We start from the raw sequence: 72,089 nt of genomic DNA on the forward strand, positions 1-72,089 counted from the left end.
CCATGGCCCACCGAAGTGAATGATATTTGGGTTTGTTACTCTCTGGACCAGTCTATCACTCAACCATGCAATAACTCTACCCTATCCCTTCTGTTTTCCCTACCTTATGTGTCATTCTCTTGTAATATCTATGGAGTCACTGGAAGAAGGACTTCCATAAAACATACGTTTTTTTTTCTTAAATCACAGGAAAAAAAAAAAAGAATAGCCCACTTGTCTTGAAACAAAAACAAGACCGTACCTCTGATTATTTTTACATTAAACAGTATTACAGTTTCTCATAGCCTTTCAGCTGTAGGCTGTCTTTTGAAAAAATACCAGAATGTAGGCCTCAAGTAGACCCAATTAATTTCCCTAAATTCCAGATGTTTTTGTCATAATTACACAAGCTGAAACAGTCTGGACTCACACTTTGTTTTCAGAATCTTCTAGGCAAGCACCAGCTCAGCCACACTGAACCTCTAGTTGAGGAAAGAACATATTGATTCTAGCCCCCCAGGCTATTTCCTTTTATATAAACATAATTGGGAATCAATCTTCTGTTAAGCTGCCTATGATTCCCACACTTCAAACTGCACCATACTTAAGTGCACAATATACATTTTCTTCACCAGGAATGACACATCCCATTCCTTGCTTGTTCAACTCTCCTTATCACCACTAGACTCTGCCGTTTATGTTGATGTTCCACCAACTTTTTGTGTACCTACTACCCCTGTCTGCCTCAGTCAATGTCTCATGTTTGCCTGCCTGCCCCTGCTACCCACTTTTCTCCTTGTGTCCCATTTACAGCCATCCTTCAGTATCTTCCCAGCCACTGTTATTGTCTATATACAAAAAAGAGTCTCTTTCTTGGAGCAAAAAAAAAAAAATTACATCCCCTCATCTTTTATGCCTTATGGTTACCCCTCTACTTGTTCTTCTCCCCTTGCCTCCATTCCTAGTTATCCCATTTCCTCCCCATTTATGTGATGAGCACGTTTGACACTTTACTGTGTATAGCCACAGTGGTCAGTCTGATGGCTGCTAAGCCATCCTTCTTGTGCTGAATGAGCATGAGTTCTAGCTATGTGGTACTACACTGAAAGATTGGCACAGCCTGACTCAGTTATGCTAGCCTGCCCTCATTGTGGCATACCACATCAGTCACATGCCCTGTTGTAGTGATTATGCAGTCGCAGAGCTAACCAATGTTGCTTGTCCCATTAACACTGTTTCTCCTGAAGCATGTCACCCTTTGACCAGTTAGCTGATGCTGTTCACTGCCTAATATATCTGAGTCACTGCATGGCTCCTCGCCCAGCAACCCCCTCAAAAATTAGCACCATGTAAGCATGCAGTGTTTGTCCATGAATCCCGGTCTAGTATAATGAAGGGCTGTATCAAAAATGTTATCTTGATTCGTACAGTAACTTCCAGGCAATATTCATGCTTGGGCATTGGATTCTACTATAAAATTGTTTTCCTAGTGAAAACTAGTCTTGCATTTCCTTTTTTTAGACTTTTCTCTGTAGCACTATTACTTTTGACATGGTACTCCATGCACACAATGATAATATATTAACTTAATCTGCTCCTAACTGCTAACTCTTTCTTTCCAATAGCTTACTGCTATTAAGACATTTGCATTCTGGTGAACTGATTTCCATTTCATAAGAAAAGGAGGCAGAAATAAAAAAAGGAATGACAGCTACTTGGATAGAACTGCAACATGCATCAGTAAAGGACTTCTATTAAAGCTTCTTTCATGGGAATTTTGGTATGTAGCTTTTTAATACACAGTCTTTTAGTTTTCCATTGATTTTACATTGACACACTTTTCTTGGCAGTATGCATGCTTTTCCAAAGCACCTCTTTTTTTGGAGGGATATTTTTTCCATTTCTATGTTGTTAATGTCAGTAAATGATGCATTTGTCTTTCCATATTGCCATCTTATTATTCTGATGACCTTTAAAAAGTATTAAGGCACAATACCAGTTGCCTAGGTTAAAGAACAAATATGGCCATGCCACAATAAGGCATAGTGATGGAGTTGTGGAGTGCTGTCTGACATTTCCATGACGGCCGCGGCTTGGGAAGACACTACCAAAAGCATCTTGCACATGCTTACACACAAGATTGCAAAGAAAACAGCAGTAAGACAGGATGACCATGTATAGCCTTACAAGCAAAACAAATTAAGAAGCGTCCGCTCTGATTCTATGAATGAAAAAATAAATGTTTTTCGCTCATTTTTTACATTAAAATCCAAGTAAAGATGAGAAGAAAGTTCCATCAAGAAAATAGTTCATCTGACAGCAATTTGCAGAAGCAAAAATGAACACTCACAAACACACACAGCCATCACAAACAAGCTGGGAGGGTGGGCTAATGGTTAAGGTGTTTGCCTTACAAGCTCAAGCTGCAGGGATTAAGTCTCACAAGGGATAATTGGCTAAACTTAAAATGGCTTACAAGGGCAGTTAGCCTAGTACTAACCTCTGAACCCACTGGACAATTAAGCAAAGACAGATAACTACTTCATAAACTGTAATGCTGTACAGCAGTTTGAGGCAGAATCAGTGCTGACAGGTAAATTCAAACAGGAGTAGTAAATTAACAGGAAACATATAACAACAAACTGCCTTACTGTGTCAGATATAATACAGCCGAGAAAATGTTTAATCAGTTGAAAGTTAAAGGTCAGCAATACAGTCAAATCTGAATTAGCAGACGTATTAGGGTTACCACCTTTTCAAGTGTCCAAAGTGGGACATTTTTTGTAGACCATTATATTTTGCAGGACAAAACATACACACAGCCAGTGCAATGGGGTAGCTTCACTTTTTTGCCAAAATAAAGTCTTATCCTTGTAGCATTTGAGTTGCTTATGCTATTTTTTGCAATATTTAGGTGTTTCAAGAGACACAATAATGATTTTATGCCACTAATAAAGAAAACTTAGGAAATATTTGTTTTGTCCTAAAATCTTAGGACATTTGCCATTTTTTTCTGCAGGACACAACTGCCCAAAGAGGGACTATCCCTCACAAAGAGGGATAGGTGGTAGCCCTGCATTCTATAGCAGGACATTTTAGAACTCTCTAGGTTCATTTAGAAGAAGTGAAAGTCAAAGCGCTGCAATATATTCACACCTAAATTAGCAGACATTTCATTGCAAGAAGTTTTAACACTCATTAGCTTCGCCGAAAAGACCTGCAGCATTATAATAGAAAGTGACATCTTAAAAAAAACTTGGATGGGTTGTAACACAAGCAGATGCTGACTTAGGGCTAGTAACAGTTTACATTATTGTGGTGGGGGGGTTGTGAATGTATGTATGTGTCAGCAGCATCCATATAGGGTTTATGTGCTTTTAGTGTGGAGTAATACAGAAAGGCTTATGCTACTTTTAAGACAGGAAACAAGAAAGCACTTCAGTGTAACACTGAAAAGTGGGGTTTGTTCTTATCTCATCTGTACCATATGTTCTCTGGCAGTGTATTTGTTCATTTGTGTTTGCCAGTTTTTCTGTTTTTCCCCTTTAGGCAATAAACATATCTGTAGAGTTGGCTACCACTTGTCTGGTTCTATGCAAATATGTTGAATTTTACATAAATCAGTGAAGCTGCAATTTCCTCAGCTAAGAGCCTTGGCAGGTTGCCAGCACAATGCAAATACCCAGCATCTTCATGAGGAGAAACTGTAAACATGAAGTTGGTGAAAATAATGTAAAAGTCTGAATTTCTAGTTGAGAGTCTTGATAAAATAGCTACTTACAATACATAATAATATAATTTTCTTTATTTCTGTTATATAAAAAGGACTTGGTGCTCTAATTAATCATGAGCTCAACAGCACTAAAGAGAAATTTAGTTTTCTTTTCTAAGAATTGCAGGAAGATTTATGAATCACATACTTAACGTCTATATTTGTTTAAAACATCAAGTTGAAAGTTGTAGGTTTCTCTCAGATAAAATTAATAAATCCTAATAAAAAGCATATAAGACCTAATTGCTAGTAAACCTGTTAACCATTAAAAACACAAATTGGCTGGGCACATACAAAATAGCATATGTATATAGTCTGGGCAGACTGAGGCAGTAATGTGGAAATGTAAAATCTAAGACTAGATAAAACTGGTATAATACTTAACCAGAATGGGCCCAACATAATCATAGGATTAATACCAGACTAAGTGCTCTTGTGGACCATTTTAACCCATGTGAGAATCGAACCCTGTATTTTGTATCTATAAGGTAAACACCTTAATCACTATACCAACCTCCAATCCCTAATCAGACTGGTCTTGCAATTATCAGCATGAAGAATTCACTTGAGGTCACTGCAGCTCATCACAACAAAATGGGAATTTGCCAGACAAAAGCAGTAAACCTACATTTTTACAGAGATTTTGCAGCATCTCCTAAATGTTTATGGCTTGGGCTTGGCCCCACACTCCCAAACTTTTCTTCTGAGGTTGTGCCAGAATGGGGTAAAAATAGCTGAATCGCAGCAAGGCCTATCCCAGTGGTTGCAGCTTATAATAACCCAAACAGTTCCACTGACTGGATAATAAACACATCCAAATGGCATGTAACTCTGAAATATTTAATAAAAAGAAGTATGCTAGGGGCTTAATCCTGAAAATCCTGATTTTTGCTATATACATCGATATAGCCTAGTAATGCAACTGTCAGCTCTGTTAGCCTAAATATAATAAGGAAAGCAGTATGGAAAATGTACGTACATGGTTGTTTTTATCTATGTCTACTTATTAGCTATAAGTAGCATAATTCAGTATAGTATTATGCAGTTGCTCACATTTTCAGTAATTCTCCATGCAAACTCATCATAGTCAGTAATAAATGTAACTATTATGTCAGTATTGGTGCATATTATCTCCCAGTCCACCCATCTCCCACTCCTGCTAACTTTAACATCAATTCTAAGGGCTACATTAAGAAGGCTTCCCTACACCCTTGTGGCAGAAGTGTGCAGCCAAGGACCCATCTGAGTTGGGATTTGCTGGAATAAGGCTCAGTCTTGGGCTTTCCCTTTGGTTACTTTGTTTAAAACCATTAACTGTGCTTGTATTTAAGCATCGTGTTTGCACGGGTTTGCACTCAGTTTACCAGAGCCACTCAGAGATTGAACTGCTGCCCTGCAAGCAACTCAGTTGTGCATTGTGAAGCACTTATGTAGTTTTCTACCCCTAGTCCTCCACAGAATAGCTGCTTTTTGCTAGTCTTACAGCAAAACCTGGTCCATCTAGCCCTCTCCTCCTAGTTACTACAGTATATACCTGCCATAATGGATGGACAGTTTCCCACCATTTCTCCAGCCAACCTGACATGGACATCCTGAGGCAATTTAGCAATTGCCTCATGTATACTGCCAACCAATTATTCCTAAAACAAACAAATACAACATGTGAGAGATGTATGTATGCTATAACTCTGGAATCAATTCTCTCACATAACAACAAACCAGATATCAAACAGGTTGTCAGCACAGACACTTCACCTCTTCCACATAACAAGCTCACAACACATAAACCCACATATGTGGAGGTACTCATTAGAAGTCTACCTAAATATTAGAGATCTCCCAAGCACAAACCTACTACACACACTGAGACTCAACATAATCCACTACACATAATAATGCACACAACATTGTCACAGCCAATAAGCTCCTAAGGCAAAACACCTCAAAACCAAATGTCTTGGTCATAGGCAATGCCATAGTGAGACACACAGATGTTCCCCTCAACAGGCTGGACAAGGGGAAGGTCACAGTCAGCTGTCTGTCAGGTGCCAGGATCCATCAGATTATGCATGCATTCAGGTCTTTCAAGAACAAGTACCGTTAAGAATCTGTCATAGTCCACGTTGGAGTGAATGACTTGAGATGTACCTCACTGGACTATATAAAGAGAGACATGACTGAGCTCTCAGGTTGTGTCCCAGGCAGGTATGTCTCTATCTCTAAGCAGCATTCTACCTTCATCCAGGATGATCCCTCAATATAAACAAAAAAATGACTAATTCATCAATTGGCTTAGCTTCTGGTGTCCTTCCAGGGGAATCCAGTATCTGTCAGCCTGGGAAGATATGGTCGACAGACAATGCTGCTTTCCCTGAAATGGTCTTCACCTGTTCCTATTGGTTTTCAGTTACTGGTAAAGGTACTTGCCTCCCCCATAGTGACTTTTTTAAGCAATGTCTTGACAACAAAATTCTCGACATAACAGAATCCACAAGAGACAAACTCAGGGTTATCCTGCTTAATGCTAGGCATCTAAATCGGAAACTGCACTCACTGGAAGCACGCCATACCTTGGAGGATGTCAGTGTCTGTGCAGTCACACAGAGATGGTTGGAGGCCGCAGAGAGAACCCCAGCCATGCAAGGTTGCAATGCCTTACACATGTTCAGACCTCAAAACGAGCAGGAAAGAACAAAAGGTGGAGGTGTACCCATCGTCATTAAAGACAAATACACCTCAAGATTGGTCAAACAGTACGACTCCCTACAGCTACTCCAAGTCCAACTAACTGTAGGTAAAACCCACTTCCATATCATTGTTAGCTATAGGCCCCCATCGTGAACCACAAGAGCCACTCTGCCTACCCTGACCTCACTCACTATACAGCCAAATACCTTGGTCATTGGTGATTTCAACTATCCTTCCATCAAATGGGAGTCATAAATGAGCACAAAGAAACTTGCCCTAAGGTTCCTGGACTTTGTTAATACAAATCCTCAGGAACAGATAGTCTGCACCCTCAAAAGGTGCTCAAATGTGCTATACTTAGTACTCACCAACATAGGAGGTCTCTGCACTACCCATTGTGTGTTACCCTACCTGGTATGGTCTGATCATAAATCAATTCCATTCAAAGTAACAATCATACTTGACCTCCCCAAGAGCAAAAAGGATGCAAAATTTCTCCAAATCAAACTATAGCCTCCTAAGAAATGGCACAAATAGTTTCAAGCCCCCTGCTACCACTGTCAACAATGACTCCTATAAAGAGGTGTACAGAAATGTCCTGTATAAACACCTATACAAATGTATAGACTAGCTATACCTGAATGAACCAAAACAAGGTCCTCACAAAAAAACAAGTCACCCAGGTGGACATCAAGCATAAATAGTTTATACAACAAGAGGAGGACACTAATGTCTAAGAGAAAGAGGGAACTGACTCAGCAGAGGAAAGACACTCTCCACAGCTTGAACAAGCAAATTAGATATCTTGTAAAGTCCTTTAAAGCCAATTATGAATCTAAAGTAGTATCCCTAGCTAAGGATAATCACAAGGCATTGTTTAGCTATGTCAGAAATCTGAAAGGGAAGGCCCAGCTTTATGCCAAACTAGTAGCGGATGGTACCAATCATACTGATATTGAGGACATTGCCAACCTGCTAGCAGACATATTTGGTGCAAACTTCACACCCCTGCCCCCACCAGACATAGCTCAAAGCATACCTCTCACCAATCCTTTACCTAGTATCACCAAAGAGCAGGTCATAACCACACTCTCCATTGGCAAAAACACAGCCTCTACAAGACCAGATAACATCCTAGGCTGCCTACTAAATGGTCTAAAACAGGACCTAGTGGAACCACTTGGCACTCTCTTCAACCACAGTCTAAGTATTGGATTTGTCACAGCAGATTGGGAATCAGCAACAGTAATTCCCTTGCACAGAGGGAGTCAATCAACCGTCTCTGAGAACTATAGATTCATAAGCCTAACCAGCCTTATCTGCAAGGCCATGTAGAGATTGACATCATGGACATTATTAACAAAGAAATAGGTAACCTTCAAACTCTTGATCAACCCAATTTGGCTTTGTTAAGGATAGATCATGCTTATTAAGCCTGGTAGACTTCCTTGAGAATGTCACCAAAGTCCTGGATGAAGGCAAAACAGTATATACAGCCTATCTTGACTTAGCTGAGGCTTTTGACACAATCCCCCACTCAGGCATTGTTGAAAAACCCACCCAGCTGGGAATTAACCCATATGTCCTTAGATGAGTAGCCAACTGGCTCACAGACAGAACACACACAGTCAAAGTTGGGGATTCCACCTCTACCAGCACACCAGTTACCAGTGTTGTACCACAAGGATCTGTGCTGGGCCCCCTATGGTTTGGAATTTATTTCTCAGAAATCCAGGTGAAAATAGATGGCCTGTAGCTTATCAAGTTCGCTGATGACTGCAAACTGGGTGTAATCATTGAGTACCCCAACAATGTTGACATACTACAAAAAGGGCTTACACAGTCTAATGATTGGTGCCAAAGCCACAGACTTAAACTAAATGCAAAATAATGCATTACCATCCCTTTCAGCAAAGGAGAAGTCCCTGCAAATTACCATATCAACAGTACCCCCCGTAGCTCAAATGCTGTGGTGACAGATTTGGGAACACAGGTTGATAGCAACCATAACTTCAATCACCATGTGTCCACAGTGGTAAGAAAGGCCTTTTATGTTGCTCATCTCATAAGTAAGGGCATCACAACCAGATCTAAGGATGTTACAACTCCCATGTACTCATCCCTCATAAGACCACTAATAGAGTACAACTCTCCCTTCTGTGTGCACCTCACTAGACACCTGCAGCAGCTGGAGAGACCTTAGAGGTATCTTACCAAGAAAATTCAGGGCCTTCAACACATGCCCTACATGGACAGACTGAAGGCCCTGTCACTGTACTCTGTATATTATAGGTTGCTGAGAGGCAACTTGTGCCTGGCCTACAGACCAGTCTCAGACCCTGACCTAATGGAAATGCTGTACATCCATAAGTCAAATGGGACAAGATTAACTCGCTCTAGGGATCTTAACCTAGCCTGCAACATTAACAGGACATGCTGGAGAGACAAATACTGTATGCCTCCCAGAGATCGCTACTCCTCTGGAGCAAACTCCCAATTCACATAAAACAGAGTTCTTCAATTATGCTATTTAAGCATAACTTAGACAACTGAATAGCAGACTGTAAATTTACCTTGGAGGTGTCACCTATGTCCCTCTTGGATAAGGGCAGTCGGTACTGATGATCATAGACTCATGCTGCAAATGTAGACCATACAACCTAGTCAATAAGGGAACAAGGGTAGAACATTGTTAAGCTTATAAAGGCCCTAGGGCCAATAGCCCAGTAACTTCTTATGAACCTATGAAAGCTACACATAAGGCAAAACAGTGTGATATAGATAAGATGTACACTGACAACAATGACATTAAAATAATGACAATATTTCATTCACTTGTCTTCTTTTTCTGAGGAGGAGAAGCAGGGCAGGACACTTTTAAGTTTTTTTAATCTTTCATTTACAAGAAATTAGGAGGGTGGTGCTTTCAGAAGGGATGTGGCATTCATTTCTAAGGGAAGACATACAACTGATAATAATGAAAATCATTATTTCCTGGACACCAGTAGCTTCCTAGAAGGGTCATTAAGATCCTGACAACTCTTAAGAAAGTCTACAATGTTTAACTTTATGTATTTGATAACTGAGTGATCAAACAAGTCCTTCTTAGACCACTTTTTCAGTCATGACTCAGGCTCCAAGGGACCTTAATAAGTGCAATATTTATGGACTATTTAGTGTAGCCAATCAATCAACATGTATCTGGGGAAAATAAACTGGAATACGCAAAGAAAACTCAGAGTGACACAGATATCAAAAGTGAAGCACCTCACTAGACATATCATACAACTAGAAACATCCCAAAGTTTACTAAGAAGATCACTGGTTTAAGAACCCTACATGACCAGAAAAGACTGGAAGCAATGTTTCTTTATTCAGTATCTCATAGACTGCTGAGGAGACATCTGTTCTTTGCTTTCATACCATGGGGACCCGGTGGTCTTGGATCTCTTGTATCTTCACAAATCAAGTACTCCCACAAATATTAGAACCGGAGATCTACATTTTCAGCAACAGTTAAACAGAATGACAGTGAGACAGGGTCATTATGTAGCACCTTCCCTACCACTGGAATAGAGTCCAACAGCAAATCAAGCAGTGTGATACACTATCCTTGTTCAAATGGGAACTGGACAATTCAATGGATATTCACAAATTCAGAGCTGACTTTACTGGCCTATCCCTCCTTGAAAAAGGAAGTAAAGTGTAAGGGTGGGTGCTGGCAAGGTGTACATGTTGTGTCATTTGTCTTGTGTTTCCTACGATTTCTATGACTCCTATGAATAATGATAGTAATAACAATTTAGAAAAGTGATAAAAAATAAATATTATATTGTAGGTTAAATACTGAGGATGTGACTCATAAGAGCTAATGTGTTACACTGATACAAATCTTCTTCATCTAACCTTGTCTTCAGTCACTTTAGTTTGTATATAGCTGCTAGCCAGATTGTCTCCTAACATTCCTTGAAAGAATGAATACTTTGAAACTGTCAGTGTTTATAGCATGGGATAATATGCAAAACACAGAGAACTGAAATGAATATTGGCCAAAGTTGTCTATCACATCTGTACTGCAAAAAGTAATAATGGATTTTCTAACTTAGCCAAGGAACAAATAAATGACAGATGTCCTTCATACCAGCAACCCCATATTGTTGAAGGCATGGATGTATTACTGGATCAAGACCATCACATGGTCAGAGTTATTCAGATCTTCTCAAACACATGTCCATATAGTGAATCAAAACAGCATATGCTCAATGATGTAATAAAATAGTTCTCAAGATGCTTCTCATATACGTTCTCTTCTATTGTGACTTTATCGACAGATGTAGATAAGAAAGCTTAAACAGATGACTTTCTATTGGTCAGGCCTGTCTAATCTACATTCTCTGTTCCAGATCACTAGTGACTTTGGCACTAAGCTGTGCAGTAACAGGAATTTGGGTACCATGCTTGCTCAGATGTTGAGACTTCCAACTCCCAGCTCTAGAGTTTGATGCTCAGTCCTGATGCCCCTGTGTTAATCTAAGTTTTCATTGGGTTCTCCAGTTTCTTAAAATTCTCCTCAGATACATGCCGGTTGATTGACTACACTAAACAGTCCACACAAGGGCCTTTAGAACCTGATATATGTCTAAAAGGGTCTACTTCACATCACCTAAATCTAATTTGACTGAATTTCACTTGACTGAAACCAAATCACCTAATTTTCAAAATACTGAAAATTAATTTGACTGATTTCACTGACTTGTAAGCCATAGACATGATGTGGGTTTCCCTTCACCTGTGACTTGTTTGTGATAAAAAAAAAATTCTGTAACTTACAGTGCTGACAGTCAGAATACCGATAGTCATGTAGAAAGTAGTGTTGTAGTGTTTCTAAATGTTGATATGTCTCTTTACATTTTGATGGGAAGTATCTAATGTGATATGACAGATGTATTGTGTGTTACCAGCAGTAGTGGCAGCGTGTAGAGTACTGTAAGGCAAGTACAAGGTATATGCCCTTTAGCCCACTGTAATGCAATCCTGGAGTTAGTATATAAAGTTAGGGGGGCTGGGGGCACACACCCCCACATTAGGGGGTGTGGGTGGTGTAGCCCCCCACCTAGTTTGGTTTTATATTGTCTGGTTTCTGTTAAGAGGGTAAGTAGTTTTTAAATTCAGAAAAGAGGTAGTCATTAATATTGTAAGTGTGTATGTCTTTGGTTTAAAATTTAGTCTTTTGAAATTTAGCATTGTAAGCTTTCGGTGAAATGAGATTCAGTCAAATGAGTTTTCAGTATTTTGAAAATTCGGTGATTTGGTCTCAGTCAAATGAAAGTCAGTCAAATGAGATTTCGGTGATGTGAAGTAGACCCATCTAAAAATGGTCTGAGAAGGGCAGTTTGATCAACCAGTTAACAAATACATAAAGTTAAAGTCTTGTGGACTTTCTTAAGACTTGTCAGGATCTTAATGGGCCCTGTAGTAATCCTCTACTGTTTAGGAAATAATATCCCTTCTCCAAGCAACATTCTACTCAGTTATGATAGATGTAAGATTCAATACCTGATTGCTTCCGCTGAACATTCAATAGCCCTGCCCTGCTCCTTAGAAGATGAAATGATAAGTAAATATCCCAACTATATCCTACTTTGAAATATCCTAGCTAGAGAATGATCGTCTTTAAGAACCTCCTCGTTGATCTCCCAGTCTATGAAATATGTTATGACTACATGCGAAGCAAAGTATTGCTTTGTCTACCCTTAAGGCCAGTATTGACAATCAGATGGGTAGACACAAATTTGCACCAAAGATATTATTTACAGCTCCGTTTGATTTGAGAGTTGAGCAATGTTAAGTGCTTGTAAATGGTAGCAAGAATTTTTAGTTATATGCACTTAAAAATGTATATGGCTAGACATATTGCAGTTCCTGTGATTGCTTGCCTAATATTGCTCCTACTTCTTATGGGCTGACAGTTAATGCAGCCTAGTAAAGAGAGAGTGAGACGTTAGTTTCTACACTGAATCGGCACTCTAGCAGCTGTCTTTCAAGCTGCGTCATTTCTAGAAGAGGCATCAGCACTGCATATCATAAGCATGACAGTTGTGCTCCTACAGAAAATATTACCACCCTTCTAATAATCTGGGAACTGACACTGCTCTTAGTGACACTCTTTTGAGTTTGTTTCAGTCCAAAAGGTCAATCTACTGCACTTGACCTAGGCCTTTTAGTAAATTCAAGGCATTGATAAAGTTAAATTTTTCAGCAAATGTTTAAAATTGAAGGCTTAGGTTCATAGAACTGAAGGCTTCCTGCATGAATGACTGAAGCACAATTGCTCACAGAAATGCTGCTCAATCATAACTAAGTCATAACTAAGCAAGAATATATTTCCCCTAAAACACTCACGGAGATCAAAACAGGCATTTTTGACAAGAACAAGCCCTCTGTAAACACTCCACTGTTGCATAATAATGGGAAAAGGAGAAACACCCAAGCATTCGACAATGTTCCAGAAGCATTAATCATGTTGTGCTTATGTATCCAGTGTTTGATCTTTAATAAAAGGTCATGTCAACCAATTGTTTTGGAGGAGCCAGAACTCAGAAACCCATCAAATGGTCCTCAGTTACCTGTAAGGAAACCAAATCTAAGCCCATGTTTTATGTCTGAATAGGGTAAATCTGTTTGTGTTTGGATGTCACTAGTTCTGAGTACAGGGAATGTGTTTTCAATCTTCCTTGTAGGATCATTTCCAATTGTTGCTGCTATCTAGTCTAAATCCATTACAGATGCAGCTTAAAATAGCAAAGGGTGTAATAAGTCTATTAAACATTTAACCAGTTTTTCAACTAATTTGAGGAAATTATACTCTTAATAAATACCTCCCTCTTATTACTGTCATGGGCATGACCTGCAATGACTATAAAATCAATTAGTAAGTTCCATATCAAAACAGCTATGAGTTCCAGAGTCAAAGTTTCTTTGGTGTTCACTGAGCATGTGTGCAAGAGGCTTTTCAGGGGCCCAGCCCAGTTTCCCCAATTACAACAAAACACCATTGGTAAGTGACTTAGAGCCACACAGTAGGCAAATGGACACTGATAGACTCAGTCCCTGGTTTACAGGAAATAACTCATTAACTAAATAGGCTTGCTCTTCTGGCAGACAAAAGTGAAGAATGTCCACACAGACATAGAGTATGCATAAAACTCTGCTCAGAGAGGGACCATACCAAGCAAAACTCTGAATCACTGGGCTGCAAGGCAAATATCTTATCAATAACTCTTTGGTCCCCCAAAGAAATTGTTAAACGCTCTGAGCAATGCTGTTATGTGTACCAAGGTTAATATTAACACAGTCAGTATATATAACATTGTAAATAACTCTAGCACTAGCACAAAGAAAATTGTTTAACAGTTAATGAGACAGGACAAAATGAACTGCAGCTTTGTCATGCTAGTACTAAAGATGACAGTTGTTAAAATCTAGCTGTTGGAGTAAAGAAACCTTCAGTTTTTGAAGTTTATAACTTGAGCTCTTATACACTTACAGATGTACAAAGGACAGTGTTAAAGAAAGGGTAAAATTGTACACCCTCTGTGATGATGTGAGGTATTGCCAGCTATGCCAGGAGAAATAGGACAGTGGATGTGTAACATATGCCAGCATAGCTAGCTGGTGTTTTGTAGAATTATATGTCATTTGTATATCAAACTAATTTGTACAGGTGCTTGTGTTGAAAATGTATTAGTAAAACTGCTTGGGTTAAAAAATGTACCAACAATGGGCCCTACTGGACAGAAAAAAATACACCTGTATGTCAGACTGTATTATAACTGTTGAAATTAATATTATAACAGGGAACACTGGAAGTGAAGAGGTTAATCTCAGTCCAGCAAACTTTTAGAAAAATATCCTGAAATTAAATTACTTAATTTAGGCCATAATGATTGTATCTTACAGTTCTGACTGAAGCCAGAGATGAAATGTCTGTGAAAACAAGGACTAGGAATCCTGTTGTATTGTCTTTAGCAGTGAACTAATTGCTACTCTGGAATGGGAGGAGTTCAAAATTGTTTTATGACTTCCAGAAGCTGCAACAGATCTTATCAAAGCTCTGTGTATGTGTATTATTGACACATATGTGCTAGATAAGTTGCTAGGGAAGGGGGGTAGTATGGGAACCAGAGTCAGATGACCAAATGTATGTGATGTAATTCTGTAATCCAGGAAAAATTATGTTTTAATATCAGATGAGACAGAAGTCCTGGAGCAGTCTGTTTTTTAACTGACAATACCCCTCACCCACTTCATCTTTCCTTGCTTTAGTAAGTAACCAGGGAATAGTAATTCTTTAGATCAGTCAGGAAAATATAGAGAGATTAGTTAAGTACTGTTTTTGTATCTGTGTGAATCCACCATCTGTGTTATTTTTAATATTTTCTGTGATTGAAACTCTGGTGTTTATTGTAAATATATATTTATTATTTTTATGCTCTTTTATTATTTATTATTAAATACATTTAAACTTTTAATTGTGGCTGTTTTTTTAGAGAATATTTTAACCTTTTAGAGTACTTATATTTATTTGGTGACACTGTGGCCACTTCTGAAAGCCTTGCTGTTTGGTCAACATTACAGTTTTTATTAATATTAATTTCACTCAGTATAATTGGGTAACCTTGGAAGACCATACCTCTCAACCTCTTAGAGTAAGGAATCTGGACAAAGCCATAAAAAAGTGGTAGAAATAGGGACAATTTTGAAATATTGATCTTACAAACTTAGAAAGCTGATAGAATAACATATTTTGCATTAATATGAGCTTGCTGGAGGGTATAAAGTCTAAAATTCAAATGTCTGTCATTATTTTCTAATTTCAGTCGTTAGTGATTTGTCACTAATTTTCCAGACAGCTACAATTTTATGAAAAATGGACCAAAAATATATGGCAAAAATCTGGACATTCTGCGAAAATCTGTACAGTTGAGAGGTATGTGCAAGAGCCTTAGAGTAGCTGGCTTTGGAGTGTCCTGTGACAGTAACTACCTTATAATCTGGGCAGAGGGGCATAGCTAGTAAATCTGTGACAGCCTTTCCCAGGTGTGTGTGTGTGTGTGTGTGTGTGTGTGTGTGTGTGTGTGTGTGTGTGTGTGTGTGTGTGTGTATGCAAATCAGATCTCAAAGAGTGCGTCAGATGCTTAGAGCAGGGACACAGAGCACTGATTTCACAGAGAGGGTGTTGGAAGACTTGGCTTGGACACTCAGCTGAGGATGCAGCTCAACAGCTGTGCCAGTGGGGAGTCTTACTGGGGGCATGGAGAGAGACAGAGAGAGAAAGAGTGAAAAACCTAGACCCCTGACTGAGTGTGTTCCCTGCATGCTCTTAAGGGAAATTGGGCTTGGTGCAGACAGCATCTGGAAATACTGTGTGTATCTATTTTTGTTCCAAGTGAACGTCCCTCACTGGTGTCAGTGGTGAAGATTCAGCCTCATTTATTACTGGCCCAGATGGGGGACATCACATATTGGTGAGCAGTGGTGTGGAAATTAATTGAACGTCTGTAGCTTGTAGGCAGTTGTCACTGAAGGTGTGAGTACTCTCAGCAGCCACAAGGTAAACATACAGAATTTCATTTTCACTACGGTTTTATTGATTTCATAGGTTCATAGGTAGGTACTAGGCTATCGGCCCAAGGGCCTACGCAAGCCTAGCCAGCAAGGTTCCATAGCTTATGCCACCCAAGAAAGTTATTTTCCTGTGCTACTGTCCAGCAGAGACACAGAAGTGATCCCCGTGGTGAATTTCCTATTTCACATCCACCCATCAAGATTTTTCTTGAAGAGTGCTAATGAAGAACTTTGCTTGACATAGATGGGTAGCTTGTTCCAGAGTATAGGAAGTCTCTGGGACAGGAATCTATCCCTCCAGTGTGTCCTGTTTATTGTGGTAACAAGGTTTAGGTCCCTAGAGCGTGTAGCTCGGAAGGATTGGAATTTCTTTAGGTGTAGCATGTCCAGTAGCTCTGGGTTTGACATAGCTTTATATGTTAGGTAGAGATCACCTCAGAGTAGGCGATATGCTACAGAGTAAAGCTGGAGCTTTTTGAGGCGGTCAGTGTAGGGCATTTGTTTGAGGACAGTAATCTTCTTTGTGAGGTATTTCTGTGGCCTTTCCAGCTGCTGCAGATGTCTTGTGAGGTACATTCCAAAAGGGAAATTGTACTCTATAATGGGTCTTATGAGTGATGAGTAGAGGGGAACAATGACCTCTTTTTTTCTGGATGAGAACCCTTTTATGATGAGGTGTGTCACGTCAAAGGACTTCCTGACTACTGTGGTGATGTGACTATCAAAGGAAAGACTACTGTCCACCTGGGTCCCAAGGTCTCTTATCACGCATTCGGTGTTAAGTAGATTGCTGCCTATGTGGTAGTTCATGGGTACAGAGTTTTTACCAAAGGGGATGACACTGCACTTTTTGGCATTAAGCTTGAGGCCATGGCTCTGACACCAGACATCTGTCTCAGTGAGACCCTTCTGTAGGATGTCCACATCATTTGGGGACTTGACTATGGCTCCTAGTTTGCAGTTATTTATTTATTTATTTATTTTTGTAGTTTAGTTTTGTCAGGGAATGCAGGCAAAGATGTCAGCAGAGGATTATGGCAAGCTGACAAAGAACCAGTTGGCGAAGGTGTGCAAAGCCAAATAACTGGTGCATGTCAACCTGACTAAATAGGAAATTATTTCAGCCTTAGTTGCAGCTCACACCAGCAACCAAGAGATAACCAGGCTGGTGATGGGGATTTGCAGCCCTCAGAAACAGGATAGTTCATCTTTTCCTCAGAGGACTTCAAAATCCATCTGGAGTTAGAGACTTGAAGTGGAGGTGAAACATTTGGAATTGAAATCAGAGGAGAGACTGTGGCAAACAAAACAGATGGAATTAGAATCAGCAGAGTGACTGCAGTGTTTGGAATCTCAAGAAAATGAGTGACTGCAGTGTTTGGCAGCCAAAGAAAATGAGAAGCAGCGTCAACATGAGAGGGAGATGCTGACTCTTCACCAGGGTCATGGAGGTAATGGGGAGGGGAATAACCGAACCTCAGAAGCAATAATGTAAATTTCTTCTACAGTTTGCATAAGGTGATAATTTTGATAGTTTTATTCATATATTTGACGGAGTATGTAAACAGTATAATGTTGACTAAGAGCTCTGAGTACAGTTCCTGACCCCCTTATTCCATGGTAAAGCTGTAACTGCTGTTTCTAAATTGTCTGATATTGATTGTTTAAAATATGATAAAGTAAAACAATGTTTATTAGAATGTTTTAAGTTAACAACTGAAGCTTACAGAAAAAAGTTTTGTGAGCATAGACGCAAGGCAGATGAAAGTGTATGTGATTATATTGTTGAGTTAAGCACTTATTTTCATAGGTGGGTGAGTGGTTGTCAGGTTACTACTTTTGAAGGGCTGGCAGACCTTTTGGAAAGGGAACAAGCCCTTAGCACTTTGCCTGAGGCCATGAGAATCTGGTTAGCAGACCAGGAGTGTAACTCTGCAGATGAGCTGAGAAAAAAAGGGACACTTGACTTAGCAAGCAGGGCGTTACTGCACAAGAAGGGGATACCCAGTGATGCACATGGATATAAGGGAACCCATGGTGGGCAGCCTAAGCCACCCCAAAAGAGTCCACCAGTAATATAAGAAACCACTAGTTCAGGTGCATTGCCAGGATCAAAGGTTAGATGTTTTAAATGTAACCAGTGAGGCTATGTATCATATAGATGTCTACAGAAGTAAGAACAAAAGGTAGGGGATATAACAAGTGGGAATAACAGTATGCCAGTGGTAAGTTATCTGGAGACAACAGGGTTATCAAACTATCACCGTAGTTTATATCCTATCTTAGTGGATGGCAAACAGGCCACTGCCAAGAGAGACACAGCCATTCTGACATAATCACTGTGAAGCCTGCAGTGGTTAAAGAGAAGCAGTACTTGCTTGGGCAGTCCACTCCAGTCAGAGCTGTAAGATGGACCACATTCCAAGTACCTTTAGCCAGGGTTCACCTTCACTGGGAGGGCTAAAAAGGAAGCAAGCAAGTAAGTGTGTTTGTGGTTATCCCTGCAGTTGTCTTGATAGGCAATGATTTTGATAATGCAGTACCTTGTATGCTTGCAGTTAGATGCAGTCAAGCTTGGAGACAGGCATGTGGGTCTGGTAGGCTGGGGAAGACCCAGACAGACCCCACACCTGAAGCCAGGGCTGTTGAGGTGGCTATTTCAGGGAGGGAGCTACCCATTCGTAGTAAGCCTGAAGATGAGCCACAGCTGCTGGTAGGTATTGATGTTCCCTTGGCGAGAGTGACTGTAAGGGCAGAGGTCAGTGGTAGTACCCAGGCTGACAGTTAAGCGCTGCTATCAGAAGATACCAGGCTTCCTGTGGAAAGGGAGCTTGGAAGGGTCACAACAAAAGAGTTGAGACAGGTTCAGCTCTTGGACCCTACACTATGAGGCTTGAGGAAGATAGCTAGTGAGGCACCTGATCCTCAAGGAAAAGGGGGAGTCTGTATACTGGAACAAAGGATGCCCCCCCCCCTGTTGTAGAAGGAAATAGCAGTCCACAATAATCACAAAAACTGATAGGCCAAAAAAGAGCCATACAGACGATAGAGTGGCTATTGAGGATAAGAAAGAAATTATGTATTGTTACTATCATGCAAGAAGCCCAGAATTTCCAGGCAAAAGATATATGACAAGATTAACAGAGACATTAGAAGAAAGGAAAATACTTCCACAAGAAAAACTATCAGAAGCTTCAAATAAAAATGTGTGTTCATTAATACAACAGATCCATGAAAAACACTATATAGACCAAGAAACCTTGTGCCATTTGGAAAAAAAAGTGACTGAGGAAGTGCGAAACTTTAAAGAATAAAATTTAGAGACTGTTGAAGGGTATAAAAAAGAAATATGGACATGAGAAAGAAAGAGAGATCTGATATGGTACAGTATTTATGCAGAGAAAGACAAATTAATCAACATAAAAATGCAGCCCGAAAGATATTTGAAGAGAAATATATGCAAAGGCATCCAGATACGGAACATTTCACAATAAAATTAAGATCACAAACAGGGAATGTAGAACAGAAGATCAGTCAAATATAAGTTAAAAAAAATAAAAGCTGAAGTTATGGATTATTTGCGAAGTGAAGGATTCAGTGTAGAAAGTCTAACATAGGTCATATCACAGCATGATGGAACAACTGTTTCCCAAAGTAGGGAGGAACAAGAGGGGCAGGAGACATCTGCAGAAGAAATATGGACATAGGAAAGAAAAAGAGATTTAATATGGTGCAATATTTATACAAAGGAAAAAGCAAAACTTATCAATGCAAAAAGATCAGCACCAAAGATATTTGAAGAGAAATACAGACAAAGGCATCAGGACATGGAAAATTTTACAATACAAAAAAATAAGAAAACAAAGAGGAAAAGTAGAAAAAGGATTAGTAATGGAGAAGTTAAAGAAACAGAAACTGAGGTTATGGAGTACCTGCAACACAAAAGATTTAGTGTAGAAAATCTAACTCAGATAACGCAACAGGATAGAGCAATGGACACCCAAATTAAGGAGAAACCAGTGGAGCAGGAAGCATCTAATCAGTTGACATATGAAGATACTTTGGAGCCTCCCACAGGAAACCAGTACAAAGGTTCAGTTGGAGCTATACAGCAAGGGAAAGAACAGGAAACTATGGCACCCTGACACAATCAATGTCATGGAGTGATAGGCCAGTGAGTTCCCATATGAAAGAGCAATGGATGACACAGGGTGAAACTGAAGAGAATGTGGCACAGGAAGAAGCTCTGGAACTTTCTATAGAATTCCTGCAGGAAATGGCGAAAAAAGAATGTGCCCTCAGTTTAGAAGAAAATTACCTAAGAGAAGAGTTACTTGATTTAATAGAGCTGGATAGACATTTTAAAATCAATGAAAGAAATAGACTGCAGAAGTTCAATAAAACCCAAAAAGTTAGAAGTTTGATAAAACAAATAAACACAGTAATTAGAACTGTCAATAGAGATTCATGCGATATAACAAAAGTAAATAGGATACATTACTGTGCAACCAAATTAATAACAGATAAGGTCCTACCACAAGAACACAGGGTAGTTACGGGGAAAAATCGAATGCCATCATGGAAGTATCGAATAGAGAAAACTATAAAGTAATTAAGACAAGAAGTGTCACTGTTAGAAGAGTGTAGAAGTGGGAATAGATCAACAAAAATACTCAGAAAGATAGACGTGATAAAAGCAATGTGCAGTGTTATACCCAATCATCATTTATCATGCACTATCACAAATAATAAATTAAAACTATCAGCACAGGCAGAAAAACTTACAAGATGCACAGATAAATATAAAGTAAAGTACAAAATAAGCAGTTTATTGATGACCCAAAAGAAGTTTTATAGAGAATTGGGAAACAAGGTAAAAGGAATTGAAAGACAACCAAAGAAGAAGAAATCGATACATTTTGGAGAAATACTTATGAAGGTCCCGTGGAACATAACAAAGATGCTAAATGGACAGAATTAAAAGAAAGAATAAGAAGTTCAAATGTACAGGATATGAAATGGGATGAAGTAACAGCCAGAGAGATTGAAACAAAGTTAAGAAAAGCCTCTAATTGGAAAACACCAGGCCAGATGCAATACTTAACTTCTGGCTAAAAGTATTAACATCTTTGCACAAAGATTTAGCCGTGAGTAAGAATTATTTATATGCGCACCCTGAACAGAACCCAGTCTGGCTAACAACAGGAAAAACAGTGCTCCAACTTAAAACTATAGGCCAATAACTTGCCTTCCGAAGATGTATAAACTAGACACTGGAATTGATACCGTCATTTAGAAGAAAACTCAATTATGTCAGTAGAACAAAAGGGTAATAAAAGAAAGTCACATGGAACAAAGGATCATTTGTTATTAAATACAGTCATAGTGGAGAACTGTAAACAGGGGAAGAATTTGAGTATGGCAATGACAGACTACAAAAAGCATTTGACAGTATTCCACATTCCTGGATAAAAGAGTGCTTAAAAATGTATAAGATACACCCTACACTGATAAACTACATCACAGCGATCATGAAACAGTGGCAAACCACTTTGCAGTTAAGCCATGATAAAGGACAAATTATTATTCCAGGGATAAAAATCCAAAGGGGAATATTCCAGGGTGACTCTGTCACCGCTGCTCTTGTTTTGCTCTTAACCCATTAAGCTGTCTGCTTAACAGATTAGGCCATGGCTATAATTTGGCTACCAGAAAGCAACAAAGTGTAAAGACTTCTCATCTTCTCTTTGTCTATGATTTAAAACTGTATAGCTCATCAGATGTGGAACCGAAAGCACAACTGCAAGAAGTCAAAACTTTTCTATAGGTTCATAGGTGTGTACTAGGCAAATGGCCCTGTAGCCTTTACAAGCCTAGCCCATAGGATTACCCTGGCATCATGCTACCCAACCTTAGTTCCCAGTGGCTCTGTCAAGTAGAGTCACTGGAGTGATCCTCAGGGTGAATTTTCTATTTCCCATTCACTCACCAAGATTTCTCTTGAAGAGGGCTAGTGAGGCACTCCGCTTGACACGTATGGGAAGTCTATTCCATAGCATGGGCAGTCTCTGGGTTATGAACCTGTCCCTCCAGCTTGTTCTGTTAATTGTGGTAATGAGGTTGAGGTCTCTGGAGTGTGTAGTGTGGAGGGATTGGGATTTTTTTAGATGTAGCATTTCTTGCAGAGCTGTGTCAGACATGGCTTTGTAAGTCAAGCAGAGATCGCTTCTAAGTAGGCGATATGAGACAGAGAATAGATGGAGTTTTTTTAATCTGTCCATATTAGGACAAGTGTTTAAGGCCTAAGATCCTCTTTGTGAGGTATTTTTGCAGCATCTCCAGTTGTTGTAGTTGTCTAGTGAGATACATGCCAAATGGGGCATTGTACTCAATGATTGGCCTAATGAGAGAAGAGTAGAGGGAGACAATGACCTCTTTCTTCCTGGATGCAAAACCCTTAGTAATGAGATGTGCCCCACAGAAGGACTTTCTGACCACAGTGGCAATGTGGTGGTCAAAAGAGAGGTTGCTGTCAACCTGTGTTCCCAGATCTCTTATGACGCTTTCTGTGTTCAGTAGACTACCATCGATGTGGTAATTCATGGGAACTGGGTTTTTCCCAAAGGGGATGACGACACATTTTTTGGCATTGAGCTTAAGGCCATGGTTCTGATACCAGTCATTGGTCTCCGTGAGGCCTTTCTGTAGGATGTCAACATAATTTGGGGAGTTAATTATGGCTCCCAACTTGCAATCATCTGCGAACTTTGCCGGTCAGAGTCCCTTCATGTTGGCCTGGACTTCAGAGAAGTAGATACTAAACAGGAGAGGACCCAGGACCGAACCCTGTGGGACTCCACTCATGACTGGTCAACAGTCTGACTTGGAGTCAGCTACTTTCATACTGTGGGTTCTATCTGTGAGCCAGTTTGCAACCCACTTAGTGATATAGGGGTTGATGCCCAGCTTAGTGAGTTTTTCTATGATTCCTAGGGAATGGTATCAAAGGCCTTGACCAGATCAGGTTAGGCGGTATGAACCACCTTGCCTTCATCCAGAGCTCTGGTGACTGACTCAAATAAGTAGTCCAGGTTGAACAGGCATGATCTACCCTTCACAAAACCAAGCTGTGTGGGATCCAGAGTTTGGAGGTTCTCTTTATCTTTGTTTATTAGGTCCATGAGGATGCGTTCAATAGCTTTGCATATCAGACTTGTCAGGCTAATGGGGCGATAGTTCCCACGGTCTGTAGTTGCTCCTCCTTTGTGGAGAGGGATGACTATAGCAGTACACCATTCGGTAGGGACAAAGCCTGAGGTGAGGCTATGATTGAACAGGGCACACCGGTGAGGTGCCAGTTCACTCTGTAGTTCATGTAGAACATAGCCAGGGATATTGTCAGGTCCCATAAAAGCTGTATTCTTGGCCTTGGACAGTGCTGTTTTAACCTGTGCAGCAGTAATACTGGGTGCCTGGCAATCTACTGATATTGTGATTGGTCCTTTGGTGGGGGAGAGAGGGGTAAAGTTGGCACTGAATCTGTCGGCCAGTATATTGGCAATATCTCTTAGCTTGGTATAGGAGGTGCCATTGTGCAATAGCTCCAAGCAAATCTGGGTATTGCCATGGAGATTCTTTGCATAACTATAGAAGGCCTTGTGGTTGTCTTTACTATCTGCTGCAATTCTGTTTTTATACCTAGCTTTAGAGGATTTGATGAAGAATCTCAACTTTTTCTTGAGGCTGATAAGGGAGTTTTTCCAGTCTTGGGACTTCACCTTATTTCTCATCAGATTCCTCCTTCTGTTGTAGAGTTTGTTTATGGCAGTGGACCACCAGATTGGCTTCCTTTTTTTGCAGGAGAGCATCTTGGTTCTATTGGGTATCAGATGATGTAAGAATGTTATTTGGTCTTGATAAAACCAAGACTCACTCCTCCAAAGGCAGGAGACCTGTCTGGTGGACCCCAGCCATAAATAAGCTGTACAACAGAAGGAGAAAGCTACTACATGACAGAGCAAAATCCCAAAAAGGGAAGGCGTCACTGATCAGTACTAGCAAGAAACTATGATCCCTCATAAAATCTTCTAAGGCCAGCTTTGAAAGAAAAATTGCACAAGACACTAAAGATAATCACAAGGCCTTCTTTAGTTATGTCAGAAACCTGGGAGGCAACTCCCAGATATGCTCTGAGTTAGTGCAAAATGACAAAAAATTCACTGAACCCACAGACATTGCCAACATCCTGGCAGAAAGGTTCAGTGCAAACTTCTCCCCCCCTTCCCCCCCAAAAGAGCAAATGTCTATCCCAACAGAGTGTAGCCTTCCTGAGATCACAGATGCACAGGTGAGAGCTGCCCTCTCCAAAGCTAAAAACACAGCATCAATGGGACCAGACGGTGTCCCGGGCTGCATCTTACACAAGCTCCAAGAAGAACTAAACCCTCATATAAAGTCACTGTTCAATCTCAGCCTTACTACAGGATATTTTCCCAAGGAATGGCGTACAGCAACAGTGGTCCCACTCCACAAAGGTGGTGCCACAATAGACCCCGGAAACTATCGCCCTATAAGCCTGACTAGCCTGGTCTGCAAAGCTATGGAACGTATCATTATGGAAATCATAAACAAAGACATTGGGAACCTCTAGACACTGGATCCTACCCAATTTGGCTTCGTTAAGGGCAGATCTTGCCTCTTGAACCTGGTCGACTTCTTTGAAACAGTTACCAAAGCCATAGATGAAGGGAAGATAGTCCACACAGCCTACCTGGACCTCGCAAAGGCCTTTGACACAATACCCCACTCAGGCATCATAAATAAGCTCACCAGCTTAAATATCAACCCCTGTGTCACAAGATGGGTTGCAAACTGGCTCAGGAATAGAACCCACATGGTCAGAATAGCAGGTGCCATGTCAGACTCTAAACCAGTTACAAGTGGTGTCCCACAAGGCTCAGCCCTGAGACCTCTCTTGTTCAGTATATATTTCTCCGAGGTACAGGCTAACATGGGTGGACTATGGCTGACCAAGTTCGCAGATGACTGCAAACTGGGTGCTATAATCGACTCTCTGACTGACACAAGCATCCTCCAAAAGGGTCTCACAGAGATGGATAACTGGTGCCAGAGCCATGGCCTAAAGCTAAATGCCAAAAAGTGCATAGTCATCCCCTTTGGAAAAAACAAAGTGCCCACAAATTACCACATAGGTGGTAATCCATTAAGTACGGAAGAAGTAATTAGGGACTTGGGGACCCAAGTAGATAGCAATTTCTCCTTTGACAATCATGTTGCCAAAGTGCTTAGAAAGACCTTCTATATAGCCCACCTTATCATGAAAGGGTTCACATCTAGATCAAGAGAGGTCATTGTGCTCCTCTATTCATCACTTATCAGGCCCATAATTGAGTACAATGCCCCGTTTGGGATGTACCTTACCCGACACCTTCAGCAACTGGAAAGACCCCAAAAGTATCTCACCAAGAGGATCAAGGGGCTCAAACAGATGCCCTATGCAGTTCGGCTAAAGAAACTCCAGCTCTACTCAGTTGCATACCGCCTACTCAGAGGCGATCTGTGTTTGACGTATAAAGCCATGTCCAACCCAGAATTAATGGACATGCTTCACCTCAGGAAATCTAAATCCCTTAGAGCTACATGCTCCAGGGACCTGAACCTCAGCACAGAAATAAATAGGACATGCTGGAGGGACAGATTCATATCCCAGAGGCTCCCCTCACTCTGGAACAAAATCCCAATCCGTGTCAGGCAGATCCCCTCACTGACCCTCTTCAAGAGAAATCTTGACGAATGGATGGGAGATCGTAAGTTTACCCCTGGGATCTCTTCTGTGTCGCTGCTTGACAGAGGTACAGTAAACAAACCTTAAAAGGGCTACCTTCTGTGACCTACTATACAAAGGCACAGTCAACTAATCTAAAAGGGGCGAAAGCCAAACATACTCTGGCTAGGCTTATAAATGCCCTAGGGCAGATAGCCTAGTATCAACCTATGAACCTATGAACCTATAAATGTGCAAAAGCAACCTTTAAAGCAGAAAAGCTGCAGCACCAAGAAAACATCAGTTTGGGACAAGAATGTGATATAAATGAACCTGAGCAAGAGGGAGTGTATAAATATCTGGGAACTGATGAAGGATCAACAAAAAAACATGAACAAATGCAAATAAAACTGAATAAGGAATATTTTAGAAGACTTAAATTCATCCTGAAAACAGCATTGACATCTAGGAACAAAGTTCAAGCTATAAACCAATTTGCTCTCCCTGTCCTAATTTACAGTTTTGGAGTGAATGACTGGCCCCAAAAGGTGGTGGATAGATTAGACAGGAAAACAAGAAGAATGCTTCATACTCATCAAATGATTTATAAAAATCAGCGCATACCAAGATTATGTATTCCCCATTCTGAAGGAGGCATAGGCCACCTTGAAACTGATTACATGTATAGATCTGCAAGCGTGGGACTGCATACATATCTGCTGACCTCACAAGACCCAAACATTGTGAAAATTTTGAAACATGAGGAGAATAAATCTAAGATGACTTCCCTTCTTAGTCTAGTAGAAGCACATCAGCCTCAAGTGTGAATAGTAATCAAACCAGAAGTAGATAAACATCAGGCAGCAACTGAATGTGCCAAAAAAAATCAAAAGAAAGAATATAAGGTTAAGGATCAGATGAGAAGGCAAGAAATGTGGAAAATGCATAAATATAGTTGCAAGTATAGAAAACTCCTGGAACAGCCTCATGTTAATCACGATCAAGTGCAGGAATTGTTAAGGAGAGGTGAATTCAAACCAAAAGATGAAAGGTTAATATTGGTGGCCCAAGACAGTGGACTATGTACACATTGGTTTACAAAGTCCATGAACATGTAGGTGAAACAGAAACATGTAGGTTTTGTAAAACAGAATTGGAAACAGTTACATACCTTGTTGCTGGTTGTGACATAATAATGGCAGAAGGACTGTATACTGAAAGGCATAATAATGTGGCAAGACTGTTGCACTGGGGATTGTGCAAACATTATAATAGTGAAGTATCTGAAAAACACTGGAAACATTACCCACAAAGCTTCATAGAAAATGAGGAAGTCTACATCACAATGGATCACCCTTTACCAACAGTTCAAAAGATACATGTGAGAAAACCAGATATAGTGGTCCATGAAAAGAAGACACAAGTAGCATTGATCATTGAAATTGCTACACCCAGTGACTACAGTGTCTTGCATACAGTGAGAGGCACAAAGCCATAAAATATCAGGATTTCCAGGCAGAAATGAGAGCAATGTGGAAGAAAGATACCCAGACAGTTCCAATAGTAGAAGGAGCAACGGGATTTATAAAAAAGAATCTACAGTCATATTTAGATATATTACCGATACATGTAGTGCTGTAAAAATTGTAGGAGTCATTATTGCACACACTGCAGGTGCTACGAAGAGTACTGCTGGCTGACATCAAAGATTGAAGTAATACTAATTTCATGAACTTTAATCATACTTTGACTTAGGGATGAGGTCCAGTCTCATCATGGTATTAGAAACCCAAAAGATTTGGAGAAATTAAAAAGGAACAAAGGGTTACTGCATAGAGTGGACCTCTGAGAGAGGGCTAGAGGGAGCGGTAGTACAGCAGTTGGTATTGCCTAAAGCCTACCATTTGACACTTCTAGACATAGTCCATGACATTCTTTTCACATGTCATATGGGTATAAAGCATACCAAGAGACATATTATGCAGAACTTTTATTGGCCTGGAATTGCAAGGGATGTAACAAGGTACAGCAGGACCTGTGAGCAGTGCCCAAAAGTAGACATGGCAGGAGACAAGGTCAGGGCTCCTTTGATGCCTTTGCCTGTGATTGAGGAGCTGTTTCAAAGGGTAGCTATGGATATTTTGGGGCCTCTGAGTACCTCAAGTTCCACAGGGAAGAAGTATATCCTGGTGGTAGTAGATTATACTCATAGATACTCTGAGGCAGTGGCTCTGTCCTCCATCAGGGCAGAGGAAGTGGAAAATGCTTTGTTAGAGATTTTCAACAGGGTAGGTTTCCCGAGAGAAACACTAACTGACAGAGGTGCCAGTTTCATGTCAGACTTGCTGGCTTGTCTGTGGGAGCTCTATGGGGTGAAGCGGCTAAAGACCACCCCCTATCACCCCCAGACTAATGGTCTTGTGGAGAGGTTAAACTCTACACTAAAGACCATGCTACAGGCATTTGCAAGCCAGTTTAAGAGAGAATGGGACAAATATTTGCCAATCTGTTGTTTGCATAGAGAGAGGTACTCCAGGAATCCACAGGTTTTTCACCCTTGGAGTTGCTGTATGGGCATAGGGTGAGGGGGCCTTTAGATTTGATTCATAATGAGTGGGAGGGTGAGTGTGAATCCCACAAGGAGTCCATTATGGCATATGTCTTAAACCTCAGGATAAGGCTTAGGGAGCTCATGGTCCTGGCCCAGGAGAACCTGACAGGACCCCAACAGAAGAAAAAGGTCTGGTAAGACAGGAATGCTCGAGCCTGAGATTATGCTGTGGGATAGCAAGTTATGGTTCTCATTCCTGTCAGACACAATAAGCTGCAGGTAGCTTGAGAGGGACCCTTTGAAGTGGTAAGGAAGGTCAGTGATGTTAACTACGTGGTAAATCTGCTAGGCAGGAGGCAGGGGCACAAACTGTACCATGTTAACATGATGGAGCCTTACCATGATAGGGAGGCCCCTGTGCTAAGTATTTGCAGTGGATGGCAGGCATACCTCTCAACTGTACAGATTTTCGCAGAATGTCAGGATTTTTGCTTCATATTTTTGGTCTGTTTTTCATAAAATTGTGATTTTCTGGTAAATTAGTGGCAAATCATTAAAGACTGAGTTTAAAACAATAATGACAGACATTTGAGTTTCAGACTTCATACCCTTCAGAAAGGTTATGCTAATTCAAAGCCTGTTAGTCTATCAACTTTCTAAGTTTGTAAGAGCAATATTTAAAAAGTGTCCCTATTTTTGGGCCTTTGTCCCATTTTAATTCATGGCTTTGTCCAGATTTCTTGCTCTAAGAAGTTGAGAGGTATGATGGCAGGATGAATCTGAAGGAGAGCTATGGCTACATTGAGCCACCCAGCAAAATGCCAAGTTACTAAGGTGGAACCTATGGTCACAGACATATGACATGATAGTGCAGCACTGTAAATGGGTCAGCAATGGCAATGCAAATGGGATCTCAATACAGGGCATGGGTTAATGTATTTCCAGACACGCTCATTCCTCTCAAGCAACATTTCTCCAGTGTCACTTGAGAATCTAGCTTGACTCTTCAAAGGGGGAGAGATGTGATGATCTGAGGTATTGCCAGCTATGCTAGGAGAAGTAGGGCAGTGGATGTGTAACATATGCCAGCATAGCTGGCTGCAGTTTTGTAAAGAATTATATGTCATTTGTATATCAAACTGATGTGTACAGGTGCTTGTGTTGAAAATGTACTTGTAAAGCTGTTTGTGTTAAAAAATGTACCAACACTGGGTCCTGCTGGACAGAACAAAGAAATACACCTGTATATCAGACTGTATTATGATGTTGTTGTATGTCTTTTCGGCTTTTCCCGACTGGGGTCGCCACAGTGGAACTCCGGTCTGTTAATGATTGGCAGTAGATTTTTATGGTGCCAAATTACCAGCGCGACGCCCAACCTTCAGCAAAGGTACGCCCATTCACGCATGTCTTTCCAACGCCACTCAACCATGGGGAGGACATGCAGAGTCTACACAGAAGGCACTCCAGCCGAGAATCAAACAGGAGAACCTCTTGCTGTGAGGTAACAATGCTATCGCTGCACCACAGTCAGTATATCAGACTGTATTATAACTGTTGAAATTAATATTGTAACAGAGGATACTGGAAGAGAAGAGGTTAATCTCAGTCCAGCTAACTTTTAGAAAAACATTCTGAAATTAAATTATTTAATTTAGGCCACAAAGATTGTATCTTACAGTTCTGATTGCAGCCAGAGACAAAATGTCTGTGAAAACAAGGACTAGGAATCATGCTGTGATGTCTTTAACAATAAACTAATTGCTACCTTGAAAGTGTGGTAATTTTAAATTGTATTTTGACTTCCAGAAGCTGCAACAGATCTTAGCAAAGGTCTTTGTGTGTGTGTATTATTGACACATATGTGCTAGATTCTGATTCATTTGCTAGGAAAGGGGATAGTATCGGAACCAGAGTCAGATGACCAGATGTATGTAATGTCATTTTGTAATCCAGAGAAAAATGTTTTAATATCAGATTAGACAGAAGTCTCAGAGCAGTCTGTGTTTGGAACTGGCAAGACCACTCAACCATTTCATCTTGCCTTGCCTTGGTAAGTAACCAGGGATTAGTGATTCTTTATATCAGTCAGGAAAATATAATGAGACCAGTTATGCACCGTTTTCAGTATCTGTGTGAAACTTTCCATATGTTTTTTTTTTTTTTTATATATTTCCTGTGATTGAAACTCTGGTGTTTATTCTAAATAGATATTTAGTATGTTCATGATGTTGACGATTATTATTTTTTATTAAATATATTTAAACTTTTCATTGTATTTAGTCTTTTAGAGAATATTTTAACCTTTGAGAGTACATATATTTATTTGGTGACACTGTGGCCACTCCTGAAAGCCTTGCTGTTTGGGCAACATTACCATTTGTATTAATATTAATTTTAGTCAGCATAATTGGGTACCCTTATAAAAGCCTTAGACTAGCTGGCTTTGAAGTGTCCTGGTGACAGTAACTACCTTATAGTCTGTGCAGACAGGCATGGCTGATAAATCTGTGCCAGCCTTTCCCAGGTGTGTGTGTGTGTGTGTGTGTGTGTGTGTGTGTGTGTGTGTGTGTGTGTGTGTGTGTGTGTGTGTGTGCAAGTCAAATCTCAAAGAGTGTGTGTCAGCTGCTTGGAGCAGGGACACAGAGCACTGGTTTCACAGAGACAGTGTTGGAGGACTTGGCTTGGACACTCAGCTGACAACTCAACTGTACAGCTGTGCCAAAGGGGAGTATTACTGGGGGCCTGGGAAGAGAGAGAGGGAGGGAAACCCAGACCCCAGACTGCGTGTGTCTCCTGCATGCTCTTAAGGAAAATTGTGCTTGGTGCAGAGAGCTGCACCTAGAAGTACTGTGTGAATCTATTTTTGTTCCAAGTGAGTGTCCCTCACTGGTGTCACTGGTGAGGATTAAGGTTCCTTGATTATTGCCCACAAATGACTATGAATACCAGCCTACATTTATTAATAATCTGTCAGTTAGTATAGCTAGGGGTTCTGCTTATGAAATTTTGTCCCAAATGAATGGTCTGAAATGTAGATTGTGAATCACTTTATGAATTTTAGGTAACACAGGATATTCTACTGTAAGAAAATTGCACAGGTCAAAAGCCAGTCTGTCAGTATGTAACAAACTGAACAAACCACTGTTTATATGCATTCCTGCTATCATATATACTGACTGATAATAGACTTCGTTTTGTAAAATATTTTCAGTGCCTACTGTGTATGGCTGTTATTCACAGCCACTTGCACAAATGTCGTAGGGGTATCTGTTATGTTTGCAAATAAGCATAGCTAAGGCATGATTCTTAGAGGCCTTTTATGCTAATGCACATTGCCTTAAGTATAATGAGATATAAATGAGTCATTTTGTAAGCTGGTGTATGCTAATGAAGTGTTCTTGTGATTCAAAGTCCAATATCTACACCATGTGCATTTCTGTTTTTAAAAGTTGCTTCTCCTCTGATATCTGTTTTGCAGTTCATGAACATTTCTCCAGAGGTCCCTTCAGCAGTTTGTCTAAGTATGCACAAGCACTAAAAAGATGCAAGAATGAATTATTTTCCCAAATGATCCATTCAGTAGTTTGTCCAAGTATGCATAAGCACTAAAATAGCACAAAATAAATTATTTTTCCTAGTGCTCACTTCATCAGTCTGATCATGTATGGACAAGTGCTTCACTGAAACGTAAATGAATGATCCCCCCAGTGACCCCTTTAGTTTGCAGAAGTATGCACAAGCACTAAAATGACACAAAAGAATTTTCCCCAGCAATCACTTCAGCAGTCTCACCATATATTCACAAGCAGTTCACTGACATATAAACAGAGTGACCACTTCAGTATTTTGCTCATGTATGCAGAAGCATTTTAATAAAAGAAAAATGAAACATTTCCCCAAGTGACTCCTTCAGGAGTTTGACCAAGTATGCATAAGGGATCTCTGGTATAATGTCGAAATCACAAAACAATGAAAACGGGTTTCACAAGCACAATTGAGTGAAACTACTTATCATCGAAATGTCACTGCACCGAATCTCAAATCATCGAAATGTAGTAGTAAGACACTATTTAAAGAATCTTAAATGGCGCAGATTGTACATTGTACCTTTAAAAACATGGCAAATGTAGAAGAGTTACCTCCAGAAGTGCTAGGCCAAATATATCAAACAACTGTTTCCCAGAAAGATAAAAAGATTTTGGTGTTAGATGAATACACCTATCACCTAGAGAAGTTGACTAAATGTAAAAAGTACTGGTGTACTCGCAAATTGCCTGATAAGTGTAAAGGAAGAGCAGTGACTTTGTGTGTGACATCAGGCAAAGAGCTGTTGAAATCTGTTTCTCATGACCATCCAGGTGATCTAACTCAAGTTGAAAAATATAACGTTGCAGTCACTTTAAAAGAAAGGGCTAGTTTGTCACGTGATTTCCCCCTGTGTAATAGTGGATGATGCGATTTCTTCCACTTCGTTAGAGTATGCACCTAGTCTTCCAAGTCGGCATGCTTTATTCCAAAAGTAAGAAGAGTTAGGAAGAAAGGTCACCTCCAACCCTGTAAAGCAGGTCTAACATTGTTAAATGTTAATGTTATGGGTTTCGAATTAAAAGGTAGCAAGTTTGTCCAGCAGAGAAAAATGGATAAAAATAATGATAATGTTGTTGTAGTGTTTAGTACACAAAGGAATTTGCATGATTTAGCCTCAGCAGATATTTGGCTTATGGACGGCACATATTTCATTAGAGGGGCACCTTGCCATCAGTTGTATAGCATACATGCAACAATCATGAAATGTGGACCATATTCAAAAACGATGCCCTTGTTGTTTTGTTTAATGTCGAAAAAGAGTTTGAAGTTGTATCATTTCATGTGGGATTGTGTGTTTGCTTTGTTGGAGGAGAATAATTGCAGTTGTAAAGTTTGTTATATACTGTGTGATTTTGAAATCGCTGCAATAAAAAGCATAAAACAAAATGTCAATAATGTTGCCTGCAAAGGTTATTTTTTTCACTTTGGTAGAAACATATGGGGGAAGGTACAGAGCTTAGGATTGAGGTCTCTGTACAATGCTGATATCTCATTTCAACTTGCGGTTAAGAAGCTGGCTGTGTTAGCATTTTTGGAGAAGGATGTCATTCCTGCATACTACCAGCTAAAGTCTACTTTCCCTAATGATGGTAAAGATCTGTTAAAGTTCTTTGAGGAATGGTATTTATTAGGAAAGGTGTTTCTCTACTAGATCTACGAACCAGATTAGACTTCTGCCACTGTTTCCAATTCAGTTTTGGAATGTTTCCATTCTTAACGAACTCTGTTTGCCTAGGACACAAAATGCAGTAGAAGCGTGGCACCGTAGATTTAAGTGTTTGACAGGGAAATGTGTATCAGACTTGTATACTGTGCTGTCTGCTGTTTGTAGGGAACAGAACAGAGTAGATGAGGTTCGTGTAAGAATGAGTACAGCTTGTCCACAGTCTCCTAAGAAGCAAGCATTACTCCATCGTAAGCAGCAGTTTGAAACAATATTTTCACATAAAGAGGATTATTCACGTATGGAGCATGTTTCTGCAATTGCGAATATGCTGAAAATGTAAATTTAAGTTGTAAATTTGTGGAGGGACTCACAAGGGATGTGATTGTTTACATTTTGTATTGTTGTGTGGTTGCACTTGGGGTGTATCTTCTACATTCGCTATGTTTAATTTCAATATTTTGTGATTCGGTGCAGTGCTGTTTCGATGATAAGTAATTATGCTCAGTTGTGCTTGTGAACTCCATTTTTGCTGTTTTGTGATTTCAACATTATAACAGAGACCCCTTATGAATTAAGTATGTTACATTTTTGCCTTAGGGTGGTGTGTTTACTAAAATGCATCCATGTTTCTGTAGTCAGCCTGCATAACCTTATTTTCATAAAGATGTAGTGCTGTTCTTACCAAATTACCGTTACAAACTTATGAAGAGCAGGATTATGAATACCACCCTTTGTCCGGAACACCAATTCTTATCTTGGAGTTTCATAACATTTTTTTAGAACAGTTAACATCTGTAAACATTCAACAAGATGACTTGCTAGTTACACTGGACAATGAAGATCTGTATATGTTCATCCCCCAAAAATCAGGCTTAGAGATAATGTAAAGTGGATTTTAAACAGACATAATTGGAGGGACGTGACCAAGATGGTGATCAGCTAGCAGCATAAAGTTTTCGCTCTGCTTCCTTTTATTCTTTCTGACAGGATTTTGTATATAAATTCAACAAAACCTACTTTGTTTTATATATTCTGAGTCTCCTAAACTAACTCAGATAACATTTTGGAAGAAAAATCTATTTTTTAAGACTTTTTTTTAATCTTTCCTGTCAGAAGTATTATTGCCTGTTTAAGAAAAATGAGCCACTCAAAAATGAATTCCCAGGAAAAGTCACTGAAAAAGGAATTACAGTCTGTTGCGGGCAGTATCCAGGAACATTCCATAAAACTTGATAAACTTGAGATTGAGACCAAGATGGACTACATAAAAGAAGACTGCAGAAAACAAATGGACTTGTTAAATAAAGTTTTGAAACAATAATCTGCACAGATAGCAGAGGCATTTAATGACTTAGATGGAAGAATGACAGAAAATGAAAACTATACAGAATTCATATAAAAACAAAATACATTGTTGCTGGAGAAGGCAGATCTGGAGAGTAGATCTCTAAGGAACAACATAAGGATATGTGGAGTTCCAGAGAAAGATGAAGGGGGCAAATATGTTACAATTTTTGAATAACTGGTTACCAAAAGCACTTAACTTGCCAGAGGGTCTCTCTTTTGAGATTGAGAGACCATAGGTCTCTTTCATCTTCATCACTGAAGAAAAATTCTCCAGTTTCCAGATCTACCATTTTTAAATTCCTTTCTAGCCAAGACAAGGATTTGGCACTGAAATCAGCCTGGGAATAATCCTCCAGTAAAAATAAAAGACAGTATCATCAGGTTTGAAAATGGCTATACTTCTTCCATCATGACTAAAAGAAAAGTCTGTGTTTCATTAATGAAAAGTTTAAAGAAACTGGATATTAAAGGTCAATTAATTTTTCCAACCAAAATTAGGATTTCTTTACCTAAAGGATAAAAAATGTTCAATACATTAGAAGATGCCCTAGAATTTGTACAAAGAAAGAAACTATTAGATAAAACTGAAGAAATGGGCTGGTCTTTTTCTAGTTTGAAGAGACAAGCAACTAGAAATGGTTGCTTCTTAAAGAAAAGAACACAAAAAATGAAAGAAAAATAATGGTTCTGCTACAAATTAACTTAAAAAAATCTCACATAAATGTTGCTGTCTGTTTTAAATCTTCATCATCAAAAATAGAAATATAGTAAAGTTTTTTTTTCATTTTCTTATTAATACTATATATGTTATTACTAATAGATATGAATATTTTACTCCTAATTTTCTCCTTTCTCTGCAGAAATAAGTTACTAATAGACATAGGCACCAGAACCATATAGCGAGGGGGAGGGAGTGCCCCCCCCCCACACACACACACTTTTACAGCTGCAGAGGGAGGAGGACCTAATGGAGCTGCCATAGTCAGCCATGGTAAGGAGACATTTTATGTGCTCCATTTAGCTGCCTGGAAGGAAGTGTGTGTGTGTGTGTGTGTGTGTGTGTGTGTGTGTGTGTGTGTGTGTGTGTGTGTGTGTGTGTTAGAATTAACCAGGCTCAAACCCTGTACCTTAAGTACAGGTGCCTGCATTCTCTACCCATACTACCACTTCTGATTCAGGGAGTTGAGTCAGCTCTCAACTGTCTACATTTTCACAGAATATTTGGATCATACATTTGATCTGTTCCTCTTAAAATTTGTGGTTTTCTGGCAAATCAGTGAGAACAGAATTCACTAAATAATGATAGCCCTTTAAGTTTCAGTCTTCCTATCTTTTTAGGAAACACATGGTAACAAAAACACTATTTTAGCAACTTTCTAAGATTATACAAGCAATATTTAAAATGTGTCCCTGGTTTTGGGCCTTTGCCTCACCCCAAATATTTTTTTCCAGATTTCTTCTGCTGTGAAATTGAGAAATTTAGTTGTGCTGGGTGGATGGTTCAGTGGTGCAGTGGTATTTGTGTTGCCTCACAGCAAGAGGTTCTCTGGTTCAATTCTCAGCTGGGGTGCCTTCTGTGTGGAGTCTGTATATCTTCCCTGTGTGCTTGTGTGGGTTTCCACTGGGTGCTCTGGTTTCCTCCCGTGTTACAAAGGCATGTGTCTGGAGTGTTTCTCCCTGGGCCTCTGCTGAAAATTGGCTTCATTCCAAGTCGGACTTTCCTGGTAAACAAATGTTAAATAAATAAAACATTTTACAAGGAGCTCAGAGCTTTAGGGGAAGAGAAGTTTAGTGCTGCTTATTCCAAGTCTGTTTGCATTGTTAGTAGCACAACAGGTAGTAGCCTTACTTTTGATGCAGAAGGCTGTGGGTTCTACTCCCACAGTATGCAGATGGATCGCTGATACTGTACTGTGTTGTACTTTAAAGGGAGTGGATGCTGCAGTTCTGTGAATGTCCTCATTTGGAGGAGTTACCTAGTAACTATGAACCTGTTATCAGTTTGCCATCCATTCCCTATTGCAATATTACTAGTTTATAATTTTTTAATGTAACGTAAGCGATTTATTACTCAAGGGCAACCGCCACTTTATTTGTAGATGAAATAATGAAATATAAAATTGTTTCCTAGCAGCAACCTCTTCATTAGTTAGAGATCCCTTTAATGTGGAATTATTTAGATGACTTTCCTCCGCAGAGATTTTGCATATTTACTGATATTGGTGAATTGTAATGACAGGAGTTTGAGTGACCTTTTATGGTTGAAATTTTCTGAAATGGGTTTTTCATTATTGGTTCATACATTCTGTTTCATTGCTTACTAGAAGACTATTCAAAGCTACAAATGTAAAACATATTCTAAAAACTGGTGCTATATTATTCAAGGAATATAATTTAATACAATCAGAAAAGTGAATCAAAGAATGCATACATGTATGCATGGTCCTAAAAATGTGTCTGAAAACAGCCCAGAAGAAAGTGTGAAAGGCTCAAAATCATGGGCAAATTTTAAGCTTTACTCTTGTTACCAAAGCAATGGATGAAGGTAAAACAGTTCACACCACATTACCTTGACCTGTCTAAGCATTTTGAGACAATCCCCTACTCAAGTGTAGTACAAAAGATGAATAATGTAGGAGCAAACACATCACAAGCTGGATTGCCAACTTGGTCACAGGATGCAGGAGATCAAAATAGGGGTGGAGACCATTCACCAATGGAGTCCCCCAGGGTTCGGTGCTGAGACTTTTTCTGTTTGGCATTGACATCTCAAACATAAAAGGAAATACCAAAGGGCTTTGGCCAGCTAAGTTTAAGATGACTACAAGCTAGGAGCAGTTATCGAATCCCCAAATGACTTAACCATCATGCAGGAAGGTTTGTCCCAAATAATAACTGGTGTCAAAATCATGACAATGCCCTCTGAGAACTGACCCAATTGTTTGGCATTTGGAAACTTGTGTGCACAGTGACCTAACTTTTGACCAACATGTGCCCAGAGTCATAAGAAAGTCTTTTTATAGTGCACAGCCTATAAACAAATTGATTGTGACTAGATCTAGAGATGTTGTTGGCCCCCTTTACAAAGCTGTCATTAGGTCAATCATTCTGTATAATGCCCACTTTGGCATGTATCTGTCCAGCCCCATGCAATAAATGGAATACCTTCAGATATACCTTACTAAAAGGATACAAGTCCTAAACAATAGGTCTTGCATGGACTATCTCAAAGATTTATTACTATACTCAGTGTCCTACAGAGTGCCTAGAGGTGACGTATCTGGCATACAAGGCATCCTCCAACCTAATGCAGATGGACCTACTGAACATCAGCAAGTCAAATGGCATCAGAAATAGTCCAGATATCTAAACTGAATGTTGTGGAGAGATGGATCTATATCACAGAGGCTACTACTGTTCCAGAACAGACTATCCATAAAAATAAAACAAAGCTCATCCGTCCATATTCAAATGCAACTTGGATTTAAGGATGGGTAATAGAAAATGCACTCCAGGATTGCCCTTCATGCCACTAATGGATAGAGGCAGTCCCTAAATGCTGCATCCCTTACATGGGTCCCCTCAAATTATCTATGGTATGATCGCAGTTATTCTCACTAAAATACAATTATCAGCCATGGGATAGGTAAGATCAATCAGACAATGTTAATTCAAGCACCAAAAGGGAATTAGATAAGCTTAAAATGTCCTCCAAGTAAACCTATTTTGTGATAGTAAATAGTTATAAAAATTTGCCCTTTTTAGTTCACTAAGTGCCCCTCTCACCTTCTGACCCCCCCCCCCCCCGGTCTTCAACAGCTTCTGGTGCCTATGCTAATAGAATGCAATCTGTCTTAGTTGTTATTGTTTTCATTTATATTCACTTTTACTCATTAATAATTATTACTTTTATTATCATTTTGAAGGTGAATGAAATGAGAGGGGAAAAGGATGTAACTGCAAATTGATTAGATTATTCAGTTGCCTTGGTGTAGTGTTGCTGACTCGTATTTCCTCATGGACACTGCATTCTCACTAAAACATGACAGGATCTCTTTAAAGAGTTTTTTATTCATATATCTTAAATGTTTAAATATTATATTTTTATTTTTATATGAATATAATAGTGATATAAGAGTTATAAGTAGAGTTAATAGACTGTGTTATTTGTCTAAAGTCATGTTTGCTAATTCTTAAAACTGTTTAACTTTTTTTATTTCCTTGCATTATTCATGATTGGTATCTTGATCGCAAGTCATTTGATAGACAGTCTTCCTTTATTTAATTTGTTTTCCCAGTCTTAACAAAAACTGCATCAAAAGAATGTAGTTTAACAGCTCAAGACTTCTTTTCACTCAGCAGCAGCTCATTTAATTCTCTGGTGCAGTCTACAAGCAAGATGGGATGCCCTGAACTTTGACCTTCTGCTGAATATAGAGTATGCGATGGAACTTTAAAAGGAGCAGCAAACAGAAAAGCTTTTACACCTTAAAACTCCTACTATTATTTCCTTTTTTTCTGTTGTGTCTAAATTCAAAATTGCTCAATAGTATAATGTTCAAAGTGTCCAAGTGAAAGCAGTAAGACAACCTGAAATGAAACGGTAACGTTTTTTTCTTTTTTTTTTGCAGTACTATTGGTTGCCGTTTAGAAAAGAATAAGTGTTCCTTTCATTGCTTTTGGGATACTGTTCTGCTTACATTAAATCAGAAGGAATGAAACATTTAATTATAAATTGCCAATATTTTGTATCTAGAATTTACAATTTTTCATAATAGTGATGTCATTTCAACAATGAATTACTATTGAAGGATGTGGCTGTTATCAACACAAAATATAGCTTGTATTGCAATCAGTTAAAATGGGGCACTGTTCACATTTTAGTTTTAATTTGTATGTGTTAAGCAATTTCCTCTTTAGTTAATAAATGTAAAGTAGCTGTTTGTTTTTAAGTATAGGGATATGATGAGAACTATTCGTGTCTACATAGCTGCTTCTCCATTTAGAGTAATTTTATCAACTTCACTTGTTATTAGTTATTATTTCTCATCGTCATGTTAACGTGTAAACCCATTTTGGAGATTAAGCAGATATTTTAGTTCCTCTTCCTTTGCTTTAACTATTTCTTAGTTTTTCATCATTAAGATAGTAATGTTTGTATCTATATTCATCATTTCTATTAAATATATAAAATGTCTACAACAACAGTTTGAATCCAAGTTATACTGTATAGTACATATTAGGGTTCCTATTAAATCAGTGAATGTTTAACTTAGAAAACGCTGTCTAATCGACCCTTTTTATTTGAAATGATGAAATCCTGAAAGCACGGAACAGGGATTTTTTTTCCCCAAGGAAACAAAATCACTGGGACATTTTCGGGACTTTGCCATTTCCTCTGTTGAGGTGCGATCTCGGAGTTGGTAAATTTAAGTAGGGGGTGTGTGGGTGGTGAATGCCCCCACTTTATTTTGTGGTTGTTTTTTTTTTTTTTTACAGAGCAGCAATTTTTTTTTTGGGGGGGGGGGATCGCTGTTCCGTGTGTTTGGCATTTTGGTGTTTCGACATATTTGGGTCGAATTACAGCATTCTCTAAGTTAAGCATTCGCTGATATAATACAGACCTTTATATTATAACAAACATATCATTCTTTTACCTTAATCTTATACAGAATTGATCACTTCCTTTTTATTATTTGCTTAAGTAAGTGGGTACTTTTGACTTGAAAACAATGTATGGCAATTTTATAGGCAAACTCCATATAGTTCTAATTTTAATAATGGAAGTAGACTGCCATGCCTCTCCTTTGCACAGATGCTGCTGCTGTGCTCTGTTGTTCCCCAGCCAGGATTTGAACTCAGGTCTACCTGATGGTGATCTGGCATCTTAACTTCTATGCTGTTGGGCTGGGATATTACTGACTTATCCTTTTACTTATATAAATTATATCAGATTAAAGAAACAGTAAACATATTGTTCAGTGACAAGACTGGCATAATAGTGAATGTCTGATGGACAATGAATTTTGCATCAGGTATTTTCAATAATGCTGTTGAGTAGTATATCAGTAAATGTATCCTATATGTGAGATTTAGAGAAACAGCTATGACTAATTTCCCTTACACACATACAATATTATCACTTTTTGATTTATTAGTTCCTTTGGTGTTAAACAATGAGTGTGTTTTAATTATTATATTCAATATCATTTTAGTATATGTAGGAAGAAGTAGCATCTATATAGTATTGTTGGTTGAGAAATGGATCAGTTAGTGAGTGGTTTGTATGATTTCATCATCAGACCAGGAATATTCCATGATTGGTGGTCTATATGTTTCTAAGGTTGACCTTTTAATAGTAGCCTTACTTATTTTGGCACAAAAAAAATCTTAGTACCTGGTTTGTATTCTTTACACTGAGCCAACTACATTTTGATTCAATTTTTTTTGTTCTTTTTTATGTCTGTTTATAACTGTCATTCGTTAAATATTAATGAGCTTAATAGTCCACTGAAAATAATAAGTTTAAATAAATATTTGAATCTACACAAAGCTCACATAATTTTTCTACAGGAAATGCACATATTAAATGAAGATGTTAATAGACTGATGTTAAAAGATTATTCAGTATTAATGGACTCTCATTTAAAACAAAAAAAGAGGCACTTTGATCCTATGTAGAAAGTCATTACCTATGCCTAAAATAATAAACTCCTATTCTGATAAAAATGGAATGTTGACATTAGTGGTAGTGGAGATCAATAAACAATTTTATACATTTGTAAATACATACTGGATACCTGGAATTGGAGTGAAAATTGCTAAAATAATATTTAGACATTATAACCTTGCATACAAAATGAGAATTCATGATTGCAGTAGATTGCAATTGTATTTTCTCTAGTAAAGATATTACAAATGGACAGGAACTGAGATTATCTTCTGTTGCTAAACATTTAAAACTATTTGCTATTGACTTAAATATGCGTGATATATATCATTTTAAATTAGCAATATCTGTTAATTATACACATTATTCATATAGATTTGGTACCCAAACTAATATTGAAAAAAGTTTTTTTTTATTTTGGGTGGTCTATATGCCAAAACTGAAGAAGTATTAATAATGTCTTTCCCTTTATCTGACCACAATGCTATAAAGTTTACTATTACTTTAAAGCCTAATAATTTGATTCATTACCAAATAATTCCAGCCTATATAATAAAATTGAAAGATTTTAAAGTTAGGTTGTTAAAAGAAATAAATCAGTTTATTGACATAAATAACAAAGAGAAGTAAGAGAAGTTATTTTGTGGGATACTCTAAAAGCATAACAATATGGAAGTTTTAAAAATTGGTATTTATACAAAAGAACGGAATGGGGTAAATAGTTAAAGACCTTACAATCCAGTATAGATAAATTAAAATCAAACTTGAAACCCAATGATAAGACTGCAAATGCTGAACTAAAAACTTTAAATCAGAAATATCTTGATGCACTTCATCATATAATTTCAGTAAATTTAGAAAAAGTAAAATTGCAGTCTCATTCAACAACTCCTAAGAGTTTGCATAAATCAGCTGTCAGATCCAAGAGAAAAATAAATACACATCATATAAGCAAATTACTGTTTAAACAAGGGAAGAAAGTTAAAGAAGTTACAGATTTAAAGGATATAGTAGAATGTTTTAGAAGTTATTATGAGAGTATCAACAATAATAAGATAAATTTTGAGAATAATAGCATTACTGATAATTTTTTGAAAAATAATATAAAAAATAAATTAACTAAAGAACAAATAATATTGATAAATCATTTTGTTAAAAGAATTAAAAGATCAACCTTAAAACAAATAAAGGACTAGGCCTTGATGGTTTAATACCAGAGTTATATAAATTATTTCCAGATAATATTTTGCATATATTATTAAAAGTATTTAAACAAATTAAATCTACTTTGATTTTCCCTTCTTCATGGCATTATTCACATGTTTCTACAATTTAAAAGCAAGATAAAGATACTAAGCTTTGCTCTTCCCACAGACCTATATTTGCTAAAAGATTAAACCTCATTATGCCAAAATTAATAAATGAGGATCAAACTGGGTTTATATTACATAGGTTCAAGATAACATGATTAGACTTAATACTCTAATTGATGTAGCTAATAAAAATAAAAAAAGAATTGTTGATAATAAGTTTAGATTTAGACAAAATTTTTGATTCTATCAATTGGACTTATTTATTTAAGGTACTTAAAGAATATACATTTTCTGATAAATGTATAAATCTTATCACTAACCTTTATAGTAACTCTTTTTCTTTTATTTATTTTTTATTTTTATTTTATTTTATTTTACATTTGTTTACCGGTAAAGTCCGACTGGACAAGAAGTCCTTTTTCAGCAGAGGCCCGGGGAGAAAAGCTCCACAATAATATCAATACGTTACATATGTTACATACAAAAGAGACATTTAACAGAGAAAACAATTTGGCAGAGTTGTACAAACAATTCTACAGAGCTGTACAATATATAATAGAAGAAATTAATACAAATTTAACAATAGTTTCTCTTAGGTCAGGTAACATTCAAACTTGGTGGTAAATACTGATGAATGAGTAAATGAGTAGAAATTTAGAGATTATTTTGTTAAAACTGGTTCTAATTTATGTAGCTCATTTAAAACCTTAATGGGTACTAAACAAGGATGCCCTTTGTCCCCCTTATTATTTGCTTTAGCCATTGAACATTTTGCTACCTATATTAGATCTAATGATAAAATTATGGGGTTTCCCAATAGACTGTAACTTTAGTTGTAAAATCAACTATTTGCAGACAATATTTTAATGACTGGTGGTGATACTGAAGCTTCATTACAGCACATATCTGGTATAGATTATTTTGAAAATGTTTCCTGTTTAAGATTGAATAATAACAAAACAAAAACTTTACTTATAAATAAAATATTACTAGATATTTAAAGGATTTAAATTGTTTAATTGGAGTAATACATAAATTGATTTCCTACAGATTATTAAATCTACAGTAAATAATTCCATTATTGTAACAAATCACAGTAACTTAATAAATACAGTAACTAAATTAATTGACAATTGAAATAAATTATTTTTTAGAATAGATGACCGACTCACACTGATAAAAATGATTATTTTGCCAAACATTCTATATTATGTTCAATCGTTAATAATACTTTCCACTAAAAATTTTCAAAAAGCTGAACTCTATTCTTATTAAATGTTTTTTTGGTTTCCTAATAAACCAAGGATATCTTTTGATTGGCATACCAAAGGTTGGCAAGTAGGTGGTACAGGTTTCCCTAATATTGATGTATATGCCAAGTTACTATTTTGAATATAATCTCATGTTTAAACTCTTCATATCAGTCTAACTGGAAGTCAATCCATGAAAGATTACTTGACAGCAACAAGCATGTCATAACTCCTCATCAACTTTTTGGAATAAATAAATTTTCTGGATTTTGAAAGACTTTTGTTTAAATGATAAGAAAAATTTAAAATCTACTCCCATTATAGACAATATTATATATACATTTAAAAATTATAAATTCTAATTATATAGTTAAAGACTTATTGTTTTTATTATTCCCAATACCTAATACTAAAGGTTGTTTAGAGACATTTAATACAACATAAATGCTAGAATTTAAAGAAACAAATGTAATCTTCTGTCATCAATTTTTAAATGAAAATAAAGTATGTACTTCAGATCTTCTCATTGTGAAATACAGTGTAGAGACAAATGCATGGTTAAATATATAGAGCTGGAAAAAATGTATTAGTGATAAAATTAAAATCTCTATGGATTATAAAGAAAAGCATATTCTTAAAATCTTAGAATTTCTCATCAATATTAACAGCAATATATGTAGACATAAATCTTACATATCAATATACAGGATCTTAAGAGTGGAGTTTGCATCTTTAGGCTTATCCTTTTGGAGTTATCCTTTAAAAATTAATTGGTTTGATTTCTCCAATAGTGACAAAAGGTTAATTTTAAAGTTTTGTGAAAACACTAGATCTTCAATTCACTGGAGAATTTATTCTTGGAAATTTCTTCATAGACTTTTTAACCCCTCACAAAATAGATTTAATATATAAAACTGGCAAAGAAACAAGAAGTCCAAATGAAGCAGCTGGATTGGTCCTACTCACTTGTTCATTCAATAACCAAGCTCAAATGATGTAAAGCAGTATAAATTTTTATTAAATCTAACAGACAACAGGTAGTAGATACATTCCACAAGAGATAAGCGCTTTCATCTAGAAGATCAAGATTTTATCAGATAACATATTGAGAATGCATACTTCCTCTTATATACAATCAACAGTAAGTGACAACATTAACCGAATGCAATTAACTGAATATAAATGATACATAATAAATATAAACAGTAGATGAATAAATATGTATATATATATATATATATATATATATATATATATATATATATATATATATATGTGTGTGTGTGTGTGTGTGTGTGTGTGTGTGTGTGTGTGTGTGTGTATGTATATAAATAGCATATAAATACCACAAGGACTCCCCTATTTTAACACCTAAAAATATGTAAGTGCAATATGTGTAAAATACAAAAATATATATGTAGTATGAATAATAATAATATATAAATATAATAAATAAGTTAATTAAAAGTGTATAAATACGTTAAAATGTTCTTTATATTATTCTATAAAAACTAATCACTAGGGAAGGGCTTTTTATTATTATTTCCTCTCAATTGCCTTTAATTTCAATAAGGGGCTAATGGAAATGTTTTCATTCAAACCTGGCCAGTTGCCTACATTTAGTCACAACTGCCAGTATAGGTCTCGTCTTTTTAACAGTAATGACTAAGCCCCCCCCTCTTATGTCTGTGTTAATACTATCTATAATAAAAAATTTAAATTTGTGATTAATGTTCTCCATGATGTGTTTACTTGGGGCGTTGGTGTCTTTTTTTTTTTTTATGTCATATAGGTGTTCATATATGTAGTTCACCCACCCTTTGGCTAAATACCTAGATAATAAGTTAAATGAACTTGTGTATAATAAAACATATGTCTGTAAAGACTCATGGAGTTTCTTAGAAGCAATGGATAAGATGTCTTTTAAGGATACATATATTTTTATAACTATTGATATTAAGGACATATTCTGTTATACCCTTGTTATAGGGTTAGAATGGTTTACAGAGTTCCTTTTTGAAAAAGTATTACCCATTTTGATGTTTTGGTTTACATACAACTGATGGAGATGGTCCTTAAAACAATTTTTTATTATTTAATCAAGAAATATACTTACAACAAGAGGGTGTAGCCATGGGCTCTGCATGTGGTGGTCTTTATGCTAACATTGTGGTTCTGCAATGGGAGAAAAAAAATATTTCCTTCTTGCTACTTTCAATATATAAAGTTTTATACTAGGTTTTTGATGATATGTTTATTTTATGGGATGGACCCAATGAAGTTATTAATAACTTTGTAGCCTACATTGAATCTACCACCAATTTTTTGAAGTTCACACACACCAGTGACCTTAACATGATTTCTTTTTTAGATATTCTCTTGTTAAAGGACTATTACAATGAGAAATTTGTATCAAAAATCTTTAGAAAGAACACATATTCTAACTTCTTGTTGCATTTTTCAAGCACCAATCATGTAAAACAAAAGAAGGCCATTGTAAAAGGCCAATTTGTACATGTGGCATGTATGGTTTCTGTTATGGATGAATTTTTGAATGAATTTGACAAATGAAAACACATTTTCTTGAAAAGAGGTTATCCTTTCAAATTTATTACTGAAATCATGATTGAGGTAGCTAATAAGAGGGAGAGAGTTTTTTATCATCCCCTACTATCTGGTGATGTTATTGATAATGTTTCATCCATTAACAACATTGACACCAACATTATTAAAGAAAGCAAGGATTTAAAAACTTCTTTTATTACTGTTTTCACGCAAGATAGTTTTATATTGAAGGATATTCTAGTTAAAAATTGGTCCCTCTTTAGGCATGAGAAGAACATTAGATCCTTGATAGGGTCACAACCTATTATTGTTTACAGAAAAGGAAAACATTTGAAAAATATTTTTGAAACTCAAAATGTCTATCTCAATAGTAAAGTCTGTCACATGAGTAAATCTGGGAGATGTAACTAATGCAAACATGTAAAAGAGGGTAACTCATTTTGTGTTAATAATATGGAAATTGGGAATCATCTGAAATACAATTGTTGTTCCAAGAAGGTCATTTATTGCACCATGTGTACCATCTGTTTTTGTTATTACATTGGCAAAACTGACTGCAAGCTAAGGAACCGCATATATGAACACCTGTATGACATAAAAATAAAAAATACACCAGCACCCTAAGTAAACACATCATGGAGAACATTAATCACAAATTTAATTTTTTTATAGATAGTATTAACACAGACATAAGAGGGGGGGCTTGGTCATTACTGTTAGAAAGAAGAGAGCTATACTGGCAGCTGCGGCTAAATGCAGGCAACTGGCCAGGTTTGAATGAAAACATCTTGGACAAATATCTGTCTTTCCAGCATGTTCTGTTTAAGTCACATGCAAAATTCAGGTACTTAGACCTTGTATTTCTTGTGCTGTTTGATTTAAGAGTATGTAGGCGATTCATAAGTGTGGGATTTGCAAATGCCTTGTAAGCCAGGTATATATCAACACTCATAATCTATAGGAGACTGAGTAGAAGGAAACGGCTTTAAGGAGCTTTGCATAAGGCACGTTTGTTATGCCTTATATTCTTTTTGTAAGGAACCTCTGCAATCTAGTTGCTGCATATGCCTGGTCAGGTATATACCAAAGGGAGCATGGTACTCTATGATTGGTCTGATAAGGGCAGAGTACAGTGGGATAATGACCTCTTTGAACTAGATGCCATGCCTTTACTTATAAGCTGCACAACATAAAAGGATTTCCTCACAGCTGTGGCGATGTGGTGGTCAAAGGTAAGGCTACTGTCTATGTGTGTACCCAGATCTCTGATCATGGGTTGACTCTATATTATCAGCATGATAATTAGCTGGGATGGCTGGCCTCCCAAAGTGTGCAAGTATACATTTCTTAGCAATGAGTTTAAGACTATGGCTTTGGCACCATTGGTTGATCAGCAAAAGGCCTTCTTCAAGAATGCTTGTGTCTGCAGGGAGGTCAATGATAACCCCTGACTTGCAATAATCTACAGACTTAGTCAGCCATAAACCTTCAGCATTTGCTTCACTTAAAAGAAATAGAAGTAAAAAAGGAGAAGTTTTAGTACTGAGCCCTTTGGGACTTAGCTAGTGACTGGCCTCTTGGTGGAGGTGGCCTCACCTATTTTGATCTCCTTGGTCTTATCAGTGAGCCAGTTGGCCATACAGTGGGTGATAAAAGGGTGTATACTTAATTTAGTGAGCTTATCAATAATGCCTAAATGGAGTATTTATCAAAATCCTTGGTCAGGGTGAGGTAAGCTGTTTGCACAGTCTTGCATTTATCCATTGCTTTGATGACCCTCTCAAAGAAGTCCACCAGATTTAATAGGCATGACCTTCCTTTAACAGTGCCAAACTGTGCTGGGTCCAGTGTTTTCATGTTTCCTATGTCCTCATTTATCATTTTCATGATGATTCTTTCCATGGCCTTACATATGAGGCTGGCCAGACTCATGAGCCACTAGTTACCCTGATTAGTGGTTGGTCCTCCTTTGTGCAAGGGAATGACTGTAGCCATCTTCCATTCCTTGGGCATAAAGCCTGACTGTAGGCTCCAGTTTAAAAATGATTCAAGTGGACCAGAGAGGTCATGTGTCATGCTATTTAATAAGCATCCCAATATGTTATTGGAGCCCAACGACACAGTGTTTTTGGCTTTGGAAAGTGCATTAAGGACCTGTTCCCTCGCAATGGTCAGGTGATTGTGCTATGCAGTATTTCCTTTGGACAATTGTTGAAGAGAAATTTGAGCTGAACCTGTCAGCCAAAAGGTTGGCAATGGCCCCCGGTTCATTGTGGGTGATGCCATTTACAATAAGTTCTCTGCATTGTTGTGTATTTCCCTTGAGGTTACAGACATAGTTGTGGAAAGCTTTAAATGCTGTCCTATGCCTGAGAAGCTATTTTTTCTTCAAATTTATTTTATCATCCAAATTTAGCATTTAAAGTATTAATTAACCCTCTTGGCTGCCTGTTTAGATTGGTCATGGGGTTTTCAGCATGTTGGTCTTTGTTCCTCCTATACTTGGCCACAATTCATTTATTTTGTTGAATAACCAATTGATATTGTGATTTCAATAAAACAAAACACTGTATTGCAGCAGGAAGCACAGCACATAAAATGTCTGCCAACACTCGTAGATGTTGGAAATATCTTTAATAAAATACTTGCAAGTCGGTAAGTGCTTTCACCAAGTACACAAATCAGCAGGTTTCAGTTTGCCATTGTCTAAAAAAAGACACTATGGGAGTGGAAAAGGTCTTTGCTAATATCCGAAATCCAAGAGGGGATAAGTGTAGACCATCTCTGGCAAAGCAGTGTGGTCTTTCAATGATGTCCTCCCAGGCTGTCAAATATTGTACCCCCTTGGATTGACACCAGAAGCTAAGCCAATTGTTAAAATGAATGATTTTATGTTGGCAATGTGGCATCATTCTTGGAGAAGGTAGTATGCTTCTGAGTTCTTGGCTCATACCTGCCTGAGACACATAATCAGTCAACCTGATCATGTCTCACTTCATATAGTCAAGGGAGGTATGTCTCAAGTCATTAACATCCACATGGACTATAACAGAGTCATCATACTGGTACCTGTGGTTCAATGACCTGAGTGCCTGTGAAACTTAACAGATCCTAGCCCCCAAAAGGTAGCTAACCATAACTCTCTCCTTACTCAGTCTGGGAAGGGAGACATTGATGTGCCTTACTATAGAACCATCAATGACCAAGAAATTTGGTTGTGCACTGGTTTGCCTTAAGGGCTTAGCAGTAGAAGCATTAGATACAGTGTTACTATGTGTAGCTATGGGTGGTGTGTTAAAGTAGTGTTTACGTGATGGCTGAGGACCCTTTTTTTGATGGTGCTGTGCAGAAGGTATTAGTGATTTACGAAGACCACCTGTATGTGCCTCAGTATAAGTAGTTTTATGTGTAAGGCTTTTGCCCTGTGCAGTAGGCCTGGTGCAAGTTTCACTGACAATCTCTAGTGGATTAGTTTTGGTTGTAAGAAAGAGTTTGCCTCCAGTGTTAGCATATTTACACCTGTTTCATACGTTATCTGTTTTATTAAGACTGAGTGGGTGTCAGTGTATATGAGGCAATTGTTACAATGTTTCAGAATACCCATCTCAAGGAGAAGTTGGGAAGTGCGTACCCATGGCTGCTGTTCTACTAGGGAGGAGTGAGAGAAATGTAATATTGAACAGGTCAAAAAACACAAGAAACTTGATGAGCAGTGCTCAGCTATGCACAAACTGGATGCTTTTAGTTAAAAAAAAATCTGCCTAGACAGTAAGGTATTTTAAGGGAAATTTACACCGTAAGGGATTGGCGTCTACACAGATTACAAAGGGGAACTGCACTGCGAGATATCAGTGTCTGTACAGATCACTGCTAGGTGCTGCTGCACAGAGAGCAGCAGTTTTAACTAAAGACTGCAAAAAAGGTCAAAAAGTTCAGATATTCAACACAGAAACACTCAATTAATGCAGCTGTAACAAAAACAATGTGAAAAACAAGTGCTTAAACAGTGGATAGGGTAATGTAAGCCTTTGTTTGCTTATAGGTTATGAGCCAAGAATTGTTTAACTGTGATGCTTAAACAGCAGAGAAGATTCAATAAAAAAAAGACAAACAATGTCCTGTAACCAATCAAAAACAACACCCTCTTCTTTCCTTTACACAATCCCAGGCCAGAAAATGATTCAGTTCCCCTCTACTCTCACTACAGTGGAACCAAGACAGTTCTAACTGAAGCTCATTCGACATCCTCGATACTTGTAAAAAAAAACGGTCAAACAAGCACAAAAATTCAACACAGAAATACTCAATTAATGCAGCTGTGACTAAAACAATGTGAAAAAACAAATGTCAAAATAGTGGATATGGTAATGTAAGTCATGACCTTTGTAAATTTTAACAGAAACCAGCAACACTCTTTCTCAAGTAGTGTGGTCACCAAACATCACCAAACGCCTCTGAGTTTGTTATGAGCCAAGTGTTGTGTAACTGTAGTGCTTAAACAGCAGTGCAGATTTGATTAAAAAACACAAACAAGGCCATCTGGCCAATGAAAAACATCATACTCTTCTGTCCTTTACATAATCCTGGGCCATAAAATGACTCACGTCTTCTCAACTTTCACAAAAAGTGAAACCAAGGCAGTTCTAACTAAAGACTGCAAAAAGGTCAAAAAGTGCAGATATTTAGTACAGAAAAAATGAAACTAATGCAATAAAAGACAAGCACTGAAACAGTGGATATGATCATGCAAGTCTTAGCTTTTGTAGAGGTAGCACAACCAACATTACTCTTCTTATCAAGTATTGTGGTCGCTTAACATTGCCAAATGCCTCAGGCACAAAGATTCAAATTTTAAACATGCTAGCCCTCTAGCCAACCAAATAAAGACACAATAGCAGAGAACACCCCTGCCTTACCAGGCTATACCTCATTCCACACATTCTGACCCCAAAATGAGGTCGGGAAGACTAAGAGTGGTGGAGTCTCTATTTTCATTGCAGACAAGCACACCTCTAGACTGGTTTGCCAGCATGATGCACTAGAACTACTCCAGGTGCAACTGACAATTGGCAAGACACCCATCCAAGTTATAGCCAGCTATAGACCCCTCCATGTCTCAGGAAACCCACTCCTCCTACCTGGACCTACTTGACTCCATCAAGGTACCCCCTAACACAGTGATTTTTGGTTACTTCAACTACCCCACCATTGACTGGGTGAACTATTCCTGCTGTAATGCACTCACCCAATGATTCCTTGACTTCATCAGTTCTAGTGCACTAGACCAGCTTGTTGCATCACCCACAAGGAGAGAGAACATTCTAGACTTGGTTCTTACCAACATGGGCAACTGCTGCACCACCCTCATAGTAGGTTCTTGCCTGGTGAGATCAGACCATTGGGCTGTGTCATTTGAAGTTTCTATCCCATTCAACCGCCCCTCCCCCACCCCCAGCTGTAACCAGACTAAAACACTTCTCAAAAGGTGACTACAACCTTCTAAGGGGTGTATCAGTAGCTTTACACCGCCCCCCTCAGAGGATGCAAACAACTATGCTGAACAGTATGCCAGTGCAGTATACAAGCACCTGTACAACTGCATGGCCTCAGCCATACCCAATAGAACTAAAACCTGCTCCTAAAGGAAACACAATCCTATCTGGTGGACATCCTCTATCAACAGGCTTTACAACAAAAGATAGAAACTATTGTCCAAGGGTAAAAAAAGCACAAATTCCCAATTGGAAAAATTCCCTCCTTAGCTTCAACAAGCAAATTAGATCACTAGTGAAAACCTCCAGAGCAATTATAAATCAAAACTATCCTCTGAAACAAAGGGTGACCACAATGGCTTTTTCAGTTACGTCAGGAACCTCCATGGCAAAGCCCAGGTTTGTTCCGAATTAGTTCTTAATGGTACCAGTTATACTGATCCTGTTGACTTGATCTACAGAGGAAAATAGATTCAGTGCAAACTTCATTCCCCTGTCCTCCCAAAGGCCCATTCGACATCCCCAATACTTGTCCCCATACCTCACATCTCCATAGATCAAACATTAAAGGCCCTATCCAAGGCAAAAAGTACAGCTTCCATGGGACCTGATAGTATCCCAGGCTGTATTCTGCACCATCTCCAGCAAGAACTGGCCTTGCCATTGACAACCCTATTCAACCATAGCCTAAGTACAGGCTTCATTCCAGCAGAGTGGAGAACTGCCATTGTCATCCCTTTGCAAAAAGGTGGTGCCAATGCTGACCCTGGAAACTATCACCCCATTAGCTTGACAAGTCTGATCTGTAAGGCCATGGAGCATATTATGGACCTCATAAACAAGGACATAGGCAATCTCTAAGCATTTGACCCAACCCAGTTCAGATTCGTCAAGGGCAGATCTTGCCTGTTGAACCTGGTTGAGCTTTTTGAGACTGTCACCAAAGCCCTGGATGAGGGAAAGTCAGTACATGCAGTTTACCTTGACTTGGCCAAAGACTTTGACATAATCCCCCATGTGGGCATCATCGAAAAGCTAACACAACTTGATGTAAATCCCTATCTCATCAGGTGGGTGGCCAACTGGCTCACTGATAGGACCCGCAAGGTCAAAATAGGTGCTTCTACCTCCAATAGCAGACCTATCACTAGTGCTGTTAGTGGTGTTCCCCAGGGATCTGTCCTGAGACCCCTACTGTTTGGCATCTTCTTCTCAGAGGTCCAATCAAAGACAAAAGGCCTGTGGCTGACAAAGTTTGTGGACAACTGTAAGTTGGATGTTGTCATTGACTCCCCAAATTATGTTACCATACTACAAGAGGGTCTCATAGCAACAAATGACTGGTGCCAAAGTCATGGCCTTAAGTTAAATGCAAAAAAAATGCATTATCATACCATTCAGCAAAAACACGGTCCCTGTTATTTTCCACATCAACTGCAACCCCCTATGTATATAACCTGTAGTGAGAGACCTGGGTACACAGGTTGACAACAGTCTCACATTCGATCACCATGTAGTGGCAATGGTCAGAAAAGCCTTTTACTTGGTCCATCTCATAAGTAAAGGGATTGCATCCAGAAAAAAGGAGGTTATTACCTCTCTGCACTCCTCCCTCATTAGGCCAATAATTGAGTACAACAAACTGTTTGGTATGTACCTCTCCAAACACCTGCACCAACTGGAAAGGCCACAGAAATACCTCACAAAGAGAATCCATGGCCAAAAACACATATCCTATGTGGACAGGCTCAATTCACTGTCACTCTGCTCAGTATTATACAGATTGCTCAGAGGTAATCTGTGGCTCGCCTACAAGGCAGTCTCGGACCCTGCCCTACTAATGATGCTCCTTATCCGTAAGTCTAACTCCTCGCACATTACCCGATCAAAAGGCCTAAATCTAATATGTGACATTAACGAAACCTACTGGAGAGACAGGTTTGTCTCCCAGAGGCTGCCCCATCTCTGGAATAGATTCCCCATACACATCAAACAAAGTATGTCGCTGACCCTCTTCAAGAGCAACCTTGATGAGTGGATGGGAAATCACAAATTTGTCCCAGAGGTTCCACCTGTGTCCCTCATCGACAGGGGCAACACGGACAGATTGAGGTTTCTTTTCTGGAGATATAATCTTGGCTAGGCTTGTAAGGGCCCCATGACCATTAGCCTAGTGATCTCCTATGATCCTATAAGACATGCATTAGAAATTCCCAGCTCAGAAGGGTGTAAGCTATCCTTTCCTACCACAGGAGTGTAGACTACAAACCTTCCTAATGTAAAATAACTGGTTTTGGCCTAAGCACTTAAACCAGAACAAAGACACATAGAATAACAGGCACAATAAGCTTTCACCAACAATTCCCAGCTCAGAAGGGTGGAGGCTACCCTCTCCTCCCACAAAAGTATAGACCACAAACCTTCTTAAGGTAAAATAAGTAGTCTGGAGCCCAAATCTTTAAAACATAACAAAGATACTGTCAGAAATACAGACATCAGAAGTCTTCCACCAGTAATTCCCAGCTCAGAAGGGTGTAAGCTACCTGTCCTGCCACAAGAACATAGACCACAGACCTTTCTAATGTAGGATAACTAGTTTGGCACCCAAGTGTTTAAATCAGAACTAAGAGGCTTAGAATAACAGTTACAATATAATCAGGCTACTAACAAAGGGTTCCTATCCCGTGATCGAAAATTGTAAATGGCGAATGTGTATTGAGCAAACCCAATTGGTCGAAATGTCAAAACATTGTGCGCGTAACACAGAAATCGCTGTAGGGAATATAATCCCTTTACTTCAATGCAGTGCGATCTCGGAGTAGGAATATTTAAGTAGCGGGGGGTGGGGGGTGCAGCCCCCCACGTGGGTGGTACAGGGGGGCTCGCCCCTTCCTACAGCGTTTAGGTAAGTATAGTTTCTTATTTTTATTTTTTTATTATATTTTCAAAATTTCAAACATTGCTCATATGGTTTCGACCATATGGTGTTCGATGTTTGAAACTTTCGAAAATATAATATAGACCCACTAACAAGCAGTAATAAATGCAGCAGACACTTTAAGAACACGCAGCTAAATGCTAAATAAAGTAGGAATAAGCACAAATACAGTAAAAGCATTTTTTTAGTAAATGGAAAATTAGGAAACAGAAGAAGGCAATGCACAATTATGTGCAGAGGTCATTATAAATGGAGTCATCTATACTGAACCAGAAGATATAGCAAACCTGTTGGCTGAGAAATTCTGCTCCAATTTTACCCCTCTCTCCCCATCACCCTTCCCTCAGAAAATACCATCAAATATAAGTCTCTGCTGTTACTAGAGAACAGTTCCTTAATGCTCTCTCTAAGGCCAAGAGTACTGCATCAATGGGCCCAGCCAGTATCCCAGGAAGCCCTCTAAATACAATGAAATATGATTTACCAGGCCCTCTGGAATTGCTTTTTAAATGTAGCCTCCAAACAGACTTCCTGCCTCATGATGGAGAACAGCAATAGTCACCCCTCTACACAAAGGTGTGCCATCTACAGACCCTGGAAACTACAGACCCATAAGTCTCACTAGTCTCATATGCAAAGCTATGGAAAGAATTATCATGGAAATGATCAATAATGACATAGGAAACCTTCAGACATTGGACCCAACCCAGTTTTGCTTCATTAAGGGCAGGTTATGCCTACTCAACCTGGTGGACTTCTTTGAGAAGGTCACCAGTGCAATGGATGAAGGCAAAATGGTTCACACTGCCTATCTTGAGCTGGCCAAGGCATATGTTCATAGGTTCATAGGTAGGTACTAGGCTATCTGCCCGAAGGCATTTATAAGCCTAGCCAGAATGTGTTGGCTTTTGCCGCCCCCTTAGATTAGTTCCCTATTTGACACAATCCCCAACTCGGGCATTGTTGACAAACTTAAGAGGTTAGGTACAAGCCCTTATTCACCTGGTGGATAGCCAGCTGGCTCACAGACAGGACTCAAGAAGTTAGAATTGGGTAGTCCACCTCTACAAAGAGGCCAGTCACAAGTGAAGTTCCTTCTGGATCAGTCCTGGGACTGCTCCTTTTTGGCATTTAGTTTTCTGAAGTCAAGCCCAATGTCAATGATCTCTAGCTAGCTGAATAAATTCACAGATGATTGCAAATTAGGAGTTATCATTGAATTGCCACTGACACAAATGTTCTCCAGAAAGGGCTGATACAGACAAACAATTGGTGCCAGAACCATGGACTAAAACTAAATGCCAAGAAATGCATAAAAGTATCCTTTAGGAAGTCATCCATTCCTGGAAACTATCATATTGACAACACACCCCTAAGCACTAACCCAACAGTCAGGGACTTGGGGACACGCATAGACAGTAATCTAGCCTTTGACCATCATGTGTCTACAGTAGTGAGGAAACCATTCTATGTTGTACAAATTATAAATAAAGGTATGGCATCTAGGTCCAAATAAGTCATTGTTAAACTGTATTCAGCATTCATCAGATATATCCTTGAGTACAATGCCCCATTTGGTATGTACCTAACCAGGCATATCCAACAATTGGAATGTCCACAGCCTGCATCCTACATGGGTTCTAATAAGAATTAGCAACAGCATTAGGTACTCTTTTCAATCATAGTCTAAGCACCAGCTTCATCCCAGCTGAATGGAAAATGGCCTTCATTACTCCCTTGCACAAAGGTAGTGTTTCCACTGACCACAGGAACTATAGACCTATTAGCCTGACTAACCTTATTTGTAAGGTCATGGAGCAAATCATCATGGATCTTATCAACAAAGATATAGGTAATCTCCAAACACTTGACCCAACTCAATTTGGATTTGTCAAAGGAAAATCATGCCTGTTAATTCCTCATGGACTTCTTCAAGACAGTCACCAAGGCCCTGGATGATGGGAAATCTGTGCTTACAGCCTACCTGGACTTAGTGAAGGCATTTGACACTATCCCCTACTCAGGCATCATTGACAAACTCACCCAGCTAGGTATCAATCCTTATATTGTTACTTGGGTCACTAACTGGCTCACTAATAGAACCCATATATTCCAAATAGGGGAATCCACCTCCAACAGCAGATCTGTAACCAGTGGTATTCCACAGGGATCAGTCTTGGGACCTCTACTGTTTGGAATCTATTTTCCGAAGTATAAGCAAAAACTAAAGGTCTGTGGCTGACAAAGTTTGCTGATGACTGCAAATTGGAAGCAGTCATAGAATCTCCAAATGATGTCAACATCCTACAAGTGGGTCTTACACAAGCCAATGATTGGTGCCAAAGTCACGACCTTAAACTCAATGCAAAAAGATGCATTGTTATCCCTTTCAGTAAGGGTGATTTTCCTTCTAATTACAACATCAATAGCAACACCTTAAGTCACACTCAGTGGTGAGAGACCTGGGCACACAGGTTGACAGCAACCTTATCTTTGACCGTTATGTTTCCACAGTGGTAACAAGGGCATTCTATATTGCTCATCTCATAAGTAAGGGCATTGCCTCCGGGAAAAAACAGAAGTTATAACCTCCCTGTACTCATCCATCATCAGGACAATAATTGAGTACAATGCCCCTTTTGGTATGTAACTTTCCAAGCACCGGCAGCAATTGGAGAGACCACAAAGGTTCTTCACAAGGAAAATACAAGGTCTTCAGCATCTGTCCTATGTGGATTGTCTGAAATCACTGTGACTTTATTCTGTTTCATACAGACTACTCAAAGGCAATCTCTGCCTTGCATACAAGGCAATCTCTGACCCTGTTTATTGGAAATACTGCATCTCCGTAAGTCAAATGGAACATGGGTTACTTGCTCTAGAGACCTTAACCTGGTATGTGACATTAGTAGAACCTGTTGGAGGGACAGATTTGCCTCCCAGAGGTTACCACACCTTTGGAACAGACTTCTACAACACCTCAATGGCCCTCTTCAAACACAATCTGGATGATTAGATGGGTAACCATAAATTCACTCCAGGGTTCCACCTGTGTCCCTTTTGAAAAGGAGCAATAGGTCCTGACAATAAAGGTAGAACTTGGCTAGGCTTGTAAGGGCCCTAGGGCCAATAGTCTAGTAACTTCCTATGATCTTTCCTATAAGAATACATGGCGTGAGTAACATGTCCTGTGCAGATTGCCTCAAGGCCTTATCCTTGTATTCTGTCTCCTACAGACTGTTGAGGGAAGATCTATGTTTGGCATACAAGGGATTATCAGACCCCACTCAGATGGACCTCCTGCATATTCACAAATCAAACAACACCATAATTACCCATTCTAAAGACTTAAAACTTGCATGTGATATAAATAGGACCTGCTGGAGAGACAGGTATGTATCCCAGAGACTACCCCTTCCCTGCAGCAGGCTCCCCATCCATGTGAAGTAGAGTTCCTCCTTAACCCAATTCAAGTGTAACTTGGACAATTGGACAGAGAACAGGAAATTCATCCCTGGTTTGGCACCTATGTCTCTAATGAACACAAGCAGCCTGTAAATAGTTCATCCCCCAGGCCCCTGCTTGTAAATGTTTCACCTTCCAAGCCCTTATAAAAGGTACCAGAACTTGTCAGAGATTTGGGATGGATGGCTAGGGTTAAAAAGGCCCTTGCTGTCATTAGCCTAATATGGGTCTATATATGTGTGTGTGTGTGTGTGTGTGTGTGTGTGTGTGTGTGTGTGTGTGTGTGTGTGTGTGTGTGTGTGTGTGTGTGTGTGTGTGTGTGTGTGTGTGTGTGTGTGTGTGTGTGTGTGTGTGTGCGTGTGTGTGCACGTGTGTGCGCACGTGTGTGTATCCGCGCGTGTGTGCGTGTGTGCGTGTGTGCGTGTGTGCGTGTGTGTGTGTGTGTGTGTGTGTGTGTGTGTGTGTGTGTGTGTGTGTGTGTGCGTGTGTGTGTTTGTGCTAGGGGCTTCTTTCTCAGGGAAAGAAACCACTGTTTTGAGCGTTCATGCTTTTGTGCGTTCGCTCATTACATGTCGACCAAGAGGTTTTCGCTGAAACACCTCTTCGGTCTTTTAATATAGACCCACCTAGTACACACCTTTGAGCCTATAATCGTTCATTATCTAGAATGACTCTCTAACATCTACCATCGTATATCTTTGTATTCGACCTCACCCCTTCAGCACTCAGTGAAATCCCTTGTTCTGCCTTTCTAAATCTGTCTACATATAATACTGCAACAACTCACAGAAGGCCACTAAGCTTTCCACATTGTTGCAAATGTTTCTCCAAATCCTACATCTTCTTCTTCAATACCTTCAGAATTTACTTTGATAGGTCATTTGTCTTTACATGCACAACTGTGTGTGAAATATTATCACCTTACTGTTTGCCTTTAGCAGGATTTGGCCTCCACTAGCAAAGATCATCGGTTACGTTCCCATTCCAGGCAAAACTTCTAATTTGTCCCTTCCAAGCCTATCTGATTTCTCTTGCAGGTGAATTCCCTCTAATACCAAACAGTTCACTAGGCTGAAAATTTCCTGCAACAGCTCTTTTCCCTTCTGAATCATTCCTACTATTTCCATAGAGTGCTTCTTCCTGTTCTAAAAGTCTTTATGGCCCACTTTCCCTAATATCTGCAATACCCTGTTTTTGCTTACCTGCTGCATTGAATTCCCTAACTTTTCATAGATTCCTTAACATTTGTAACTGTCTTTTTCCTCCTACTACTCAGTCACTCATACAGCCTTCATTCTTTCCTGTGTTCACACAATGCCCTAGTTCTCTCATCCATCTTATTTTACTATTGTTTTCACTACTTCCCTACTTATTGCAGAATTACTGTTCTCTTTCACTCTTCCTAACAACTTTACATCCCTACCAATACCCATGTCTTAGTGCATTATGAAAAAGGTAAAAATTAGTGAATCTTTCAAATGAAAATCTACATTATGGATGTTGACAGCTCAAACACATCTCACTATCCAAAATGTTCTATACTCTGTTGTGTGGTTGATGAAGTATTTTATATGAGTTCTCATCTCCTTTCTTTGAAATAAAATTATGCACTGAGCTTATAGAAGGTCCCAAGACTCTGCCTCAAGATTCTTTTTCAACTTTCTATGTCTTCTCTTTAAAAGAAAGGTCTGTGGTTTTGCTCCTAAGAGAATAGTTCTTTCATTTCCTTGAGAGAAAAATACATCATAATTGTTTGCAAATTATATGTCCTCTTTGTTTAAAGAAATCTCCATATTAAAATAGATGATTCTGCCTCAGGTCTGAACACTTCAGAGTTCATTTTCTCCCTCACCATTTGAGTGAAGGAAAGTTCTTCTTTGTAGATGCTGTTATGAGCATCAATCTCTCTAAAACTGTTTTCCTCTTTTTAAGCTACTTGTTACACTGTGTTTTAGAAACAGCCACGTCTCTGACAGAAACTCTGCACTTTGGTCTTTGACAGTCCCTAACTATGCTATTTTATAGTGTTCTTCCACCTCCTTGTCTCTGGCATTTGGATTCTGACATAATTTTTTATGTGAAAACTATACAGTGAGCATTTGAAGACTTAACTGCATTCTTCTCTGTCTTTAATTCTTTCTTCTTCTACCTCAACATTTACAGTCATCACTTAAGTATCTTCAGAGAAAGTGATCCTTTAAATCTTGGAAAGAATAGTCTACAGTAAGGTTGTTGGTAGCCCTACGTGTCTGCATTCATTTATCCACTTATTAATTGACTGATTTTATTCCTGTGTTAACCTGGTAAATGAACTGGTCCTAAACATTGTCCTTTTATAGTCATGACCTGGGCCAAATGGCAAGAACAAACATGAAGCAGTATATGCATGCGCGTAAGCAAATACTTTGCATTTCTGTCCATAATTCTCTTCGTTTCTCGAAAGCAAAGTGTAGACAGTAATTGCTGACAATCTCAGAAATCATTCACTCAGCATAAGATTCTGTTTCTCTTATTCTTCTCTTCTTGGCATTTTGATGCTGTCACCTGGTAGTTTGTGTGAAGCTTAAAAACAAAAGGCACATATGTCTCAACTGTCCAGATTTTTGCAGAATGTCCAGATTTTTGCTCATATGTTTGTTTTTTCTTCATAACATTGGTAGTTTTCTGGCAAATCACTGAGGACTGAAGCCACTAAATAATGACATACATTTAAGTTTTAGACTTTGTATCCTCCGGAGAATGCATACTGACACAAATGTTGTTATTCTAACAACTTTCTAAGTTTATAGGAGTGATTTTTAAAATCCGTCCCTATTTTTGGCCATTTGCCCACCCCCACCCCCTGTTATTTACACTTGTCCAGATTTCTTGTGCTAAGAAGTTGAGAAGTATGGTAACAGTGGTTTAGGACAGTTGAAGATTTTTCCTGTACAGCTAATACTGCCTTTTCTAATGCCCATTTTTTTGCTGGTATTTAAATTCTGCCACTGTCTGTGACAGAGAGAAACATATTTGACATTACAGACTACATAGACCTGTGTGCTCTGTAGCTACTAGTAATGGGTTCTCAAAATCTAAATGACTTCAGTTTGCTGCTGTAGCAACACAGGTCTAAGTTAACCAATTAGCAACTGTTTTTTTTCAGATAACTACAATGTACTGTATTAATTTATTTCCTGCTTCGTTTCCAATTAAAGTGGCTCAGTATTAGGGAATGGATTCCTCTAAAGCAAGTATGTCTATAATGTCTTCACTGATACTGAGAAGCATCATACAATATATCTATAGGCACATCCCATTTGGTGTTAATTGAAAGCTTTCTGCCTGTCACTCACTCAGCATTTATTAACTGTGCTAAATCAGCAGCTGTGCATATACGTTATACATTCTTTCTTTAAGAGATTACTGTCACAGGACTGAAGTTGTAGAGTTCATATTTTAGTATAATTATTTGCTGCTCAGGAAATCAGGCATCTGATTTTCAGGATCTGTTCCCTTTTACACTTTAACAAAGAAGTGTACATTAAATAAATAATAAGGTAAATTTAGTAACAAATGTTAACATGCTAATGCCACCTACAGTAACATGACATAAATGCTTAATCTGGGCATCCATTAATTCTTTTTTTTAGTAAACAGCATTGCCAAAATCAGCTACACATCAACTTGATCAAGTCAGTATTCATTTTGTGCTATATTTCCTTTCCGTATCACTCTTAATGTGTGTAGTGACAGTTCATAGGTTCATAGGAGTTTACTAGGCTAATGGCCATAGGTTCTTAACAAGCCTAGCCATGTAATACCCTTGCTCCCTAACCTGACCATGGTTAGATGGTCGTTGTTAATAGAGTGAATCAGTGATTAGCACCAACTGCCCCTGTCCATGAGGGACATACTGTAGGTGCCACCCCCAGGGTGAATTTATGGTTTCCCATCCAGTTTTCAAGGTTGTACTTAAATAACGTAATTGAGGAGCTCTGCTTCACATGAAGTGGGAGCTTATTCCAGAGGAATGGCAATCTCTGAGAGACATATCTGTCTCTCCAACATATTCTGTTTATGTCACAGGCTAGGTTGAGATCCCCGGAGAGAGTGACTCTTGTCCCATTTGATTTGTGGACATGCAGTATTTCCATTGGGGCAAAGTCAGAGATCGCTCTGCAGGCCAGACACAGGTCACCTCTCAGCAGCCTGTAGGATATAGAGTACAGAGACAAGGCCTTCAGTCTTTCTACATAGGTCATGTTTTGGAGGCCCTCAAATTTCTTGGTTAGAAACCTGTGTGGTCTCTCCAGTTGTTGCAGGTGTATAGTGAGGTACATGCAAAGGGAGCATTGCACTCAATTAGTGGTCTGATGAAGGTGGAGTATAGAGGAGTTATAACATCCTTAGTCTTGGATGTGACACCCTTATTTATGAGATTTGCAACATAGAAGGCTTACCTCACCACTGTGGAGACATGGTGATCAAATTTTAAACTGTCAGCCTGTGTTCTCAAGTCTGCCACCATTGTGTTTGAGCTTAGGGGGTGCTATCTACAATGTAATTTGCAGGGGCCACTTCTTTGCCAAAGGGGATAATGATGCACTGTTTTGTGTTTAGTTTTAGACCTTGATCCTGGCACCAATCATTAGTCTGTGTTAACTCATTTTGTAATATGTTAACATCATTGGGAGACTCAATGATTGCACCTAGTTTGTAGTCATATGTGGACTTGGTAAGCCACAGGTCATCTACTTTCACCTGGACGTCTGAGAAGTAGATTCCAAATTGTAGAGGTCCCAGCACAGATCCCTGTGGTACACCACTGGTAACTGGACTACTGGTGGAGGTGAAATCCCTACCTTTGACAGTATGCATTCCATTGGTGAGCAAGTTTGCTACCCAACTAGTGATGATTGGGCTAATCCCCAGCTGGGAGACTTTCTCAATTATACCTGAGTGGGGGGGGTTGTGTCAAAGGCCTTGGCTAAGTCAAACTAGGCAATATGTATTGCTTTGCCCTCATTCAGGGCTTTGGTGACATTCTCAAAGAAGTCCACCAGGTTTAATAAGCAAGACATGCCCTTAATGAAGCTAAATTGGGTTGGGTCAAGAGTTTGGAGGTCACCTATGTCCTTGTTGATAAGGCCCATGATGATTCCTTCCATGGCCTTGCAGATAATCTTGGTTAGGCTTATGGGTCTACAGTTCCCAGGGTTAGTTAATGGACACCCTTTGTGTAAGGGGATTACTGTTGTTGTTGCCCACTCTGCTGGAACAAAGCCAGTGCTCAGTTTATGGTTGACAATAGTGCTAAGTGGTTCCACTAGGTCTTGTTTCAGGTTGTTTAGTAAGAAGCCTAGGATGTTATCTGGTCCCACAGAGGCTGTGTTTTTGGAACTGGAAAGCGCAAATATGACCTGCTTTTGGAGATGTTAGGTAATGAATTGGTGACAGGGATGCCTTGGGGTGTGTCTGGTGGGGACAGGGGGCTGAAATTTGTGCCAAATCTGTCCACCAGCAAGTTGGCAATTTCTTTGGGTTCAGTGTGAGTAGGACCATCCACAATCAGTTTGTCACATAGCTGGCCATTCCCTTTAAGATTTCGGACATAGTTAAAGAAAGCCTTATAACTGCCTTTAGCTAGAGATGCTAATTTAGCCTTCTAATTAGGTTTAGAGGACCTTACAAGATATCTGATTTGCTTGTTCAAGTTGTGGCGGGTATTCTTCCTCTGGTGAGTAAGTTCCCTCTTGTTTTTAGATATCAGTTTATTCCTTTTGTTATATAACCTATTTAAACTTGCAGTCCACCAGGGTGGCCTGTTTCTTCGGGGGGGGGGGGCTGGTTTTGATCCTGACAGGTACATCTGAGTCTATACAATTGTTGAAATGTCTATACAGGGTATTTGTGTTCTCCTCTGCATAGAAGTCATTGTTTGCTGTGTTAGCAGGGGTTTGAAACTTTTTATACCCTCACTTAGTAGGCTAAAATTTGTTTTGGAGAATTTTTTCTTTTTGTTTGGTCCTGTGGGGGTGTCCATCTGATCTTTACTTCAAACGAGACAGATTTATGGTCTGACCTCACTAGGGAGGGCAACACACAGGGCATAGTGCAGTGACCCCCCATGTTGGTGAGTACCAGGTCCAGGACATTTGAGCTCCTTGTAGGGGTGCAGACTAGATGTTCCAGAGCATTTTATTAACAAAGTCCAGGAACCTCAGGGTGATCACATTTCTTCTCATGTATGCAGTCCAGTCTATGGAAGGATAGTTTAAATCTCCCATGACCAAAGTGTTTAGCTGTTTAGGGAGTGATTCTAGCAAATTTAGGTAGTTGGCGTGTTTCTCTTGGTTCATGGTGGGGGACCTGTAGCTAGCGATGATGTGGTAAGGTGTTTTACCTATATTTGATTGCACGTGGAGTAGCTCTAGAGAGTCATACTATTTAACCAGTCTCAAGGTGTGTTTGTATTTCATAAAGATGGATACACCTTCACCTTTGGTTTTTTCACGCTCATTTTTTGGTCTGAATGTGCGGAAGGTGCTGTAGCCTTGTATAACTTGGGTGTCTCTGCACCCTTGAACCAAGCCTCAGTGACTATACAGACATCATCTTTCAAGATGAGGAGTGCTTCCAGGGAGAGCAGCTTTCTGTTGAGGCTCCTAGCATTAATCAACATGGATTTCTTTACGTCAGGAATTTTTTTTTGTTTTGACATTGCCTAAAAAAGGCACTATGGGGGAGGCAAGCATCTTTGCCCATATCTAAAAGCCTAGAAGAGACAGGTGAAGACCATCTCTGGCAAAGCAGCATGGTCTGTCAATCATGTCTTCCAGGCAGACAGATACTGGATTCCCTTTGATTGACACCAGAAGCTAAGCCAATTGTTGAAGAAAATCACTTTTTGTCTGTATTGTGACATCATCCTGGGTGAAGTTAAAGTCCTACTTAGTGCTAAGGACATACCTGCCTGGACACATAATCTGGGAGTTCAGTCATGCATCTCTTCATATAGTCCAGAGATGTACATCTCAGGTCATTCACTCCAACATGTTATTATGACAGAGTCATAACCATAACTGTTGTTGAATGACCTGAGTGCTTGCATGATTTGGCAGATAATGGCACCTGACAGGCAGCTAACCATGATCTTCTCTTTGTGCAGCCTGGTGAGGGGGCCATCTGTGTGTCTCACTATGGAATCACTTATGACCAGGATATTAGGTTTGAGGTGTTTTGCCTTATAGGCTTATTTGGTTGAGACACTTGTATGTGTGTTGCTATGTGAAGTGGGGTCTGTTCATGTTCCAGTATTTATTTATTTATTTAACATTTGTTTACCGGGAAAGTCCAACTTGGAATGAGACAATTTTCAGCAGAGGTCTGGGGAGAAATGCTCTAGACGCATGTCTTTGTAACATGGGAGGAAATTGAAGTGCGCAGACGAAACCCAAATAAATGCAGGGAGGACATACGGATTCCATACTGAAGGCACCCCAGCAGAGAATCAAACTGGAGAACACTTGCTGTGAGGCACCAACACAAACTGCTGCACCACTGTGCTGTCCATATGTGTGATCTGTTTGCACTTGAGAAGTTTCTGGTCCTTTAGTAGACTCTTAGTGAGTACCCCCACATAGATGAGTCTATGTGACTTGGCCTTGTTTTGTGTGAGAGGAGAGGTATGTGTTCTAGCAACCTGTATGATGTCTTGTTTATTGTTACATGAGAGGATTGATTCCAGCTTCATGGTATAGTTACAACTCTCACATACTGTATTTGTTTGCTTTAGGAGCAAGTGGTTGTCAGTATACACGAGGCAATTACCACATTACCCTAGGATGCCAATGTCAATCAGGCTAGCTGATGAAATGTTGGGAAACTGTCTGCCATTGTAGCAGGTTAAACCATAAGTACCAGTTGGGGAGTGGGCAAGTGGAATTAGCTTTTGCTGTAGGACTAATTCGACTAACTAAACAAGGGGGCTTAATCTGTTGAGGACTGGAAGTGAAGGAGTGTGATGATGCTGCTCAGTGCTCAGCTGAGTTGCCTGCAGTGCAGCAGTGCTCAGCTGAGCTGCCCGCAGTGCAGCAGGGAAGCTTGGGAGGGTTCAACTGACAAATGTCTTGGGAAAAAAATTGTTTCTAGGAGTTTGCAGGCATACAGGGCATGGCTAACCTCCATGTGCGTTGCACAACTACATGCAAATGTGAGGCTTTTATACAAGCAAAATTAAGCAGTTTTAAACTAGTCTGGCAATAAGAAATCACACAATGATCTTTCCTCCAGCAATCACCTGTTCAGACAGGGCTATAACCACACTCCTCTGCCACAGGGGTGCAGGGGAGCCCTTCTTTGTGTAAAATGTCTGCATTTGAATTCAAGAGCAGATTCAGCAAGTCTGGTTCTAGAATATGCTCTCTGAGCAATAGTATACTGCAAAACAAGTGCAGATAATGAAGCAGGCACAGACAGAAAAAAACAGTAAAAAGGGCACCAATTAATGCAGCAAAACAGTTACATGCAGTAGATCAGCACACTTCTGCCATAAGGGTGCAGAAAAATACCTTCTTAATACAGAGCAGCAGGTTTAGAGCCCAAGAGTAACAAGACCACACAAGCTACCTACAATTAACAGATACAATGTAATACAGTGCAATTAACTACTTCAAGCAGCAGCAGCAGACAGTACAATTTTTGTTTTTTTGAAACTGCTGAAGTGCAGTCACAATATATGAGAAGTGCGAAAAAAATACTTAGAGCCCTTTTGTGTGTTTCCCCAACTAAGACAGACCAGGCAAGCAACTACCATCACCAGACAAACAATCCGAGTCTTCCCAATGCAAAAACACAGTAAAGGAGTGTCCGGAGTGAAGTGCTACCACAAATAAACTTAAAGATATGGTACAGCAACATACCTCTCAACCTCTTAGAAGAAGAAATCTGGACAAAGCCATTAATAAAAGTGGGACAAAGGTCCAAAAATAGGGACAATTTTTAAATATTGCTCTTACAAACTTAGAAAGTTGATAGAGTAACAGAGTTTGCATTAGCATGAATTTTCTGAAAGGTATGAAGTCGGAAACTCAAATGTCTGTCATTATTTTCAAACGCAGTTTGCAATGCTTTGCCACTACTCTGCCAAAAAAACACACTTTTTATGAAAAACAGACCAAAAATATGAGGCAAAAATCTGTACATTCTACGAAAATCTGTACAGCTGAGAGGTATTTAAACAGCTTATAAAAGTGTGATTATTCAATAAAAGTACTTTACTTTGTATAAATAAGCCAAGAGACACTCAATTTAACAGAATTTATAAAGGCACTACAAACAAGATAAGCTGATTAATAAGCTCTTCAGCCAGTAGTTTCTTATTGAATGTTAAGATTATATTCATTGGTGTCTTGCCCATACTAGTTGGCTCTTTCATACATCTGTAAAAGTGCTTGTCTCTTCACATAATAATGTAATACAAGGAATTTACCTAGACGTCTTCATCTCTCCTAGGTTGATCCTATATCCATTATAGATGTCTCATACCAAATTTTACACTCTAAAACATTTTAGAAAGCCTGAGGGAAACTTGTGAGATCTGAGTCAACTACTATTCAGAAATGAAAATCCCAGCTATTATTAACTAACCCACAGCTACGTATCACATGAGCAGCTCATCGTGCTCATCGCGGGCATATAACAGCTATGTATACACAGTCCAAACGCAGAGCAGCACTTAGTAGAGACGGGGATTCACGCAATCAATATGTAAAACCGTAAACAAAACACCATATGCGTGATCCTCTAATGGCAATAAAACGCTAAAAAGTCCAATATTCAAGACACGATATGCACATTTGTGAGCTCTATAAAACTTTTATTCCAAACCAGAGTGAGCGCTTTCGCCAACAGGCTTCTTCGGACTCTTATTACAGTTTAAATTAGGCTTGTTTAAAAACCCCTCCATGATTTATCATTGGTTGCTAGACTCATTATTATTACAAGGCGTATTTTAAAAGTGATACATACATTATAAACTAAACTGTTTAAAACCACAACCTCTTTCAGAAATACTAATACCTAAAATGTTATTCGCTAAAACACTTAATAGCAAAATATCAAAATTATGACAAATGTATAACCAGACTAGCTGTTTACTAAAAATTAACAATTGCACATTCCCCTTCAAAACGAACTACGAATGTGTTCTTATTAAAAGTTAGAGTCCATTGGAACTGGGAGATATGTTATAGTTTTCTGTAAGACAGGGATCGGGTTATATAGTCCAATATTGTCAAAATGTAATAGTTTAGCAGCTGATTTATGGCAACCTACGACCTAGTAATTGGTGGATGTAAGGTAACAAATAATATTATTGTAATTTCTATACAAAGAACTGAATCAACAAACAAGTATATACCCTCTCAGTTAATATGAAACAATGAAACATAAAATAAACAGCAATCAATATTACATAACAAAACTCTAAAGAGTCATTCTAATAGATCTCCACTTATATTGCCATAATTACACTGATGGATATAATCCTCCATTTATAAACAATATGACTACCTTGTTCTGCGTAATCTTCTACTTTTCAAAAAAGGCTTGATCTGTACCTTATCATTGAGACCAGGGGTGTATCTGCTCTCAATCTGATAATCCACCTGGTTTCATGTTCTAATGTTCTGTTGATCAGGTCACCTCCTCTAAAACCTTCTAAGACAGTTTGGATGACATAAAACTTAAAGGTATGATGTGTACCTGCCAGCTTGTTATGCCTAGCTAACGCATTGACATCTGAACCCACTCTAATTTGATAATTATGTTCTCTAATACGTTCCTTGAGTGCTCGGTTGGTCTTCCCTATATAGTAAGCAGTGCATAAATTACAGGTGGCAACATAAACCACATTCTTACTATCACAATTGGTGTTCGTACTAAACTTGAAAATGCGTCCTGTGGTAGGATGTGTGAAAATCATCTCTTTGTTGATAAAAACACACTGATTACATCTACCACATGGTACGGTATTTCTATTCTCTGTACTACCATTGTATGTGGGGTATCTTGGTCTACATAGTATAGTCTTGAGGTTGGGATGGTTTTTAAAGGCTATGCGTGGTACAGAACCAACAATTTCACTAACCTCTCTGTTTGACTTCAAGATGTCCCAGTGCCTATTCATAGCTTTTTTCACCTCTAAACTCATCCTGCTAAAGGTCAGGTTCGCCCTAACTTCAGTCATGGGTGGAGTCTCAATATTAGGTTGTGCCACATGCTCCATAAAGTATGGTCTTGCACTGCTAGTCCTTAAGGAGTCTACTATGTGAATGGTGTCTGTGATTTCTTTCTCATGATAACCTCTCTCTAGGAACCTTCCTTTCATTTCCTGTACTCCATCTTCATAGTTTTCTCGATCAGGGTTGAGTCTGGACACTCTCATAAATTGTCCTTTTAAGACATTATTGAATACATGACGGGGGTGCATACTTTGCCTATGTAATAGGTTATTCCTCTGGCACCCCTTTCTATGTATAGACGTATTTAACATGCCATTGGACAATCTAGATACCTCAACATCTAAAAACGATATACTCATGTTTGAAAAATTCATAGTGAATTTCAAAAACTCCGTAGTTGTGTCTAGGTATGATACAAAATTATTAAGAGAGTGTTCATCTCCCAACCACAAGAAAAGGTCATCCACAAAACGGCAATACATGCCGACATGCTCAACAAATAGTGGATTATCGTAAAGGTATTTATCTTCCCACCTAGCCATAACTAGGTTGGCGTAGCTATGGCACATGACGCCCATATTACGCTTCATCCCTCTGTAAATAAATATCTTCCTGGAATGTAAAGACATTGTTAGTCAAAATTGTTTCAAGTAATAGTGTAATCAGGTCTATCTTCTTATCAGGGAACATTGAGTGTGCTTTCAGATATTCAGTTATAAATCTAATACCTATATCATTGGGGATTACTGTGAAAAGACTGACAACATCTAAAGTAACTAAAAAGTAGTGTTGATCATCTCTTAAATGTCGTGTGTGGGAGTATAGGTCCAGTAGGAACTGCTTACTATCTTTTAATATTTTCTCATTCTCATTAACTAAGGGTCTCAATACATTCTCCAAGTAAATAGACAACGGTTCCGTGACCCACCCTTGGCCTGCCACAATAGGTCTCAAGGGTGGGTCAGTGTAATTTTTATGAACTTTGGGTAGTCCCTGAGATAGGATCCTTAACTTTGAAATAATCATACAGTTGTTGAGTTATGTGAAAAGACATGACAAGGTCATCTAAAGTGTTATATACACTGAATACCTTATCTACCAATACGTCATGGTTTATCCTTGTATAGGTCTGTGTGTTTTCAAGCATTTGTTTCATTTTATCAACATAATGGGTGTAGTCCATGATGACCACAGGCCCACCTTTATCAGCTGGTCTGATTATAATTGACCTGTCACCCTTTAAGGTTTTCAAAGCTTGCCTTTGATTATAATTTAAATTTTGTCCATGCCTAGTTGGTTTCTTTTCCTGGAAACACCTATAAATGTCATTCTCTAGAACATTCCCAAATACTTCAATTGTGGGATGTAGTTGTGGAACATAAACACTATTGGCTCGAAACTTATTGTTTTCCATATGACCACTGTGTTGTCAAAAATCAAGTCTTAATTGTATATTTCGAATAAAGAGTTTGGTATCTATGATAGTGTCCACCAAGTCACTATCCTTAGTGGGGATGAAGCCAAGCCCCTTATTTAAAACTTGCTCTTCATATTCTGGCTTCATCCCCACTAAGGATAGTGACTTGGTGGACACTATCATAGATACCAAACTCTTTATTCGAAATATACAATTAAGACTTGATTTTGGACAACACAGTGGTCATATGGAAAACAATAAGTTTCGAGCCAATAGTGTTTATGTTCCACAACTACATCCCACAATTGAAGTATTTGGGAATGTTCTAGAGAATGACATTTATAGGTGTTTCCAGGAAAAGAAACCAACTAGGCATGGACAAAATTTAAATTATAATCAAAGGCAAGCTTTGAAAACCTTAAAGGGTGACAGGTCAATTATAATCAGACCAGCTGATAAAGGTGGGCCTGTGGTCGTCATGGACTACACCCATTATGTTGATAAAATGAAACAAATGCTTGAAAACACACATACCTATACAAGGATAAACCATGACGTATTGGTAGATAAGGTATTCAGTGTATATAACACTTTAGATGACCTTGTCATGTCTTTTCACATAACTCAACAACTGTATGATTATTTCAAAGTTAAGGATCCTATCTTACCGGTCATTCAGGGACTACCCAAAGTTCATAAAAATTACACTGACCCACCCTTGAGACCTATTGTGGCAGGCCAAGGGTGGG

The sequence above is a fragment of the Protopterus annectens genome, chromosome 5.part1 (genome assembly GCF_019279795.1).
Source record: "Protopterus annectens isolate FY-2018-M chromosome 5.part1, PAN1.0, whole genome shotgun sequence".
In the NCBI taxonomy this organism is placed as follows: Eukaryota; Metazoa; Chordata; order Ceratodontiformes; family Protopteridae; genus Protopterus; species Protopterus annectens.